We start from the raw sequence: 72,089 nt of genomic DNA, 5'->3' as shown, positions 1-72,089 counted from the left end.
TTCATGGCCCAGCAGTTGGAGCACGACTTCGGGTCGTGGTCGCGCTCCACGCACCAAAGGCACACAAGGTGCGGGTCCGTGACTGACATTAATTTGCTACAGGAGTCGCAAGCCTTGAAGCCGGTCCGACTTGACATCCCTACGTGCACCAGGAGTTGAACCACCAAAAAAGATGTCAACAAAAGTCGCAAAAAACAGAGTCAAAGTGTGACTCGAGGTACTGCTCTCTCCAGATCTGCGCTGACTGGCGCAGAAAAAGAAAGAACTGACGTCAGGCGAGCGAGGGCGGCATCTAAGTAGATACTGCGACGTCATTCCGGTGACCACGACACCAACGACTAACGCAGAGTCGACTGACACCACCTATCGACACGCAGGGGTACTGCTGAAGAAAAATTCTGCGGATCCAGACTGATGCCTTGGGGTAATTCTAAGGTGAGAAATCCATAACTAATTGTCTCTTTCAGATACTACTAGATTTGATACAACCCCTGAAATTTTACAAACGTTGACAGATAAAACAGAGATAAGGAAAGATATACAGAATGAAGGGAGCAGGGCAGAAATATAGTTATGTAAATTGGGAAGAAGCAGTATTGGAACAAGGTATTCTAGGGAGAACTACTCCACCATCCACCTGTAATAATTATTCTTTCAAACCACTGATTGTGCAGCCAGGCCAGTATGAAGTATTGAAGCATGTGTATTTGCCAATAATAAATGGTTTACTGGAGCTAGGTTTTCATGTAGGGCCATATCTTTATGGAATGGCACAGAAACAAAAAGTCATTTGAGATTTGATGATATAAAAGCATCATGTCAGCAAGTATGGGATGAAAACATACAGTGATATACATGGACTGGAACTGAACGTTATCCTAAGCTGGCTGTGAAACTAATGACATTTTCTCTTTGCTTTCAGGGAAATGGGATTGTTAAAGTGGGACTGAATCTCAATTGCAGCTCAACTATTTACAATGCCGATATGCAGGGCGGTACCTCCAGCCTTATGGATTTTTTCAAGCAGTGTGGCGCTCAAATATACACTCAATTACCCCCTGACTGGAGCGGAATCTGCTCTCAGGTGACTTTGCATAATCCATCTATGGTAATACCAGCAAAAGAAATAAAAGATTTGCATTCCATGAGTAAAGCATCAACTTTGTTGCATCATCACAGAAGAAAAAAGATGGCCGAGAACCTTGGAAATTCAGTGTGGCAGGATCTGCCCAAAGAGTATGGATTGTTTATTGATGCCCACACATTTTTGGGAGTCTGTTACCTGTGTTTCAAGCAAAAACAACTGCTTGCTGAGTTCAAATCACCCGGTGGGAATTGAAGACAATCAATGCAACTGAAGATGGCTTTAATTTTTTAAAGAAGAGACTTATGGTAATGGAAAACAGATATGTTTTGGACTTGATGACAGCAATCAAAGGAGGGGTATGTAGAAAGATTAATTCTGTATGCTGCACTTTCATACCAGCAAATGATGAAGATGAAGGAAATCTGACCCACGCCATATTGACGTTGCACAATTTGCATACACAGATGAAGAAGCTGGGGGTGCTCCAGATGAGTGGTTCACTGGCTGGTTTGATTGGGTGCCGTCCTGGATGTCGGGGTTGTCTAAGGCCTAGTTGCCTATAATGGTTCTGTTGGTATTGATGTGCCTAGTATTTCAGCATGTTGCAAGAGGGTTACAGCTAAAGTGGGAGGTATGTTTCCTATAATAAGAAATAACGTGATGCAAAACACAGAATTGGGATAAACGTACAGGGGTAGTGAAGAAGTAGTCGAAAAATCGACTAGAGACGGGAATGAAAGGAATCAAAACCCTAATTTAGATTTAGGCCCTAAGCATTCAGTTCATTATTTAGTTTTAACCGTCACTTGCCCACAAACTGTGAAACATTGTTATAGTGTAAAAAATGAAATTTTGTATAATGCAGTTTAAATGTGTGGTTAAAAGTGCATGTTTAAGTTGCACATTTTATCTGGTAATAACTTACAGCCTGCTTTTAGAAAAAGGTCTAAGTGCAGTCTGACTTAAGTGTTTTTTTCTCCCATTTTATGCTTGCTAGGAAACTTCCTGACTTGAATATGTTACAGGAAATTCGGAGCAGCAGAGAATGTTGTAGTGTGTAAATGTAGCGTGACTTCTAGAAGTCACAAACACAGGAAAAAGCTGCACATTAAGGAAATGTGTGTAATCTGGGTGGGACATAACGAAAAAGCAGGAAGCTTTTTCTATCGTTAACATTGTATTGAAGTTATGGATGTTTACCAAAATTAGTATTATAAGACTAGACTTGCAGCATGTGTAATTTGAGACTGACTTGTGCTTTTCTCATAGTACGGTCGTTCTCCCAGCTGTTTTAGTCTGAGCTTATGCAATAAACCTGTTTGTACTCCCTTTGTTGCAGATGTGGTGATTAAATGATTTGAGCTACTTAAAGGATTTTTTCCTGACATTATTATCTTCAGACTATAGATAGCAGGGCCTGATAATGAGCAATACTGGAGTCAGATTTATGACCCAGGGCACAGAGGTGAAGAACTGAAGCACTGAGGTATTTAAATCTTAAATAAAAGTCATTGACAACTCAATACTGGACCATGAGAACAAAATTATGTTTCTGAACGCATTTAAATGGGCTAAAATTAAAATGAAGAGTTAACTTAATGATTAAGTTAACTTTTCATTTCAATTGTATCCAATTTTAAAGTGTTGCATTCACAAACAGGAGGCCTCTTGCTCCCAGTAGCCAGTAGACACGGTGACATTTATAACTGAAAAATACTGTCATTTCTTTCAAATGGGAAAAATTTAAATTGGATAAAAATAGTTCTATGAAACATGGAGTCAATGTTTTTCTGCACTTTTATTACGTCTTAGGGCCCGATTAAGATGCTGCAGGAAACAGCTGCGACCCTCAGTCGGAGCCATTCCTACGGCATCGTAATTTCCTGTTTGGATTAATTTCCGACCAAACCATATAGATGGAGTCGGTCGGGAATTAATCCAAACAGGATTTCCGAATGGCTTACGACGAGCTCAGAGAGCCCGTCTGCCATTTGGGAAGGGGCCTGTAATCCCAAGGACGGCTATTTCCGCCCGAGGGATTATGATGGCAGATTCCTACAGCCTTTTTGTGTTGGCCTTTCCGACACAGAAAGGCTGTGGGAATCCGACTTTGGGGGTCCCAGCAGGTCCCCCATTGGTGCAAGGCCTCTTGATGGTGGCCTAGGGGGCACCTGTGGTGCCCCCCTGTTGATACCTTGAGGTGCCTGCCACTGGGTGCAGGAATGAACTGCAAGCTTTTACAATGAGAGCATGCATTTCGGTCGGAATGTATGCTCCCATTGTAAAGAATAGGATTGCGACCTAACAGTGTTCGGTCGCATCCTACTTTGCTGGGTTGGGACTGATGACAGGAGGTCGGTCGGTCCCAGATCCCAAACGATGTCAGGCGGACTCAGGTCTGTCCGGCATTGTAATCGGTAGACACAGTGTCGTATTTATAACAGAAAAATACAAGCATTTTTTGTGGGAGAAATTTAAAGTGCAGAAAAATGTTCCATATTATGAAAAAAATTTGCAGGACCTTTTTCTGCACTTTAAATTTCACCCATTTAAAAAAATGTTTGTATGTTTGTCATACATGTGGCAGTGCCACATATGGCAAAAAGTATGTCCTGTGCCACAAGTACATACAACACATACTCGCATTCACCCATACACATATATCCCATTCATACGCACACGTTTATACATTCCCCAAAGACCATGCTCTCACTGAGACACAAGGCAGCCCTGTCATAGTGCCCCTAGTCAAAGTATTTGTTTTCAAACCCTAGTCTTTGGCTCTATGGTCATTAGGCTTAGATTCAATGAAAATGGGTGTGGGGGTTTCTGGTAGCACTGAACAAGTGGCTTGGCCTGCAGTAGCTTGCAATGATTTTCACTATTCAGAAATAGCTGCCACTACAGAAACGGTTGTAGACCCTGCTCTAGAAAGATAATCAGGAACTCTCTAGAATGCCACTACTACATTAAAAAAATCACAACGCGCGTATTTATATTGAAAGTACTTACTCTTGTACTACTTTGTTTCTGATCATCTCCTTAACATTTGCTTAGTTAGAAACTCTTTGAATGTGTACATTTTAGACCAGTGTAGTGCCTAGTTCTTGTACCAGTAATTCAGCAACTACAGTTTGCAACATTAAAACAAGGGTGGCATCTTTCGTCTCACAATAAAGGGCTTAGCAGAAGATAAACACTGAATAACCTGCTTCTTTGCCTTTAATCTTATTCAATTACAGTTAAAGAATGGGATTTTCTACAAAATATATTACTGCAACATTCACGGAGTGTAACATTCATTGGGAAGATGCGGGTAAACTGGTCTTCCTCCCTTCCATTAAATAAAACAATCAATTTTTAATATGCCTTTGGAATGAGCACTTTTGTCATTTGATATTGCTTTACAAATGTGCTGTTCTTTGAGATGTACAGGACACCACAGATATGTTTTCCAGGATGACTGCCATGATTTCCACGGTTTTGAAATGAAAATAGGAACCTAACCTACCCAAATAATTGTTGAATCACAGACCATAGTCATGGAACCCCAAGGATTACATGATTTAAATGTGGATCACTAACTTCAAAGTGATTCTTGTCCTTACAGCTTGAAATATCATTGTCCATTTTTTCAGTACTATGGTTCACAATGTTCATTGGGGGATATCCACAGCAGTTATCAATTCTAGCCTGGTATTTCCCATTGTAGGAGAACCTTTTCAAAAGCTAAATGTCAACATTCATGCAAACTCCAAATCAACATGTAATTCTTTCAATAAAACGCTTTCAAATTCTAATTCACCTTCAATGAATAAATGGTTTAGCTACACCGTTTCAACGGCAAGAAATGCATTGCTTGCCTCAATGAAAGTTTCCCCAAGCTCAATGCTTAACTCAATAAACTTAAACATTCCTTAAGAGTTGGCAATTCTCACCAGAAAACATTCACAGTTATCTTTCATGTCATCACTTCACAGCAATAGTCGAGGAAACTAAAATAATACCAACTTATATAGGCTCTTCCTGGTCACTTACTTCGATTTCACCCACTTCTATTGGACTATTATCCATCTCAGCTATCCTTTCTTGTTGGACACCCCTTGAAGTGCTGATCCAAATTGTAATGCCCAATCAATTATCTAACTAATCTCGTCTAGAAAAGGGATCACAGTCTATTAACACTTCCAGCACGAATCTTAGGGTTACATTCACAAAGTGATGTCTATAAAAGTCTGAAATATGTGCCTTAGAACCTCTTCTATATTTGGAGCTAACTTCAGATTTTTCAAGGATTTACAAATGATCCCAGCTATGTTGGCAGAAATCAACAATAGTCCTATATTCTCCGAGTCATTTAGTACATATTTTCTTATGCAGCTTTTCCAGCAGATGAGAAATTCTGCTAGCATAAATGTGGCACAAATATGTATTTGTGCAAACAAAATGTCATCTCCAGAGGAATAATATTCTTGCCTCAGGGGATGGATGAAAATTGTTCATCTAGCTTTGTCTGGTGAATTTCTTGGTAAACGTCGCTTAATGAATTTCCGATTGTATGTCTGGTGTAGCCCATACTAATTTATCTTCATCCATAAAAAAATAAATGGTACTTTAAACAGATCGTGCTTAAATATTTACAGACAGTGTAAGTCTTTGAGTTCTAATGTAGTGGTTCTTAACCTGGGGTCTGTGACGCCTAGTCAGGGGGTCTGCAATTGTTTTATCAAATTAAATAATGTTAAAATTAATCAAATTACAATTAATAAACTATATAGAAATAAGAAACAATATTAAAAATGTGAAAAACAAAATCTACATTTGATTACGACTAGGGCTCCTAGTTTTATAGTATTTCTTTTTTTTTTACACTCGAGTCTGTATTTATCCATATTTATTTTTTGCTAATTTTATCTGTATTAATGCATATTTATTTTGGGGTTTTATGGAAAGATGAAGCTGAAATTAGTAAATTTCCATATTTACTTAACTGGCAAATATGCACTCATGCTTGAATGCCTAACCGGTTTCAATGCTGTAAAGACCACCAGCATATATATTAATGCGTTTATAAGAAAACACACACATTTTAGCATTGAGATTATTCATATCTACTGCTGTTAAAGCCTCTTTACTAAAATTCCTTTCTTTTTAGCCCCCTTACCCATCAGTCCACAAAGCTATTTGCCTGGCAATCATAGCAGACAGTATTTAGAGCCACTCAAAAAGCAACCTAATTTCCGTTTTTATCCACATTTAAAAATAAATACAGACAAGAAAATATATGTTTTCTGTCTGTATTTATCTATAAAAACCTGTAAAAACAGAGAGCCATAATTAGGAATAACACCAAATTTTTCAAAATATGAACATTTGTTTGGTGTATACTTGTTTTCGTACCTGTGAATTGTTTGAGGTCCAACTCATAGAAATTCATTAGGTTGGGTGTCCCCCAGGTTCTAATAATGACTCAATGGAGGTCCCAAGATATCAATAATGATTCAGTGGGAGCAGGGCCGGACTTGCAAAGTGCTCGCCTGGCCCCCCGTGGGGTTTGGGGGTGCGGCCAAGCTGCTTGCCAGGGCCGGTTTCAGCCAATTTCGTTACAGCAGCTGATATTGCAGCTATGCTGCAAAAACGGTCCTGTAACAAAATCGGCCGCCAGGGGCCCAAAACCAGCCCCCAACCCTGGCAGCCCACCAGGGAAAAGCCGGGTGCCCGCTATGGCCAGCACCCGGCCCTGAGTGGGGGCCCACAAATGTCAAAAGGTTAAGACCCACTGCTCTAAGTATTCTTTAAACATAACTTTATTTTTCTTGGTCTATGTTTGATTTAGCATTCAATACATGTTGTTCATCAGCCTGTAAAGAGTTTAAAACCCTACTAACTGAGATTTCTTTCTGGGAAATTGTCTTGCCATTGCAAATTGTTGGAACCACAGGTAGTAGAACAATGGTAGAATTTAAAACAATATTGAGCAGTTAGCTCTGCTAACTAAATCCCTTTCTACAGGTGTTGTCATGTGACTTTTTGGCCCAGATTGTTGTGTGTGATGGCATATTCCATGACTACACAAATACACAATTATGAACTTGGTTCCTAACAATGTACATATAACACAAATCATGCTGTCTGCATATAAGAAAATTATGTTGCATGGTTCAGGAAACTGGTTGCCTTGTTTCTAAGCATCGAGCTTGCTGACAACTGCCAGTAAATGAGTCTCTCTCAATTATATTAAGCAAACAATCCTTTAGCCTTGTTTTAAACCCATCAGCAGGAAACTGCAATCACAAAGTTCAGCATGCATACGAGGAACAGCTCAGAAGAAAGTGATTTCCACTTTGCAAGGACTTTTAGGCTTAGTTTTTTAACCTTAATTGGGCTCAGACCGGAAATGCATCATCAGAGTTGGTCTCTCTATAGCACACAAAAGCATGACAGAGCTAGGGCACACGCGAACTGAGTGAACATTATTCCAATGTACATGCCTAGTGGTTACGCAAACAAATTGCTACCATTCTGTCTCCAAGTCTGCCAGGGTTCCCTTAAAAGAACTTGCATGATGAAGCTTATGCAATGTTGCCACTGGTCAGCACAAGTAGTCGCAGTTCCCGACACTCCTGCATAGCTATGCACCAGTGGTTTCCCCATCATGCCTCTGCATCACTTATACAAGTTCCAGAGCAATTCCATTAGCAGAATTAGGCGCACTTGGTCCTTTCAAGGCTACAATCAAAATCTAGTTTATGAACTCAGTAGCCGGTAAGCATGCTCTGTGGTCAACAACATGATCTCCTAGTACTATAGATTGGAGCACGGGACAGTCTTGTCTTTTTTAGGTCGAAGCCTACATGGTTTGCTAAAAACATGCTGGGGACATTCTGAAAGCTTCACTGCAAATGCATGCCACCCATCGCTTACCATTGGATTTGTGCTTTTTAACTCACATTTGCTTGCTTCTATTTGCTGGCTTTATTTGTTTGAGGCTGACCAGCTCAAGTTTACCCCTTCCATGCAGCATAGCCGGTTTACTGTATTCTTCCATGAGTGCTCACTTTCTGTAAACAGACCTTTAAATCTTGTTCTTATCCTGTCACATTTGCTGTGTGTGAGAAGCTGGCCTGGTATACGATATCCACTTATCTAAGTGGGAACCCGGCACCAGTCCAAACAACCCTGATTGTGATTTAAGAGGTCTTGGACAACCTTAGAAAGCTTCTAAGTGGTAGCTGGGGAGAGCAGTCTTCAGGCTTATTCCAGAAGCAGTGTAAAGCAGCTTGTTTTACCAAAATGCAATCTTATAGTATGGATTAAGTGAAAAGGAACCGCATAACATATTTATAAAAATATGTATTTATTATAGAATACTCTCTAACACATACAAATATCTCCTACCCGAACATATACACAATATTTAACATAGAGATCAAGTAAATAGCACAAAATACATAATGGGCCCGGGGGGGGGGAACCAAACCATATACTAAGAAAGTGGTATAAGAACCACGACTCGGATCAAGACAAGGTCGAGAGGACGTAGAGTGCTGGGGAACCAAGGAACAAACATGGTGAGTGACTAGGAACCTCATGGAGAGCGTGTGCAGTGTGGGAACACGACCGCGTGCTCCGTACAAATCAATGTGTAAGTTGCGTTGTAATTTTAAAGATTAAGGATCCTTCCCAGTGGACCCTGAAGAAACCCCGCAGAAGACAGAAGGTTGGAGAGTCACCCCTCCCATGGATACCCCAGTACCCACGTTACCTACACCAGGGAAGCCGGATGCATAGGTGTGAAGTGGTGTCGAAAACCGCTGACGAACCCAATGGAGGACTTCAGGAAAGTGCCGCTGCTGAAGAAGGAGAAAATGTCCGATGGAATCCGAAGGTGGGTTCTAATTGAGAGGTACCTGCAAGCAAAGAGGACAGTGTCTATGTCACTCAGAAGTGACCAGAAGATCTGCAAGATGAATGCCCACCAATATTGGGAGTTGCAGGAGAGTTGACAAGGACCGTGACTCTGCAGCTGTGAGGACCTGGCAACACTGAGGAAGACCAGGAGCCGTGCATGAGGTGTCCCATGTTGAATGTCGAGTGCTGAGGGGTCGGTGTGCAACCAACACAGAATTTGAAACCGTGCAATGTCGGGACCAGCAAGGTCCAGGGGACTCACCATAAGCAGAGAAGTCCGGGCACGCCCGAGCAATCAGGGGAGCCCAAAAGAAACAAAGATGACCTTCAACAGGACCCACAGGCTGGAGGTACTGGAGTCGCAAGAGACACCAAAAGCTGCAGACAACTGTGAAAACGATGTGATGTGGATAAAGACTTTGGTCACTGGAGATGCTTGAGATTGGGGCTACTTGGAGCGCAAAGATCTTGGTGGAAGTAAGCCAACAAACCTTTGCAACAGCAAGTCGACGCATTGCAAAGTGGTTTGGTTCCTGTGGCTCCCGCAAGGGATACTGGCCTCAAACTTGGTGAGAGGGCAGGGCAGGCCTCGAGCTATGTGGAGAACCACCTGTGTTGCAGAACCTTTCGGAGTCTGTAAGAGCTCAGGATCAGCAGACCGGTCAGCTTGACTGCGGTGCTTGCAGATGCAGGGAAGTGACTCCTTCACTTCAAGGGAAGTTCCTTTGAGTGCCTTGGATGCCCACAGGCCTTGGAAGGTTCCTGTATGGTGCACAGACTATGCAGCAGACTGAAAGGGGGGCGAAGTCGAGCCCAAACGAAGTCAAGAGTGCCCAGATGGTAGAAGAATAGGTGGTGTCTGAACTGAATCTTGTCCCACGACGAATCTAGGGACCCACCCACAGGTAAGCCCTTAAGTACCCTAAGGAAAAGGTTGGGACGATTCAGGGGACCTTCCAGGGAAGGGTCTGGACAGGGGGAGGTTATTCCCATGTCCTTTGTCCAGTTTCGCCCCAGAGCAGGAACCAACAGCTCCCAGAGCTGGTTTGAACTGGACTATGCATGGGGATACCAAATGTGCCCCTCATGCAGAGAGCCGCTGGCAAGCGCACCAACCCGGCCCCAATACAATAAATACTGTCTGGGAGGTGGTCACACCTCCCTGTGACAGGATGCCTATTGTTCTGCCTTTCCCTGCTCGAGCTTGGCTCAGCAGCAGGAGGGCAGAGATCGTGTCTCTGGTCAGCAGCGACCATTTTGTGCTGTCCAGGTCTAGAAGGCTGGTACCGGGAACACTACGAGCCTAATGAAGGGCTCTTCCAGTGCTTGGAAGCATACCTCCCACACCGTTTATGGTGTGGGGGTATGATTCCAACATGTTTGATACCAAACATGATAGGATTCGTTGCAGCCAATTTAGAGATGGTCATGGCGTAATTACGCGGTGCCCCTTTATATAGTATATGGCTGCTTCACTTACAACCTGGGAGAATGGACTCCATAGGCTGCAGAGTTGTCCTGCTCATGCAGGGGCACCTTCACACTTAGAACCAAGCACCCTGCCTTTAGGACTGAAAAGGCATGCTATAGGGGTGACTTATAGGTATTAGGTGCAGTGAACCTAGATACAGGAAACCTACATCTTTAGTAAGTGGTGTTAGCACACTCTTACACAGGCTGCAATGCCAGGCCTGTAGTTCCATTTTGAATGGTCTCCCATGGGTGGCATAATCCATGCTTCAGCCCATGGGGGACCTCTGGGTTACCTAGGCCCTGGGTACCATATACTAGGAACTGATAAGGGTACCCCAGTATCCAATCGGGGAGTTACCCAAGTACTGAACACAACAATTTAAGGGAGAAAGCAGATAGACTGGGGTCCTGGTTAGCAGGAGCCCAGTCAGACTAGCCAATAACAGCTTAGCACTAGGCAAAAAGTGGGGGTAACCATGCAGAAGAATCCTACCTTCCTAAACTGTGCATTCAAAGACTGAGTTCAAATATCAGTCTCTGTAATTTGAGGGAGCATGGTGTTTACTTTTCTTTCTCTCACTTCAAAGTGAAAGGAATTCTGTATATATTTCAGAATATATCCGAGAGCACAAATGAAGCACATTTAAAAAAAATCGGAAGTGTTATGGAAACAAATATTTTAATATGATCAAAACAAAATCAATACACTAGGGGATGGCATTTCCACACATTATTTTTTTTGTGCTGTATACTTTCATCAGTAAAACTGTATACCTGTGCAGATGTAATGGTCATTTAAATTGAAAATGTTTTGTCTGTAATAGTAGTGTGCTACAATACCATGCATATTCCACTTTACACCACTCCACTCTACACCATTCCATGCCACTCTACTCTGCATCACTCCACTCTGCGACACTGCACCTCCCTACTCTTGACCACTATACTCCATGCTAATGCACTCTACTCTGCACCACTGCATCACTGCACCGTACACCACTCCAGTCTAGGCCTCTCAATAACACACTATGCCATATCCCTCTACTCTGTATCACTCCACTCTATGCCAATCCACTCTAATCTACTCTGTATTATTGCAGTCTATGCCACTTTACACCACTGCACTCTACACCACATAATTCTACTCTGAAAAAACCTACTCTACAGCACTGTAATCTATGCTGCATCATACCACTGTACTCTACACCACTGCTCTCTACAACAATCTACTCAAAACCAATGCTCTTTTCTACTCAGCACCATTTTACTGTAAGCCACTGCTTTCTAAACCACTATGCCACTCTTCTCTACACCACTTCACTCTACAACACTCTGCTCTGCACTATCCACTACTGAACTCTACTCTGCACTCTATGCCACTCTACTCTACATCACTCCACTCTACTCTGCAGCACTCCACGCTACGCCACTGCATTCTACTTTGCACCATTCTACACCTCTAGTGGACAGGTGTGGTGCATCGGCCAGGCAGCTGACTTCAGAGCACAGGGCTCACTGATCGATCCCCGGCTCCTGCGGCAGATCAGCTCAGCGCCATGTGACTCTGGGCAATAGCTCACTTAATTTCCACGACGGCCCCCAGCGCATTTAGACCCGTAAGGGTGAGTAGTTCATGCTTTACAAATACCAGATACGCCACTCTACATTCCTCTTTGTGACTCTACTGTACTCTGCACCACTGTACTCTATGCCACTCTAGACCACTCCACGGCACTGCACTCTACAATAGTCCCATCTAAGCCACTCCACTGTATGTGACTCCACTCTATGCCACGCTGCTACACTATGCTGCTCCACTACACACAGTTCCAATCTACACCACTGCACTACACAATGTCACTCTATTCTATGACACTCGGACAATCTACGCACTTTACTCCACTCTATGTGACTCTACACCACTCTCCTCTATGACACTTTACTCTATGTTCTTCCACTCTACGAGTGGTCTCTTTACTACACTGTATACTACAACACTACTCAACTCTATGCCACACCACAACACTCTATGAATGTCTACTCTACCACGGTCAACTCTACACCACTTGATGACACTACTCCACTCTACACCGCTCCCCGCACGCGCTATGTCACTCCACTCTGACACTCCACTCTATGCCACAACACTCCACGTCCCTCTCCTCCACAAACTTTTAGCCATGCTAAACAAAAGCCACACTAGAGTACAATATGGCTAAAACACATTGGGAAAGCTAGCTCTTGCATAAGCAAGTTCTATTGGCTTTGCAAATGCTTGTTTTCTTTCCATCTGCACTTTTATATGAAAGCAGATGACCAGAATATGTGGAGTTGAGATCTGTGGCTGCAAGTGGCAAAGAGAAGGCTGGCATTTCAGACTGTAACCTCGCAGAGTGGAACATATGTGTGAGACAAGAGTGTAGAAATTATGTGCCAGAGAGCATACAATAGCATTGCACTGTGTGTGTCGGCGATCAGATTTCGCAAAATGTCGCCATTATTATTGTTTGGTGCGAGTCTGTGCAGCATGCTAATGTTTTGGTGTTGACTCTTGGAGAGTTCATAACCAAAGCTGAGACACACTTTTGACATACTTTTGATCTGAGCTCTATTGAAAAGGGATAGCGCTTAAAACCTCTTTGCCCATGTGAAAAGGTTGTTCTTCTGAACTTGTCAAATACTCTTGGTAAAGCTTTGAATGGAGGGTCTCATGCTGTTTCACATTTGCGCATGCTAAAGAAGTCTAAAGCACTTGGAAGTTGCAAAGCATTGTTGAATGTAGCTTTACATTTGGGCCAACTCTGGGGGTCAGCCTCCTGCCATTAGTCAAGCAGGTCTCCCTTGCTCATAAAGCATAAGTTGTATTTTATGGTACTTTGGTTAATGAAAGTAATACTGTGCTCCTGATCTTTGCAGCAAGTGCTTCTAAAAGAATCCTTGTCTGAACAGCCCAGAGCAGACTCTGTTAGACAATCTTTTTGAATGAAGTGTCTAATAGCCTTGGTGGCAAACCAACTGTCTTCTGTTTTAGCAAGATTTACATCAGCAGCGTCTAATAACCCTCCTAGAGGTTCATGGCTATCTCCCTACCATGAGCACTCTAGCTTTCCTATGGACAACTCTCTGTAACTTTGAAATTGTGGCCTTCTGGTGCTAGCTTTAATGAAATAACCATCATCACCAGCACATAAGTTACAGCTGAGGCGGTCAATTAAATAAGACTTTTGCCCATAACAGCAAAACGTATAGACAAAAAAAGAACAAAGACAGTATTCTCCATCGTTCTAATTCAAAAATACCCCCACAATTACCCCTCAAAATACTCCAAAGGTTTTAGCTGCTTTGCCTTCCATGCAGGTTGCTTGCTGGGATCAGGAAAAGATTAGAGCACAGCACTTTATAAGCTTTAGGAGACTATAATCAAATCAAAATTGTATAATCAACGAGGAGTAAGGGTAGAATTTTGCAATACCGTCTAACTTTTGACCCAGACAGTAATTCAGACGGCCATTTCTAGCCTAAACTCAGTTTTGCCTTGACAGGCACTTGTTTGTTTATGAAGGGCACCCTGTACATGGTTATGCATGGTGATGTAGGAAGCAGTAGGCCTAGCAGTTGCGGAGGCAAGACATTCAGGCACAAGGCTCTCTTACTCTGCCCAAATATAAAAACATTCCATATGGGCATTATGAAGAACTATGGCACATGTCTGATCATCCCATCTCACTTATTCATAAGCACTGTAGTCTGCACTTATCAAAGAAGGTAGTTTAGCTATGTTCATCTTGTAGCGAAATCAAGGAGTTTGTAACCTGCTTGGAAAAAGCTTGTGTTTACGCCAGACTTCAAAAGGCATCAGTAGAAAGCTTGCTTACAATCAAGGTCATCAGGATTTAGCTGGATGTCAGCAAGAGCTAGAAGCCTCGGTGAGTAACAGAACAACAGCTAATCGGTTGAACTCCAAAGCAAGTGTGCATGGGACTGAAAGCAACAACTATTCAAACAAGCAAGTCTAAGCTCTTTACCAAGAAGGACTATAGAGTTAAGACTAGTAGCGGCTGAAACAGGAAAGAAAGAGCTTCAGTATAAACCATACTAGACTAGAAGATCACTTGCAAAGAAGGGGTAACGGCTGAAAGTTTATTTATATTCTGGTTAAATTGAAGCTTATTAGAGAGCGGCCAGTGGCAGCTTCTTCTCCCAGGTGCATACAAATACCATTGCAAAATATACATATTTCAAGCTCCTGTCTGCGTGGGTTGTATGAAACAACCACGCATTCATTTTCCACGCGTTCCTTAACAACGCGGGCGGAACATCGAATGAATCTGAACCACGCATTCCATTTACAACACAAGTGGTTACGACTTGCCTTAGGAGGGGTGCTGGACTTTGAAATAGTATAATTTACTATTCCAACTCCAGTCACCGTAACAGTAGGGATAGCGTTGGACTTTAAAATCCAACACCGCTTGACCTATTGCATGTCATCGTAATGACTTGCATTGTATATGTAATGCATGTTTCAAACGCATTCGTTATTCTGCCTGCTTCGCAAAAGCAACGCGTTGTTCGGCGGCCGTTGTATTTGACGTTTTACGTCTGCGTGTGCATCCTCTTGAATGCTTAAAGGATAGAATTCGGATCTTGGATGCTGCCGACATATTCATGTCTCTCCGAAACACGATCTCTACCTTCTCAATCTATCGGCTTTGGAAATTGATAACATGTCCCTCGAATGTGAACAGGATTTGAGAAAATCCTGAATCATCACTATAAAAAGAAGTGGGATGTTTGAGCAGAGTGCATTTAATCTTGCTGGCCTTGGTAGCCAATTCCTCTTCAGCAGGATTAAACGTCAATGGCAGGTCTTTTTTTATTTTGCAAAGCAATGGAACCTACCACTCACAATACAAGTGAAATGGTCATATGAGTCCTAGCTTTGTGTTTTGCATCTGGGGTCCAGCAACGTTTATAAAACGGGTTCAGGTAGAGACTTCTGACAAACACAAAAGGCATTTTTCGATACCTGGATTTCCATACTAAGGACTTGCAGAAGGTGGCCATGGTGACACCGATGCCACAAAACATTGACGTGTTAGGTTTAGGGTTTAGCATTTTTTAAGGTAGGGTTAGACTTTTTGGGAGACAGGGATCTACATTTTATGTTTTTTACCCTCAAGAATGTCTCAACAATCAATAAACTGAATTGTTCACAATATTCACCAGTGTTTTTTAATTTAAATGTTGTTGGAAATATTTCAAATGAATGCCACAGTCATCCTAACGTGGATACCTTAATTTTGAAATGAGCCTTCATAGCTTGTTAAAATAAGCATTGGCAAAGCCTGGAGGTGGCTGCCAGCCTGTTGGTTTTTTCAAGTCTTGTTTTCTAATGGTTTTTATAAAATATCATTGTTGGGTGAACTGCCGGGCACCTGTCAATATAAACAAAAACATTCACTGGAAGAAAAAATACTTTTTGGGGTCTCAAAGTGCCATAGCAGTCCCTGGCACTGAAGGGAACTACTTTGTGCGCAGATGTCTTCCTAGTGAAAGAGCAGAAGGCTCACAATAAATTTAGCCACTGGAGCCAGGCCGTGTGAGGTAGCGAGCAGAAGTAACATGTGGAAGACTCAACTGCAGACAAATGTATGACAAGAGCTGGCTGAAATGCCTTAAAATTGAGTATATTATAAACTTTTAGTAAACACAAAAGGCCTTGGTTAATAACAAAACCAAAACAGACCTAACAAACTGTCCCACAAGAAGGGGAGGAATTAACCCAACATACTGAACTTGACAGTTACTGAAGATGAGGAATAGAGAAGCGTGGCAGGGTGACTTGTGTCCTTGCCTTGTGTGGCCCAATGGAGCCAGAGCATTAGGCACAGGGTAGCTCATCGCAGATTTCAACAAAATCGACATTGCATACATATTTTGCCCGAGAGTGACAGGCCATTATTAATAACGGTGAAATGGAAACATCGACACTTCCTTGAGAGTAATAAACATAATTTGATTCAAACCATGCTTTTGCAAATAATTTAAAGGCTGGCTGTTTCTAAAGGTTCACGTATGTCATTTCACAGCATATCTGTTTTTGCCTAGCCCAATCTAACCATAGCCCTTACATTTTTCTCAACCCACCTCTTTCAGTATTGGCGTTCCAAGTTAGGTAGCATTCTGTCATACAGGTGATGATATAAATTATTTGCATGCATTCCTGAGCAAGGTGGGTGCTGCGAGGGAGCAGTGCATTGCACAAACCTCCACCCTAAAGCCTCCGACTGCGTACACGCCCATTAACAACGATGCCTGCCAGCAATATGGGAACCATAAATGTTTCACACTCTATTTGGAAAGCAATATTGTAGACAAAAATGCTTAGAAGTAGAAAAAGCAGTACAGGAGAAGGCGAGGCACGCTTCGGCTGTGCAACAGAAGTGTTCTTTGAGGTGAAATGACTCTATAAACCATTTTATATCCATATGCTTTCTGCATCTATGAGCTAGGACTTCATTTCAAATTATGCAGCTTTTGCTTGTCCTTTTTTCGCTTTCATTGCCCATTATACCCCTTCACGCCTTGCTTTTCCCTGTCCGTTCAAACTCTGTCCATCTATTGGTGCTCATCATCTTTACTCGCACTAGTCCTACCCTTCTTTCCGCATTTCCCCACCCCAAAAAATCTGACATTTGGCTTGCTTTTCTACCACTGCAAGAACTACCTCTTATTGCAGCTTTGTCTGCGTTCTCCAGATCCCTGAAATCAAATCCTTTTAGCTGTTATTGTTCAGCTGTCCGTTTTTCGCCGTCTCAAGTACTTTATTTCACGTTGTTTTTGTTTTCCCCTACTCTTTCGAGCATGCCACCATTTTCCTATAAGGTACGATTGTCTTGCGTACCATCTGCTTTCCCTATTTCACAACACTAACTATTCTCTAGCCTCTGCAGACCATTTTTCAATAGATAACTACACACCACACAGTTCCTTCTAATGATCTAATTCTTCCAGACCCATCTGTTGCCTTCGACTGTTACAACTTTTCTATTACACTCTTAAAACATTTATGTTTTCGCGAACGGCGTGGATACCCGTTAACACTTCATGGTGCTTAAGGAGAGAGTATTTCTTGGAGTTCTCTAACCTAATTAATGGCAGATGACAAAAGCTTGAGTTTCAAGGACCTCCAGATTTTCAGCAGTCTGGTGATGAATTGGAACTGTAAAAGAATTGTGTTCCATATAGCTGAGGTTTGGACTGAAAAGCTCCCACCACCAAGCTTCTGCCTTTTAAACCTAGAAAATGGCTTTAGGTCTCTTCTTTTGGATCAGTCTATGATGGCTACTGTCTTCCTTTTCTACTGTGTTTTTTGTCTGATCATTCTTTCCATTGTCCAACCCCTCCTCTGCATTCATCAGTGCTTGGACCTCTTCAATTTTCCTGAGACCATAAAGTACTCCATTTTTCATCCTGCCCACACAGACCTAAATAACGGTTTGTCCCAGAAGAGACAAAGGCCTGACTTGAAAGAGTTGACATATACACCTATCATAACCATTGTGTACTTTCAGCATGTGTAGTCACATTCTCTGTTCTACCACTCCATCGATCGAGGATCCTTACCTCCTCAAGTTCTTGGTTATTGTTTATTAGTACTTGTTCAATATACTATGTCATTAATATGACAGTATTCCGGGCTATGACTTTTCAACCATGCCCACTGCACACCAACCAGTCTGATTAGGTTTTCTGAAGATATGTGGTCAAAAGAGAATGACAGTATTGATGAGAAATGCGAGCTGTGGGAGATAGAGCTCAAGATCAGGAGGGTAAATACCTGCCTTTATCCTAGCAAACCTCAGGAGAACCTCGATGTGTAGGCACTCAAAATAGGCAATCAAAACATGCTCAAGTTGCCATTACAGTACATTTGAGCCTATTTCAAGGAAAATAGTATGTTTCTGCTGTACACGCAAATAAAATAATGAAATTAAATATTTTGAGTCAAGTTATGTCGAGTGCTAGAGACAAAGTTTTGTCTCTTATCTTGGTGAAAAGGAATCTTTGTGTGTGAACTTTTGTAAACCAGGGCTAAAAAAAACAAAAAGACGGGGGAAATCCCCATAAGATTCTAATTTGGCATCCCTGTGTGCACTGGCAAACAATCGATCTGTTATATTGACAGATCCTGAGATTCTGCATGACCAATTCCATGTCTCAAATTTCCAATTTCTTGGCCCTGAAACAGCAACTTCCTGCGGCCCAGCGTGGAATAATATCAGTCAATGCACTGACAATTTTCTGGTTTAAGCCTTCGAGAATCCTTACACTTGTTTATATAGTCATGGCTAGGGCATCAAATTCTCAACTCTAATATTGATAAGTTTGCGTCACATGTCTGAACAATTTAAATACGCATTTCTTTTTTGTATTTTGAAAATTAAAGTGTGCTTAAAGAATGGTATTGGCATTTGTGGGCCAGTCAGTGCACACTAGTCAGGCAGGTTCCTGCACGACACTGGTGTCATATCACATTAAGGAGTTGACTGAATTGAACTGACTAGATTAGGTGAACTTCATGAATCACATACGTACTAATTTAGCACCAAAGTATTAGCTTAAAAGCAGATGTGCACTCTGTGAAAACATGGACACAAAGGACTAAAACTAAATGTGCACTTAGTTTTTTCCTTTGCAATATTAAAATAGGAGTTTTACACTTCCTCCTCTCCAATTAAAGTATTTATATAGGTTGGAAGTACTCTATTCAACGTACATAAACCAAAGTTTCAAAAATCCACAATTTTGTCCACTTTGTAGCAGATGATGAGCTATGTCATCTCACTAGAGATGACAATGAAGCTAATTACACTGCAATAAATCGACATGCGGAAGGCAATAAACAGAAAAACGCTGATGTTTTCCACAGCACCATGGACAAACACACTCCCAAATTTTATTTGCTTAAAACATCTAAAGAAAACGAACTATACCTATTTACAGGTTTTCCAATTCCCACTGACCTTGTGATGAAAATTGTAAAGTTTTAAATTATGGTTAAAGCAAATGCCTTTATTGTTATTAAGTTTCTGACATATGCATCTCTCCATTTTGAGGTTTTTGGCTACATTTATCCACATCCTATTTTTGTTCTGTAAAAAACAAAGTTACAACTAGTATTATTGCAAATTTGAATTGTAGGAAAACGTATCTTGTGCTAAGATGTATGTAGAGTTGACGCGCTATATCAGGTAGCCATTTACAAGACAACAGTACATTTTAATTTTGATAGATGCACATGGTGATTTTATTTAATTTCTACAGCCCTCAAAACCAGAAGTATCCTAGGACTTTTAGTAGAAAAACTCTTCTGCAAACTGCCGGGTTAACAGCAGTAGAAATTGAAGTTCTCTATAGTTGTGTGAACAGGCTTCCACTGCCCAACAATAAGTTAAGAACCTACTTTTGTTGTAATGAAGTTATTCCTTTGCAAAATTGTGGATAGTCATCCTGGCAGGATCACATACGAGAAGAATCCAGAAGATTATTTACGTTAAACAAATATTTACCTCAAAACTCTCTACAAACACCAATAGAGCTCAGCTGTAAAAAAAAAAACTTAGTAGTGGCTTTGGCAAGGTTTAATGGCACTTGCATGCATATGCTGGCATTGAAACATGTGGCCAGAAATCTTGGAACAAGAGGGCAATAACAAGGAAGTGCTAAAAAAATAAATAAAGAGTTTCCCTTGGATAGATACAACACACCGAAGCAGCACACTGTGAGCGATACAAACACAAGTCAGGAAGGAAAGTCATCAAAAAGAGACAACCGAGATAACAACAAAGCCATCCAGTCATGGGCAAGGAGCCAATTCAAAACCCATTCTAAAATATATTTTATGCATTGGAAAAAATAGGTTTGCAAACATATCTGGCTGTAGCGGAGATTTAAATAATGCAATCTTTTACTCTAAAGTGAAGAGGGGGGGGGGGCAGATAATTAGATTGAAGGGTAAATGGTGAAATGAGATTGGAATAGCTGCAGGATAATGCTACATACAAGCACACTTCTGATTTGTTAGGAACCTTTCATAACGTCAATCTGCATAAAAAATGGCCGAGAAGGCTTAGTGATAACTTTAGGTATTATTCACAAACAACTGCCTTTTGTTTTTTTACATTTTTATAAATATAAAAAAATGCAAGCATTGAAATGTACTTAGATATCGGGGAAAATGGTGAGCATTATTCATGCTGTAAACGTAAGAGGATGACAAAAGTTAGTTACCAATTATAAAGTCTGTGATACTATTCCTTGCTCAGTCTTGCAATGGTGTTTAGACTGGCCATGCTATGTGTGCTATTCAATGATTTATGTAAAAAGACAGTTTTACTCATCAACACGGTTTCCGAAGAGGGATAAACGTTAAACTATATTAATGTATTTATATAATTTGTTTTAATTCATTTACCACGAACGAAGGAAAGGAACAATACTCATAATTCGAACAACTATTAACAAGAGCATAAACACTACTACAAGATTAACCGCATTAGAATTTCACTATAAAATGCACCCACTGTCCTCCATGTGAAAATTCGCAAGGGAGAAGAAGCTGTAGTCTAATTTAATTTCTTATCTACAATACAAAAGAGAATTTATAGGTCCAAGAATTTTGTATGCTGTTAATCCCTGGAAGGCATCACCAATCTGCACTGCACCCATTTTCATTCAAGGTCACTTTCACATTGCCCCGTAAATAAACTGGTACTGATGCCTGGAAGGAGCACATAGTGCATCAATTAGCTGAAGTGGAACTGGAGCACGAGGCACACGATTGTAGACAAAGCGTCCATATTACCCAAGTGGCGTATCGCCAGGGTCACTGAATTGTGCGACTGCGTGGCCGGGGCATTTCACAGAATAATGGAGTTTCTGTATTTGCCACATTATTCACCGTCTGCTGCATAATCTGCAGCTTTGAAAAAAAATAAAAACAAAAATTCGAGCCCGTGTTCCCGAGCAGTGGAAGGCCCTACACCGGTAGACTAGTCGCCTTTCTGTTGCTTATTGCTAAATTTGAATGTTACACGGCTACTAGTGAGGTGTTAAAAGTGTAAAAATCACACCAACAAAAAAGACAAATATTGAAGTAATACTGCAGCATTACGCTGAATAATTTAGTCAACCCTGCCACATAATTCCAGTGACACTTATTGCTCAGGTCACTACATGCTGCCTTTAACTTTTTTACCTGAAATTACAAGCTTCTAAAAGTGGTGTTTCCATAAATAAAGGCACCGAACATTTCTCCATTTTTTCTAGCCGATAGTATATATTTACAAGTATTGTAATGCATTCTAGAACTAATAAATCAGTCTTCAGGCAAGATTATTTTCATTTCAGTGACAAAAGGAAAAGCGTCAAAGCTTGGTGTCACTTAAAGCTCGTTTTTAAAATGGAAAAAAACAGGCACTGGGTAGAAGGGCTGTGAATTAGCAGCGATTTCACTGTTAGTTCTACTGAAGTGATAATATGGCATTTCCATGCATCTACTGATTCAAAGTCCCATGCCAACCACACCCACAACCCCCTTTGCCTCCCACCACGGTCAAACTGGCGGCCATTTTACTTATTGCTTCAGTTTTGCTGGCGAGAAAAACTGCCCTCTTAAGATACGGGTTAATAAAGACAATGCTTTGAGTTAGTCAGAGAGGACACTGTTTTATTCTTTTCAGAAGTTGTGCGTCCATCTCATGCTAATACGAAAGAGCGTCCGAAGAATTTAATGGGAATTTATAATGTGCACTAATATCCAAGAGAAGGGTGAGGGGCAAGAGGGATAAAAAGCACAGTCCCCAGGCCTTGCTGTGTTTAAACCTTGAAACTGTTGCTAAAATGGACTCGGCAGAGCATAGCTGAAAACTGAAGCCAGTTGAAACCGCACAGAGACCAACATAAAATAGCTTCTTGAAAGATTGTAGGAAAGCAGCATAACACGGGGGTATTATGGCCACCAAGAAGACGAAGATACAATTCAAATCCCGATTAACACTATTTTGGACATCCGTTGGCAGCACTATTGTCAGAGGTTTTATCATTTTGTGTCTTGCACAGCCTAAGCTCCAAGAGTACGAACACCTACTTTGCAAAAATTAGACAGACTCATTTTTTCCACACAAAACATAGTGCCTCTAAAAGCACCCTCTGCACTGACTACATTCTGCATTCCTTTTGAGAAGTGACTGTTGGACACAAAGTTCAATAAAATGCAGTTATTGCCTTTAGTAACTGGACTTCCTGCTTTCATACTGCAGAGGAATTGCAATTTCCAGTTTCCAAAGCATCACTCTTCATCACCGGTGCAATAGGATACCTTTCTAAGAGTTTGATTAGTCTGGTCACCCCATGTGCACAAGCAGCTTAGATGCCTCATCCACGCCTACCATCACTCCTCATCCCCATCACCACCTACAAATGTTCAAGATGTCGCTTTATGGGAAACTTCATAAGGAAAGGCATCCATGCCAAAAGGTTAAGACAAAACTCCACAGTCAGCAGCTACTCTGCTCAGTCCCTTGTTAATTTAACATATTATGTATGTTCAAGAATAGAAACACTAAACTGTTCCAGAAGACGTTTCTTCATGGTGGAGAATGACACAATAGCAATAACAGGCCAACTCACACCACGCCACAGCATTGATGAATAGCAGGGACTTTGAGGAATTTCATGCTTGCCAACACAAAGATGAACGTCTTACAAGGCCATCTAGTTCACCCAATTCCCTACTTGGTCATTTGCTCTAGTGTAGACTACTTATTTCTAGATTTGTCTTTGTTCTTTTGCCCCGAGTACTCTTGCGGCAAGCGTTTTTCAGTTCTGTTATCAAAAAAGGGGAAAAAAAAATATCATGGGAGACAGAGAACATACCAAAAGTGTCTTTTCTGGTACTACTCACTCGGTTCACAACAAGGCATGCGCTCTCTTAAGCTCAACATTATTACGAGGGCGAAGTCTTAGGAGAAAAGGGCACTTCAGATTGCCAGATGGCAGTAACTCACCCCCGAAACGTAAAAGTAGTAGGCACGAAAGGGAGCAACTTGCATTTTCATTTAACAACTTCATCAGAACTGAATCCATGTACAGTTACAATTAATGAGGAATAATCTATGCGCTTCTCATGAAAGATCATGACCACACCAATAATTTTGGCAAAATGGGTGCATTTCCCTTGTGTTAAAAACAAGGCTTTCTTCAGCTAACAGGAAAATTTCAAAACCGTGGTTATGCCAAAGTTTCCTAGAATCAGAACTTGATAAAACGGTTCTAAATACATGAGCCAAAATTTGTCAATGGCAAACCATCTCTTCTTTCCTCGTTGAATTTTGTCATGGGCAACTCATGAATTACTCCATGAATTACTCCGTAGCAGAGGATCTCTCTGTGATGCCATCTTGAGTACCAAAATACCAGACATTTGTAACTTGCAGAAGATTCCCTTAATGCATTTTGGGAGCCTGAAAAAAAAATAGACGGCTTTTCGAGTCAGAACACACTTATTGCCTTGGTTCAATAAATCTGTAAACTTTTCGGTGTTCTGTGGAAAATAATTTAATTAATAACATTATTTATAATCGGTAAATAAGTACTTCTGCACATAACCCCTCTTGGGCCCACTTTATCCAATTTCCCCCATTATATTAAAGATATGTGTGGAAGGTGGGATTGTAGTAATAACAGATGGAGAGAAAAAAATAATTTAGATTACAACTTCTCAAAAGTAAATAGTGTTTGGAATCGCACACTGGATTTATCAAGACAAATCTTCTGTTGAACAAGTCCTTTCGAAGTTGCCGAAAGCATGTTTCATTTGGTTATCAAATACAACAGGACACCCTCTTGGGACGCTAGGTGCATTCCAGTTACCAAGGATACAATACCTTCTGCTACACGCACACTTGCAGCTACCACAATACTGTTACAGTGGTGATCAAACAGACATACTGCATTTTGTTAATGAGCAAAGAGCAGTTGTTCTAAAATCAGTAATTCAGATGAGTTTTATAATTCGTTTGAATTACAGATTCTAACCAACGGGAAGCCTAGAACTGGTTTACATGTAACGTAAACAAAATGCATAATGGGTTACATATGATATGGAAAAAAATATAATCTTAGGATTCTGTAAATACAAACCACTCACCCATCAGTTGCATGGCTAATTAGAATGTTATCAGCACAAATTGAAGGCAAAATATTATGATTCATCATTATCCATTATGCATCATGAGATCATGTATCTATACCATCAAGTTTGGCCATGCTAAGTGTTTTGCACTTTCAACAACAACATTTGGCATTTGGCGGCTGTATAAACACGATTTTTGTTTTACTAAATAATATTTTTTTTAAAATAGAAAAGTTCAACAGTCCAGGTCCAGACACACTTTTTTTGTTTGCCATCCTTGGGAACTGGGTACCTTACCCACTGACAGAATGTTAATGGGCAAAAATACAAATGTCGAGAAATAAAAAATAATAGTTGCATATGGTCCCGTCAAAAACCTGTCGTACAGATTTCCCTATCTGAAATCAAACTTAAGTTACCAAGAGATTCCAAAGCCATACAACCCCGATCACCTCACAAACAGTATTTCACAGATCAGAGTATTTTACATAGCAGTTGCCAAGCAGTAATTCACAGCACAACCACACACCAACAAATAGAGGAACTCATTCAGAAGTAACAAACTAGCTGGCCCATGACATACGACAGAGCAGCCAATCTGACAAACTAAATCTCAGAACAGTCAACCAGCATGACTCACAGAGCAAGCACACACAAACTGAATAACTTCAGGCAGCCAGTCAAAGAAAATTAAAGAGCATTGACAATCAAGCGCAGTAACGCCCAGCCACACAGTGGCAGACAAAACAGTCATCTGTTCAGAACAGAGTACAAAAGTAGAAAACAGACATGAATGCAAGGACTACATACAAAACAGTCACAGTCGTCCCCACAAGACAGACAGTGCAGAAACAACTATCACGAAAGGTTGTTCACAGTCACTGTAATAAAAGCGTAGAGTGAAAGTACGAAGAAAGGAAGTCTGTGTCTGAAGTCATAAAAAAATGAAGGAATTCACGGATAGTCAACAGGGTAGAATAAGAAGTTAAGGGTGTTAATAACCAGTAACGTTTTCCCAAGCAAGGTCTGGAGTCTTGAGTGGTTGAGAACCACCACATAATACGATTGCCACATCTGCACACAAATGAGGAAGGTAGGCAGAAAGTAGAGCACATCTCAGTGGCAACTGAATAAACTGGACTGCATTTTTAACTCAACTATGATAGAAGAAGGACGCACCCCCTGTACCCCTTCTGCCACGTATTATACTGCCGATGGCAGATATAAAAGCCGGGGTAGTTGCTTAAATTTGGCAGGGGAACAGATGAGTTCGCAGAAACAGTGCAGAAAGAGGGCCTTTTCCTTTCTTTATTGAAGTACAGAACAAGTGAGTGATTCATAGGTCTTCCAGCAACAGCTCCCCGACGTTAGGAAACAGGATGAAAGTTCAGGGAGGGATCGGGAGGCACTGGGGGAGTGATCTAGTGTTCAGGGTAAGCTATAGCTGAGAAGGAGCATCATGAAAGGAGATCAAGCTGGACTCTTGGCTGCCCACAGCCTTCTCGGGTAGCAGTGGGCTGGTGGGTTTGCTGTTCTCGCCTTCATCCTCCTCCTCTTCCATGTTAGGCCATGAGGATTGGTCATCAACGCGTTGCAACCGCTCATTCAAGGCTTTCAGGGCCAGCTGCCTAAAGAACAGAAAGACGAGGCACAGTTACAATCTATGTAAAGTTTTTAATGAAAAAAATTGCAAACTACTGGCCTACAGTAACAAATGGACACTATCAGAACTACATTTTCCAGTATTATGGTTGAACCCAAAATGTCCTTTTAGACCAGGCAGTCCACACTCCATGGTTTAGATCTTAAATTAGCAGAGTTATCCTCCAAAGGACATGTTTTTACTAGAAAAACAGTTCTTACACAAATACTACACTGGTTTATTTATACAAGTAGCATTTGAAAAACATGAAGAACTTTTGGCTAAAATCTCAAGAAAAATATGGGCTAGACCATCACTAATGACCGAAGAACAGAAAATGCCTTGTGTTTAATCCAGATTACAAATGATTTTCAACATATAGCGAATTAAACTAGTAATGAAAGGAGTTGCCGAGTAGAAATCTACAATAAGCATGACGTGGAAGCTGTACATATTTTCTAACCGCTTAATACTGGTCAGGTGTGAGCCAGAAGCTATATACACCCTAGCAGAGGTTCACCAAGAAATTAATATTATGAGACTGCTTCACTTCATGTCTCCATGCACATAGAGTTTATAAGCCACATTTCAGGTAAATCAAGTAATGCAGATTTTGCAGGCTCATGTTAGAAATCGAAGGTATTGCCCTGGGCTTGCCACGTTCAGGAAACAAACCTAAAGACATAGAATTCGCCCTTGGATTTCACGCTCAGGTCAAACTGTAAATGCAAGTCACTGATGCCAAAAAACAATTTCCTAAGGTTGCATATATTTTACAGGTTTATGCAACCGATGGTCCAACTAAGGCCTCACAAATCTATAGACCATAAATCTACAACTCAACAGTTTCAGGTTTTCAGCTCTAGCTAGCCTGCTAGCGCCGGGACACCTCCGTTGGAGGTAGCTGTGCGCTGAAGAAATGTCCATTGATTGATTTAGGAGGACACTCGTTCGATGCGACACCAGCCAATCCACTGTATTTATTGCTTTCTATTCACTTTATGCAAACTTGCTCCCCAAAGCATTCACTTGGAGCCTCATGGTGCAAACGATCTTCGTCAAGAAAAACCCTCAGGCACTTTTGATAGCTCGCCAATCCTCCCAAGCCATACTAGTCACAAGACATTCTTTAAAGAACTGGCAAAACAAGCCTGACAAAACATTAGAAATAAGCAACCAAGCAAATTAGGGCTTTGCTATGTGGTTTGGCCAGGTATGGCAGAATGAGTCAGACTATGCGCAGCATGTTGCCTGGCATGCAAATACAAGGTGGCGCCAGGATATTCTCTTCTGGAAAGGCATGAGTGGTCAGGACTAAACTTTGCACAGATGAACTTAGTTCGGGTTGCAGAGTTGCTAAAGCTAGGGATTGGGAGGGCTGTGAAACGTAACTATTTACATACCAAAAGTGTTCAGCTTACAGCATTGTCAGGTTGAGGAAGGATTGTACAAAACCAGCTGCCACACTATGTATAGCTTTTGGGCAAACAATTGTTATCGACCTGTGAATCTTAAACGAGGGCACCGCGTGCACCTTTGGCTGGCTTAGGTACTTAACATATCCTATTACAGAGACAGAATACATAGCCCTTAGTTAATGAGGGGAGAACTCCAGCCATATGTCATTGCCTGTAGTTGCCCCTCTGCTCATTTATTTTAAATAATCGGGAGGATATATACAAATTTTAGAAATCTCACTGACCACAACTGTTCAGCCATGTTCCTAAGAGCCATGACGTCTTTAGACACCAGGACATGAACATGCAACAAATATGGAATACATGTATTTCAAAGCCTTTTGCAGGGAACACGTGCTTTTCATGTTCGGTCCTATGTAGATTAAGGAGACTGCAGAATGTTTTAACTAAATGTATTTCATGCTTGTCTGTCCCTTCTCAAGATAAATTAGGAGGATAGGTTTAGAATATAACTTTGCTGCTTGACGGTCTCAGAAAATAAACAGTTATGGACCTTTGCTGTTTACATATGCTTTTGGAATCATATGTTCTAAATTACACATCCTTTCTAAGGCGGTCACTTTTTAGGTCATGTGTTTTTATTTTATGGCTATTAGATCTTACTCCTCTACTTCACTGTTCAGTCGTTCAAACATAATGTCCTAACAGCATTAACGTCTGAAATATTTCCATTACTACCACATTCTTTTAACTATATTTTCACTTGATTTGAATAATGTAGGTACAGAAGGGTCAGATACATTATGAACAAAAACTACTAACTACGCCAATTTCCTTTCAGAAGTATTGCATTTAAATAAATTTGATGTCATCCTAAAAATCGGCCATGGACCCAGCACTCGTGAAACTCCGTTTGACACCCTGAACATACAACAGTTGCCTGTCTCACTAATCCGGTCATTAGGTTTCACCTAGACAGCAGAGGCGCTGTCTCTGCAAGACATTTTGTTTACAGACAGTGGGCTTACAGTCCACCCATAGCTTACCATTTGTAAGCGTTGCTCTTATTTTCTTAGTCCCATTTGTCTTGGCATGCCCGTGTCGGGTGTCTTTCAAATGCTCCAGTTTATGGGGGGGGGGGGGAGGAGGTGTTTCAAGAACTCCATGAGTACTTGTGTTTGCAGTCGGTCGCCAATATCCCTTCCATGTAGCTTCTATTCCTTCCCACCCGCTTCCCTAACATGTTCTTTTTTCCTTCCCACACCCCTGCCCAACAATGTAAACACATCAGCTCATATGTGACAGCGAATAGGTAATTTGCTGTGGCATAGAATATGCATATCCTTGTACTGTAAAGGGTGACTCAGAGCCTGCGTACCTTCAAAACAAAGACAGATGCAGCATTATAGTATAATATTATTCCTACTGCGTGCTTCTACTTAGTCCAAAACACGGTGCTTAGCGGTGCAGTGCCTCTGTAAAACATTGACAAACCCCACGAGAGTGTCTTGTCTTCAGAGATCAAGGACCCCGTAGAACTTGAACTGAGGCTCTGACATAGGCCTTCGACTGCATTTCTCTAGGCCACTCCATTCTATGCCCCACCTCTGCTTGTTTTTTGCCAGGCACAACTATGGAATTGCCAACAACTCTTCACTTTGAGTTACAATATTCTGACCCTTGGAGAGGAATTAGCTGCAAAGGTTATCAACAGAACATCAGATGCGGGAACTAACGTTCCCAAGGTAGCTTTCTTCAATCTAAAGAATGAATGGCAATCACAAATTGAAATCTTTTTCCCTGCTCGAACTAAAGTGCTACTTCACCCTAAAACTGGCAAGTATTGGCTTTATTACAAATGTGTACCAGGGAACAATGCAGACTGACATGTGGGCACATACAACATGTATCTAGGCATGAATACGCAAAATATAACTCACAGATACCACAAACGGATACATAATCACACAGACATTGACAGCTTAGATATGGATATACAGATAAAATACAAATAAATGCACCAAAGCTCAGAGAGAAACACATGGAAAAAGAGTGATACTATGCCAGTGTAGAGTATTCACACGAACGCAGACAAGAAATGCTATTTTCAATAAACTCGAAAGACTAATCCTGTCCTTTAATGGCCCATTTTGAAGAGGATATTCATACAGCATACAATTGTGAAACTCAACAACAGCATTATAAGAAACTTCACAGCTTTATGGCATTACATTTCACTGGTAACAAAAAAAAGAAGAAAAAAAAATATCCAGACTAGAGACCGTTATCACTGACATTCATCGTCTACGCTCCCAATGAACAGAATCGCCGTTCCTGCCCTAAAATTTACTAAGTATTCTCAGTGAGTGTTCGAGAAACTCACATTCATCCACTGGGACCAGTATACCTATAAAGTAAAACACCTCCATGAGCCCAAGCACAGTATCACGTGGCAGTGCCTAAATCTCCACGCCAGTGCCTGAATTAGGACTACCAACCGCCCTGACCTTTTCCTACGTCTGTTTCACAACAAGGGTGGAGCTGCTTGGAGAGATTTTAAATCTTTTGACAATAAATCTGCTGCCTTTGTGGGTGACTGAAAGTCCCCTGGCCAATGCATCATTTACTCTAGGCAGACTTTTGGAAGAGGGCGTTCTTTCAAAATCACCTTCAAAAGGAAAAAAAAAAAAAAAAAAAAGTTTACCTTAGACAATGCTCCCTGTAATGAAGATCTAATCCTCCTACAGATTACTCCTCAGCCTCGCTACTACCTTTGCTGAAAGACGTGTAGTCTTACCGATTGGGTTTGCTCATTCTTTTTTGTCCTTTCTACACTAGGGAAAAATGGCCAACATGCCTGACGTATCATCCGTTTGCAGCCAATCCCTTCTTCCATGGCCTAAGCCAATTCTTCTTCGCCCAAACACTTAATTATTTTGTATACTGGGGCTAGTGCTAGCACATCGGGTAGAGCCTAGTGAAGATGCTCCAAGTGCACAGCAAGGTGCATGTTAATATTTCAAATCCTGACACAGTTGACTCGCCTTTCATTGGTCTGAAGTTGATATTTTGTTTGGTAACCTTGTCAGCTGCTATTAAAATAGTTTTAAATCAGTTGTATCCGGAACAAAGCAATGTATAAAAAGAGCTATTTTGACAATAGTGTATTTTATTTTACCTGGGAACCTGCATGGCTCTATTTTATGTAAACCAAAACTGAACAATTGTTCTACTCAACACAAACCACTATTGAATGATTTTCTGACAGAAACCGCTCAATCTCTGCAAACTTAATTCTAAGTGTGCATATATACATCAACAAAACAGAATGACACATAAGCTGATGTATATACAATTGAGGAAGAGAGAATGGGAATTACACACAGACTGACACACAAAAGCAAAAACTCAACCATGTACCCAAAGGCGATTCAGGTAGCAACACGTGCTTTAAAATGGAACATAATCGCTTGGGTTGCAAAAGTGTGTCCTAGGAGTGTGTTATCTTGCACGTTCTGACTGCTGTTTCCAATTACCTTCCTCTCTTGCCTTTGGCCCTGGGCTGGAGAAGGAAGGAGAGATTGTTACTGTCGCCTCAATCTTGTGTTGGACTCTCATCTGTACACCGAAGAAATTGCTTAGCAGCTCTGTGCACTTAACACTCCAGGGAGAACTTGGGTGTAGCAGTTACCTGCAGCCTCGCATAGCAGCTTTCGCTTTCACCAGGAGAAACAAATTATCGATGAGAGTTTAACCGAGAAACATACATTAATTAAGAAGCTAAGTACATGGTAAGTCACTGGTTCACACATGTTTTTTGACCCGCGGCTCCCTTGACATGTTGCCTGTTGGCCGCAGCTACCCACTATGTTACTTTTTTTTGGAAGGGGGGGGGGGGGGGGGGTGTTGTAGGCCTGGCCTAGCGAGTACTTCCCTTTTTCTCCCTGAAAATAATTGGTATGAAGCCGATGAAGGCGTTATAAGCATTTACACAGAGTGTTTAGTATTACTAAGGCGGAGGCTCTAATAAAATATTCCTTTTTATCCCACTTACAGTACTAGATAGCAACCCTTAGCATAAGAGCCCCATTACCAAAGAGTTTCTGAGCTTGAAGAATATTTGCATGCACTTCCATTTCTATCCATGCCATACGTGCCAACACACCTGTCTCAGCAAGGTGACTCACTATTATTAAACCAAAATACAGCTTTATTTTAGCGGTCTCCTCTGTAAAATGGCCTCCAATTAAATGCAAGCCAAATTCCTCAGATTTTTGTTGTTGATTTTTTTTTTAATGTTTTTCTTTCTTGCTGTCAAATTTTGGCACCATCCCATTTATGGTGTTTTACTTCCCTGTGCTCATAGAGAGAGCAGGCTTGTCTGGAAATGAGCGTGTACTGGAAGAAATGTGAACTGGAATTACTTATGGTTCAATACACATGTCAATACTTCATAACACCAATGGACTGATTACGATTTCGGCGGTGCTTGGTCCGCCCTGCACTCGCACCGCCAAAGCCGTGGTCAGACCACCTGCCAGATTAGGAGTTTCCTCCTATCTGGAAGGCTGGTTTCTGGCATTCCCATAGCGCTGCCTCAAAAAATTGGGCACGGCAATGGGAACGCCCAAAACAGTTCCTGCACGGCATGGAGTGAGAAGTCCATGCCATGCCATGCAGGAACTGGGGTACATGCACACTGGGGTTGTGCCCCCTTGCCTGCATCCCCATGCCGAGGAGGCACAGGGGGCCTTGCAGGACCCCTTTCCTTCCTCTCTGCCACAGTGTTCATGGAGTAAGAACCTCCATGACACCGCTGGCGGAGAAGAAACTTGTAATATGCTTGGCAGGACCGTGGTGGTCCTGCGAAGCATATTGCGGCCTCCTGACTGCGGCAACACCACCAGGGAACATCGGTTTACTAGCGGCTGCGGCGGGGCAATGGCAGTCCTACCACCGTAATAGGGTGGTCGGGAGTCCGCCGCCGCGCCCCCAGAAGTCTGGTGGTCCATGGACCACCACACTCGTAATCGTCCCCTTAGTGTGCTTGAGAGACAGGACAACTTTACTTTCATGATAACTGGCATTGGTGTAAAATGCATTTTGGAATTAACTAAAGTATGAACGAGTCTAACAAAATAAATCAGGCGTCTTCCACTTACTTTGACATGCCATCAATTAATCACTACGTTTCCAGCTTTAGGCATGTTACTTACAAAACCCCTACAGCAAGCGTTTAAGTCCAATTAGTTTAACTGAAGCCAACAAACCCTTTAACATTAAATAGAGTGCTTGGTGTGCAGCTCCAAAGGCTAGTTTTGACGGCGCACCAGAGAGCCAGGGCATACAGATTGAGAACCACTGAACTAGACCACCAGTGATATAAATAAAATAAAAGATGAGTGGGAGCAGTCGACCCTGGCATCAGCCATTCCCTATACTAAAATAATCCCAACAGCCTACTGCATATGCTTGGGAGGAAGACGAGGGGGAGTGAAGGGGAGAGGAGCTTACCCCATGTGTCAACCTCCTGCACCTCAAGGGGTATAGAAAGCTCACTAGACACCAGGGATAAGATAACATTATAAACAAAAAAGAGTGTGGCCACACAAATGGGGTACCGTTTTAATTGGGACAAGTATGATAATGCTGAGGGATGAGAATTTTGAGGATACACAAACAGAAATGGGAGGAAAATAAGTAATTTCAGCTTAAGTTTGAAGGGCATTCGATGTAAGAAAATAGAGGGATCCATGCAAGTCACATCACCCTAGACTCCCCTGGATGTCCAGTTTTCAGAAAGGTCTTTGCAGATTTCTTGTTGGGGGGCAAGCAGGGCCCAACTACAGTAGCTACCCACATGGCTAAAATGTTGCTGAAAGTTTGAAGACTGATAGCTTAGCACAGAAAACCTTCTGATAATGCCACATATGGACAAAAAAAACAAAAAAAAAAAAAAAATCCTCCTTGCACACTTTTTCTCCATTTTTAACGAAAACCAAAATTGAAGGCTTAAGCGCCCCAAACATAAAAAAAAAAAGGGCTCAGCTAAGGGGCTAAAAGGTTTTTCAATTTTTTATGCAGTTCCTTTATTTACTCATTTATGGCAAAATGCCTTCATTTGAAGATACAAAAAACGCCAAAAACAAACACGGAGATTGACTTTGCAGTGGTTTCTTTTGCCAGAGTACTAACAAAGTGCACTCCGCCTTGTGCAGCCAGCTGGCTTTTCACTTCAGTCCAGGTGCCATTTGGCTAGTAGTCAGCCTTCTTCCTTCCATTCTCTGAAAGCGCTTCAGTTAGCTATATCTCTCTAGTATTATTCAATATGCGTAATGCACATATTAATTGTTTTTGCAAGAAAACTACCCTTGCTTTGCATTCTTTAATTAAAGCTTACTGTCACAAACCATTTTGGGGATGCAAAAGTTGCGTTTAGGGCTTTGATAAATCTCTTAAGTATGAAAGACAGAAAAGGATGAAAAATGGCACAAGCCTACATCTATTAGTGTGAAATTTCCTTTAAGAAGTTAGCTAGGCCTATTGACAAGTTCCCAGAAAAAAAACTAAATTTTCCAGAAAATTGATTACATCTCCTCGGCTATTCCAGGACAAACTTGTCCAAGCTGTGTTGTTTAAGATTGCTTTCACCTTTCAAAATTCAAGGACATTTTCTGTTATCATTAGAATAAACATTTAGCTCAATTACCGAGGGAAACATAGCCAAGGCTGATGGGCATAACACAAAAAAGAAAAGTAAGAGATGCTATTCAGGACGTATCAAAGTGAGATAAGTGTGGGTGAGAGAGATTTCCTACAGACAAATAAGTTAGAAAGACCCTGGATACGCGTGAGAAAGATTTTGGGCATTACTGAGAGACCCTAGTGGTGAAAGGGAAGAAACTGATTGCACAGAAACATGCAATGTACAAAGAGACTGCACAGAGAAGTTTTAGAGCTCTCAGAAAGATGAGACAAAGTGTCAACATGAGTGAGCATGGAGCCTAGGAGAAATAGTATAGGTGCAACGAACAGTAAACAAACACACCAAAACTAATATATAAAATACAAACCAAAATCTCACACTAGGAAAGGGTGTATACTCTGTTTTTGGTGTGTGAATGGAATAAAATAGATACTAGGGTATAAGTAGCAGTACTTAGGTGTAGGTTAGTGGTATAGTCTGTGGCAGAGGTACTCGTGCACAGACAAGTACTGTGGTTTAGGTAGGGGTAGAAGTAATAAACACGTGGTAAATGTAAAGTATATATGTAGGAGTAAAGGCACTAAAGTACAGGCGGGGTAGAAACACTAGAATATAGGTAAAAGGAGAGGTACTAGGGTTTGGTAGCAGCGAGAGTGTAGGCACTAGAGTACAGATAGAGGTGCTATGATATAAGCTGGGTAGTGAGGTACAGGTGAAGGGACTAGGATATAGGTGGTGGTATGGAATGGGAAGAGGTACAGATGGATGGAGGGAGATATAAATATATCAGGGAATAGGTACTTGGGTAAATGTAAAAGGACTATGGGATAGGTAGAGTGAATCGAATATCTATGCAATGGGTGATAATAGGGAGTAGGTAGAAAGAATATAGGTAGGAGTAGAGACATAAGAGTATAACAGAGATAGAAATAATAGGTAATGGGGTACAGGTGGCTACAGGTAGGAGCAGAGGCAGATCAAAAAGAGCCAAAATGTAACAAATTGATTTTTTTAGCAATGCACTAAAATCCATGTTATGTCAGTTTTTTGATGGCTCAACTTGTAATATGTACTATTTATCTTACCCTTTAAATTAGGAACCTTGGGTATAGTTTTTGTAACGGGTGCGCTAAATAACACCACCCTCTGGGGCACTTGTAATCGAGCCTTATATGACTGGGAGCAATAGCTAGCCCTCCCCAACTATCTGTTGGACATCGATTAGCAATAATTGATAAGCTGAGGTTGTTCGATCTACAGGCGCAAACTGTTACCTACACCCTAATAATTGCACACTGCTGCACTGGAAATAGCGACCAATACAAGTATTTTCAAAATAAACAGTTTACATTAAACTGCATCATTACTGTGCAAAGAAGCATTATCATTTTAAGGCAAAACGATTGTTTAAAGCTGCACTAAGACAAACAGAACATTAGCAACATCGGTGTAAGCTTCCTTCATCAAAACAGCAGGCACAGCATATAAAGCAGGTCAAACTTATCACACTCTAAATAACTAAAGGACAGCATTGTAAGCATCAGCACAAGCGTCATCGGCACAAAATAAGAACATGGAGAATTTGGTTTAGCACGTGGGTGAACAGGCGAGTTCCCTCAAAACATAGTTGGAGGAAGTCAATTTGTACAGTAACATGGAGACACGGGGGTTCTTGGGCGAGTAGGTGCACAGGGTTGAGTAAAGATAGTGTAGGAATGGAGGTACAGGAAATTAGGAGCCAGCGTGTCGCCTTTGTACAGGCAGGGGGCTCATGGATGGGATGGAAGAGGGTCATGGAAGAGCAAATGGACAGGGAGGACTCAAAGGCACAATTATGGCATGGCCGCAAAGAAAGGTTGCAGGGAAGCACCGAGGGTGACAGGGTAATTGGTGTCGCATGAGCAACAATGGAGGTCATGACCACGTATACAAAGGGAGTTACAGAGACATGGGAGACACAGGCGGGTGGGAGGCAGGGGGAAATGGACGAGATGGGAGGCAGTGAATGTGTGTGGGGGGGGGTGGGGGGGAAAGAGTTAAGAGAAAACATGGAGGGAAACACAGGGAGTACAAACCGGGGACAAAAGGTGCACAAAGACGAGAAACGCGGCCATAGAAATTGAGGGTACAGAAGCAACAAGAGAGGGTGGCAATGTTGTTTGGTGCAGCGAGCTGTTTAGGCATGGGGAAGCACAGGCAGACGCACTGGTAATTGTGTCATAGGAGGATAAATGGAATGAACTGCGAAGGGGAAAACGGAAGGGAAATAACTGGAAGGGTCAGTGCAATCGACAGCAATAAATCTTCAGGGCAACCATGAGCGAATAGAAAAAAAACAAGCATTTGCAATGCAACAGGTCTCCCATTTACAAGAGTTTGAGCAATTGGCATTGTAAATGACAATAGCGTAAACTCTCGCAAATGGAATACCTACTGTATTGCAAATACTTTGCTTGTAAAAGCGCTTATGCTGCACTTTCACATTAATAGAGGCCACGCCCCTTTCTTTAGACGAGCCGTGTCTAAAGAAAGGTCTGTGGTCGCAATTGAAGTAAAAGCGCTGTATCGGGTGATTTTACAAAAAAAAAAAACATTGCTTTGTCAAGTTGACAAACATGCTTTTTTTTGTGTGAAAGCGCCCCATGACGAGGTTTCACTTTAACAGTTGCTGTGGATCTTTCTTTAGACGTGGCTCATCTGAAGAAAGGGGCGTGGACTCTTATTAACATGAAAGCGCGGCATGGGGCGCTTCTAAACAAAACAAAAAAACTGAATAAAAAAAAAGGGAAAAAAATCATGCGGATGCGTTCGGCACCGCAAATAAAACAAAGATGCAGCCGCCACTGTGGCCGTCCATGCTACTAAATAAAACAAATAACGTGTTAGAAGAGAGTGTGTCTTGCCTGGAATAGCAGGCAGGTGAAAACCATTGAAAGAAATAGTGCTCGGAGGATGTAATTAAACCCTACCGAGTATACAGTACACGTAACAGGGTGTATTGCCATGGGAGGTTACAAAATGAGACAAGGCGGTACTAAGGAGGGACTACAAAGCCTTTTGACCAAGGAACAACCACAGTTTAAAGTGGACAATGACACAAGCTAATTAAAAACATGAGCGGAGAGTCGGCATAGCAAGTCCCTACCTCAATACTGCATGTCTCGCATACCATACGCTGCCCAGGCTCAACCTTAAAAAAACACACACGCAGATCTAAAGATGTAGACAGCCCACCCAATTTGCCGTAGAAGTTGCCAGAGACTTACCTCCCTTGTCGTCTCCGCCCCTACCACCTAATCCTCCCACCCACCTACCCGTTCCAACTTCTCCTGACATACTTTACAACTTACAGCTGAAAAATAATGCCTCCTGGCACAATTTCCATCTCATGACTGAGCTTGAAGTTTCTAACATCATTACTAAACTAAAGCCTACCTCACACACCAAAGACCCTCTCCCTTCTAACCTTGTCCAAGATCTAAACCACATCATTGCCCTTACTGGACTACTATCATGAATACCTTCTTTGCCACAGGATGTGTCCCCGAATCCCTCCAACTCGGATAAATCACTCCCATTCTTAAAAACCTCACTGTTGACCCTAACAATCCCCACCCTATCTCTAACCTCCCACTTCTTTCTAAAGCCCTTGAAAAATGTGCTCTGCTTCATTTTGATAAAACACATAGGTAACTTCAACTTACTCGACTGCTGGCAATCCGGCATCAGAAAAGGGTGCAGTACAGAAACCGCCATGCTAAACATAGTGGATGACATCCATTGTTCCCTTGACAATGGTGAGACCTGCCTACTTCTACTCCTTGACCTCTCTGCTTCCTTTGATACAGTTAACCAATCTTCCTTACTTAACTCGCTTAAAGCTCGCTTTGGCCTTAATGGTCTGGTCCTCAAATGGTTCACCTCTTACATCCAACACAAAACACAACAAATCAAAATCAATAACTTCCTCTCTAATCCTACACCTGTCTCCCTGGGTGTCCCTCAGGTCTCTATTCTCTCACCCTCTCTCTTTAACCTCTTTATCGAACCTCTTACCCTCATTCTGAAACAAGCAGAAATCCACTATCACCTCTATGCTGATGACACCCAACTTTACTATAAGATTAGATCCCACTCTGATGTACTTCATCCAAACAATACCCCTGAGTAAGATCCAATCCTGGTTCTACTCCAATCATCTCAAACTGAACCCTAAAAAAACTGAAATCTTTCTCTTTTCTCCAAAAATCAACCGACTCCCCATCCAAAGCTGGATCTCCGACCTTATTGCCCTCAATTGTTCGCTCTCCTTATCCAACTCGATGAAATCACTTGGTTTCACTATTGACAAAAACCTAACTCTTAATGACCACATAAAAAACTCTGCTAAAAGAGCTTTTTTCACTCTCCGACATCTCAAGAAAATCAAACCCTTCATTCCATCTGACGAATTCAAACGGGTTGTCCAATCAAAAGTGCTTTCGAAAACTGACTATGGTAACACTATCCTCATCGGAACCCCCAAAGTACATCTAACCCCCCTTAGATCTGTACTCAACCTAGCGGCCAGGCTCATCACTGACTGTAAACGATTTGACCACATCTCCCCAGCCCTAAAGCCCTTAATTGGCTACAAGTTGAAGGAAGATCCTTCTACAAGACTGCATGCATTACGCACAAAGCTCTGCACCAACAAACCCTGTTGTACATTACAAACAAACTCAACAAAGTGGGCTGCTCCCGAACGATTAGAAGCACTAATGCACTCCTCCTCGTCTCCCTGCTGTTAATAAAGAAACCCACCCAATCTCGCTCATTCTCCTGGAACGCCCCGAACATCTGGAATGCTCTCCCTAGGGACCTGCGCTGTAACCCCTCCTACCTCAGCTTTAAAAAAGACCTAAAACATCACCTTCTCAACAAATACTGGGGTCCATAATCCTCTCCCCTGACCTTACATTCTGCTTCCCCTGCCTCTGGTTTTCCTTTACTTTCTTCCTGGCTCTCACCTCTCCCCCCCCCCCCTTTTTTCTACATACCTCCCTGTTTTACTCTCACCCTACCCCCCCTTTTTCCCCCCACTCCCCTTCTCCTACCCTTACTCACCAGCTCTACCTATAATCTTTCTCTGCCTATACTCTCTTCTCTCCCTTAATTTGTTCTCACCCAATTATATTAACTAATTATTCATTTCCCTTTAATCTGCCCAGACTTCCCCCCCCCTTTATTTAATTGTGAGCTGTACCTGCGTTTTTGTTACTGTGTAAAATCTCTTTTCTTGATTTCCTGTACTCATGCAAATTGTTTTTGCCCCTTTTTAACTTAATATGTATTCGTTTTGCCCGACTGTGTTTATGCTACTGAACAACTGTTTTTCCTGAACTGATTAACTGATTAACTGATTAAAGCGCTCCGATACCCCCGGGTCTAGCCAGTGCTATATAAAACGTTTCAAATAAATTCCGCAGTGGTAATGGAAGCTCCCCCATCATACACACAAATTACAAGATGCGGTTACATTAGTGCAATCTTACTTATGCACATACAAGAACAGCAGCAATGCGAACTCCCATACACAGCCAATGAACATTACAGGCAGCGACGCAAACCTTTCTCACTTACACAAATGCTATAATAGAGGCAAGCTTCCCTTGTTCTTGAGTGCTCGTATTAGATAGGCCTCAAAGTGTGTAAACAATATGGGAATGTCAAAGGGAGAGCAAAAGGTTATATTCTAAAGTCAACAGAAAAGAAGGGTGTGGCAATGGCCTGCTCTGCATCAGCTCAATTAGTGCTACCTGTCCCGCTTCTGGAACACCGCTGCAAGTACATGGCGTTGGCATCTGGAACTGACAGCAGAAGGTTGTCCAATATTCTTCATACAAAAGAGCAGCAGTGCAGCACTCATTGGGTCAGTTGCACACTGCCACTTTTGCCTGACTCGTAGGGCATCTGGAACTCCGGCATCCGCAGGGGCGCTCTTGTACCTGTATAGTTATAGGGTTCGCCTGGCACACCCTGCAACCAGATTCTGTCTTCCACTTGGCAGAGAAGTTGAGACTTGAACCACAGGGGCCCTTGAATATCTTGGAGCAGGAATACTCATCCTTGTAGCAACAGAAGTATTCTTTGATAGAACTCCATCGAGCTACAGTACTGCAGATATGTGGCCAAAAGTTCTGGCATTGGCTGCTATCCTTTTGGCTTGGTCAATGCTTGTTTTGTTATGGTTTTTGCAAACCAATATTGTCCAGAAAGCTGCAGTGCCTTGTCAATCTAAAGAACTTCTGAACTGGCTAATAACTATTATCTTTTTATCTTAAAAAGCTATCACTATCATAGCAGTCCCTGGCACAGAAGAGAACTACTTTTGGTCCAATTACGATGGCTGTCAGACCAAAACTGGCGGCTCGTCGGTTGCGGTCCGACCGCCATCTGCTGTTGTTGTCCGAACGACGCATTACAATGCGTGCAGTTGGAGGGACCGACTGGTGCTTTCTGTCAGAAACTCCTCATAATCCCTCTATGACGGCGGCTCTGCAGTCGAGATTATGTTGTCGGTTTCTGACAGTCATTCCATGTCGGCCTTTCCAACATGGAAGAGCTGTCACAAAGCAACATTGGCCCGCCGCATCATGGCCTAGAGGCATGTATGGTGCCCCCGCCTAAACATCCTTGCTCCGTGAAGTGCCTGCCACACGGTGCAGCAATGTTTGAAAACATCCGTTTTGCAAGGGGAGCTTGTGCTACGACGTTTGCAGCCCGCCGCACAAGCTCCCATTGAAAAATGTACGTTTCCGACCGCATTATGTGCGGTTGCATCTAAATTGGGATGTCGGTATCAGCGATCTATGGTCCGGCGGCGGTTTCTTCCCCGCAACGGCATCCATTTGACATAGTAATCAGGCCCAATGTGTGTGAATAGAGTAGGATGCAGTCACGCACAGTAAAGTTCTCAAATGACTGAAGTGGGCTGACCTACGGTCCTATGCTGTAGTGGGTCAAAGAAAATGGGTTGAAGAAAATGTGAATGACAATAACAGACCCATGCATGAAGAGGGATTGGCTGAAAGCCCCAAGTAGTATATTATACATTTAATTGTAGTCCATTTAAAAGGTCTGCCCTAACGACAGGCCTAAAACATAGCACTGTCAAAGCCAGTCTGCCTGACGTTGGCAGTCAACTTTTGGCTTTGCAAATATTTTGTAATGATTTATGGAGAACTGTTCAAGGGGACTACTTTGTGTCTAAGTAGATATTGTGCAAGAGCTGAATGCAGTCACTCACGGAGAGGTGAGCCAACGGCAAAAATAGGCTGACGCTGTGCCCTAAGCTACCCTCTGTGGGATCATAAATGTGAATGACACTACAGACCAATGCATGAAGAGACTGGGCTGAAAGACACTATAACACTAATTAAAATTAAAAGATTTGGTTAATGCCAGACGTAGAAACGCGGTGGGGATGGTGGCTGTCGTCATTTCTAATTGCAAGCTCAATAGTCATTAACATGAAAGAAGGACTACAAAGAGGCAACCGTTAGCACTATTGCTGCGAATAAGGAGTTCCAACAAGTAACTCCTGTTAAAAGATAGCAGAGCAGCAATCGCTTTAATGGTAAGGAAGAACCGCCATTACACAAAATGGATGTTTCTTTATCCATTCACAGCAAGAGAAACACTTTTTTGGCAACACACATATTTGATGGATACAGCTGTTTCCTTCCATATAATTTCTTGAGAGATAGACTTCAAAAGGTATTCCTTACGAGGTGCTAAAGACCTAATATACAAAAAGGTTTACAAATATATTAAAAAATAAAAATAAAAAATAAAAACACACTTTCCTGAAAATTGAAAATACTTCCTCCTATTGATATCGGACTGGTTTATAAACTATGGATATCAAGTAAGGGTCTTTTAATTTATCCCTTGTACTTCTGAGGACAGAATGACACTATTTGCCACACAAACATTCCGATAGAACAAGAAACCAAGCGGACTAATACATTCCTATATCACTAGAAAGATGTTTGCTTAGTATATCAAAATGTGGGAGTGTGACTTGTCAATCCAGGGGAAATTGTGAGGGACTTTAGCCAATGAACAATAGAATGCCATTTTTCATACAAGGGGAGTTATTGGAAATAGCAATTTGTTAAATTAAGCTGTGCGAAGTGCATTTCAAGAACACTAAATGCCGGTTTTGGTCTGCCTCGAAGGAGTGAGAATGGCTGAGGGGATTAAAAGATGATGTTAGACATCTAAGTGACACATTAAGCAAATTATGAGCAACGGTTTTAACCCCTACCTAAAAAAAATGTTTTTCAGTTCTGACTGCAATAGTTAATATAATCCAAAACTATGATCACACCTCGCCGCACCTCAAAAAAATTACTGCACTCAAAACACGCTTGGAAATGCCACAAAACATTTTCTAGTACACTCATGTTTTATTTTTCAGGCTAACTGCTGAGTGTATAATTTTATAACCATATGGGAAATCAAACCAATGAGACACCCTTGTCTGCTAAGACTGGTAAATAATTCAGTTCTCTCTCTGCCTGCTGCATGGCATGACTGCAAAAATAACATTCCTTATGTATGACATGCCTTCAAGCGAAATTGTGTAAGACTTTTAAAGTTATATATAGGATAATTCTAAATTAGACATCCTTGCATGCCAACTCAAAGTAAAAATGTGCTTTTCTTTTCCATATACCCTTTTGCATGAAATGAACAAATAATACATCTTACAAAAGTATGAACACACTTCACATATGTAGCAGGAATTAAAAGTGATGAAGTATAGTACCTTCTTCGCTCAGCATCTTGAGGGTCGGTCCCTGGTAAACTGATAGTGATAGAAGATGGAGCACCAACATCATATCGCTTCACTGTTTTCCGGCAGATGCGCACTTTCACCAAGACACCATGCACCAAGTTGGCAACCAGTCCCACAAGAGGCTGAAGGATCTCTGGGAAGAATGTGGCAAACGCAAAATGATCAGACATGTCTCCGCGACCCCGGCTGTGCCTTTGGTAGAAACGCAGGTACACCCAGCTTGACAGCACACCAAATCCATAGGATGCCAGCAGATTGCTCTCAATCAATGTAGTTAATCGCAAGATAGCCAGTATAAGCAGCAAGAGCATTGGAACTACTTTCATGCGAACCTGTGGGACCTTCAGGACGATGCTATCACCCATGGTTTGTTTAAGAGCCACCATGACCCCTGCGAGAAACCCCAGGACACCATGGATTTGGATATTAAACAGGTATGCCAGATTGAAAGTAGCTACATAGGTTAGAAGATATGAAAAAGCGCCCAGGATGCCCACAGAAATGTTTACTACTGCAAAAAAGATTAACAGTTCCAATGCCCCCCATAGAGGTTCCAGGAGCCGGCCGGCTACGACCACTGTGGCCAGGCTCACACCTACATCCCAGATGTGCTTTTCCACCACACCATGCGTAATAAGTGTCCATATCCAGAAGTTGGGTGGGAAAAGGAATCCAGGGGTCACACCTAGTGTGGATACAGTGTCTACCCCAAAGGTGATCAAGTACAATAGGAGGACAGTTGCACAGATTGACTTGACCACTACACTTGTGCTGGCCAGTATAGCCAAGAAGTGCTGCTGAGCGACTGGGAGATATCGGTTCATTATTTTTTTTTCTTAAAAATCAATGTACAAAAATAAAGAAAATGTCATTCGTTACAGCCAGTTAGTTTGCAAACTCATCAAAAATCGAACAGACGCAGTTACGGTTCCTGGTGTTTTATCCTCTCACAAAGTGTGTTACCACAAAACACCTTTGTGTATTACCTCACAATGAGGTTGTATCGTCTACTAGTCCCACACCTTTTCGACCAAGTAACACTGATTATGTTCGGTCCACTGTGGTTCTGCTTTCTACGCAGTTCTCCCGAGGACAGTTGCCTCGATATCTGTTGCTTGGCAACTTTCAGTTCACGGTGCAATGCAAAAGTGCAGTCATGTTATTCTCCGTATTGGATACCATTTGAGGCTCAACTTTTTTCCTCACACAAGAGCTTTCACTATTTTGTTCTTGCAACAGTGGGGGCTGCCAGATTCCCAGCTGGAGATTCCTTAATCAGGGTTGGTGGAAAGGAACTCCGAACCAGTTTAGCAGGTGAAAAGTTTCTAGCAGGAATCGTCAGGAAGAATGGGTGCCTGTAAGGATAAGATAAAGACACGCATGAGAAGGGTAAAGACTGCGAGGAAATATAATGTAGTATCTGGGAAGGACATCGACTATGTGTGGAATGCCTAACATAGCAAGGGTGAAGAAAAAGGAACACAAAGTTAAGACTTACGAGGGAAGTGACGGAATTGCATGTATTCGGATAAACTGAGAGAGTTGAACGAGGAATGCTCAATGCCCGGGAGTAGTAGTACTTGTGAGAAATGATCAAGTACTGGCAGCGGTGTGGAAACGTCTAAGTGAAGTGATAAAAAGCACCTCTGAAGAAAATTCAATGAGGCTGACGGCTAGGGCATGGGTCATTTATAAGATAAAGGGCTCACATAAGTACTACAAGGGCAGTGTCTGCAAGGAAGCGATCCCACACCCTCCAGGCTGTCCCTCCTTCTTCCTGTCTAGGCCACTAGTGCTCACCCCGCCGGGCTCAGCTCTTACGTTCCCCGGCTGCGGCGCTCGGGAGAGGCCGGAGCTCACAGACGTCTTGGTGTGGTCTCAGGGGGGCCGGGTGTTCCTCCTGGGCCCGGCGGAACTCTGGACCACAGACAGACCCTGCTGCCACCGTCACTGCCCGCACACAAACAGGGCTCTCCGCGCCTGCGCAACCCACTTGTGGCGCTATGGGAAGTGTAGTCCGATGGCTCTTGACAGAATAGCCTAGACTTCCCTCGTTTGGCAAAAGAACAGTTCAACGGCGTAGAAAAAGGACAAGGAAGTCATCGATGTAGTCAATGGAATCCGGCGGACATGTTGATATGGGAACGCATCTTAGAGAAAACAATGAATGAAATTAAAATGTATGATACCTGTTTAGACTGCAGACTCTAAAAAGTAATGCATTTTCCTACCAGGCATCGATAACGCTATGGCTGGTAAAATCAAACAATCCAGCTCTACAAATAACTCGCAAGGGTTTACGTGTAGGACGTAGGTGATAATTTAATTTTCAATTCAAATATCTGTGTCGAAAGAATCTAAAATCGTCATAATTAGAAAAAGACGTTATTACGTAGCTTGGAAACGATTTAAATCCAAGCGGACAGAGATTCAGCGATGCTCTTTCTTATATGTTGCTTTTTGCTATCTTCTTTTTCACTCCTTTTAGGCAAAGTGTTTTTTAGGCGTGTCAGGAAGTAAACATTCAATCCGTCAAGAAATAGAGAAGGAATTCAGTGGAACCCACCGATTGGAAGTATATGTGGCGACCATTTACGAAAGGAATCTTAGGTGCCAAATTTTCATTATGCTTATATGTGACGTTTCCATTTTTTAGCGTGTCGATTAGTGACATTTATTTATTTAATGTAGTTTTATATAGCGCGAACTTTACCCAAAGGTGTCAGAGCGCTTTTACAATAGTTACTTATGGAGGGTTACACACTAACAAGTTAAATACTAACAAGTTACATATACAATCAGGATTATTAAAAAAAAATAAAGGTGACAAAATTAGGTTAATACAGCCATACAGGGCTTTAAGTGGGGCGGGTCTCTTGTAAAGGGGGCCTTGAAACTTATTGGGCTCTGTTTTGTGCCCTGGCACAGACAATCTGTTTGGTTTTTTCGGACTGCAGTGACAGCAGGCACATCAATGTGTGCTGCTCACTTCTCACTAGTGGAGAAGTTACGGCATGATGTCATTCCAGGTGAGCGTTGTAGGGAAGGGAAATCCTTTAAAGAGAATTCAAAATTTGCGAACATACGTGACAAGAATTTTCAATTCTATTAAGGACACGGAGGCGAGGATTATGCTTTTCATTTTCTTTACTGAAAATTCTCAGCAGCCAATCAAATGAAAGTAAAAACAAATAACACTACAATACCCATGAACACACTGGGTATCACATGACAACCATAGAGTAACCCCTATATAAGGAGCATACGAGAATGCCACATCCTCTTTCTTTGTGTGAGAAAATAAACAGTTAAGTCCTTGAAACATAGTCCGACATCTGCAAACCAACTTGAAAGGCAAAAAAATTTTTTATGGCAAGACCGGAGGCTCCTATTATGCTTTCTTATCTTGCCTTTTATTCAATAGCAGCCAAGATAAGTAACAGAAACTACAGTTCCCAGGGGCTCAGGGAGTAAAACTGGCCAATGGGGACGTAGAAAACAGAAAACCTAAGACCAATCATAGTAATCCTAACAATAAACGTCCTAACTGACTGCGCAGCTTCCTCTTTTCTTGCTGCTCGCAGTCAGATAAGTGCCCTTTTTCTTTGCTCGCTTAATATTACTTGTGAATTCCTTGGTTTTATGCATAATTATTGGTTGCTCTGTTTATAATTCTGCCGCATGGTGTTACACACGCTCGCGCCCACTCGCATTGCCGGTTTGACATTAAACGCGCCTTCGCGCTCGCTTACTTTTCCCCCCTCTGGGTCTCCCGGTGGTGCTGCCCATCGCTCGCTCACCGCTTGAACTCGCGCTCTTTCCCTCTAAGGCGCCTTCGCCTCACCGAGTGTCCCTTTATCAGCGCTCCTGCTTTTTTCATCGTGAAGGGCTTTCCTGCTCCTTTCCTCTCGCTCTCTCTACCGCGAGTGCTCCGGCAATCCTATTTCCTGTGCTCATGCCCCTGGGAGGTTGCTAGTGCTTGACTCCTCCCCCTTGGCTCCACATTAACCCCTGACTACCTCTTGGCTTGCAATTATGAGCTCTGACAGCTCTCCTATACGAGACCAGGCTTCACAGGAAGGTGAAGCTTTCAAGCAAGATTTAAATAAATTTATAAATGCCTCTGTGGAGAATGCTGTGGAGTCTTCAATGAAACGTGTGTCCAAGGGCATGCAAAATACGATGTTGAGTCTGTTGTCCAAAGCCTTGGCCCAGTCTGCGGGGGATAGCAGACCAAAAAAGGTGGTTTCCTCTGCTTCCAATACTGCGTCATCATTGACTGGCGAGGTTCCCTCGCATTTGATTGAGGACAAAGTGCCTCCCAGGCCTCCTTGCATGGAGGGGATTTTAGGTACCCAGGGTAAACGCAAGCACAAATCTAAACACGCAGAAGCTCCCCAAAAATTAGTTATATCCACCATTTTGGACACTGACACAGACTTGGATGACGCAGATGATTTGTTTGACATTTTTGACGTCTCTGATTCCCCCCCTTCAAAAAAGTTTAAATCGGATTCCTTTACTTTTGAACCAGTTTTCGACTCTGAAGGAGTCCCCATGTTTGACCCCTCTTCTATTAGGCACCCCAATTCTACCGAATGGACTCCTGCTTTTCATGTGGGGGAGTATATGTCTGCCAGATTACGACTCCCTCTGGACTCAGCGGTCAGGTCTCGGCTGAAATCGGAATGCCCTAAGCCTTACTTACCAGAGAAAGTTACTATGGTTCCTGCTATTGATCAGCCCTTGCTTATTTTTTTCTCCAAGTTTGGGAAGGATCCCCGTAAAGGGGTGGACAAAGCTTGGTCCACGTGCCAGGACAAACTCCTTGATGTGGTAGGTCCCCTGGCGCGCATTTTTGACTTGGCGGAATCTTCCCGCTTAGACGGCTCTGACTTGCCTGCTGAAGAAATCTCCCTATGGGTCCAGCGCGCCTTTTGTCTTCTTGGCAATGCTAATGCCGCCATCACGCATGAGCAGCGTAAAGGTCTCCTAATTAAGTTAGACCCCAAATTGGCCAATCTCGCTCCACAGGACCCAGGCTCCAAAGCCAATGGCCTTCTCTTCGGGGACACTCTGGTCAAAGACCTCAGCAGATTCGTGTCCACTTTCGCGTCTTTGGACAAGGCGCAACAATCCATAAAAAAGTTTTTTTCCCCCCGGGTTTTTGGACGGGCCGGCAGAGGCAGGGGTCGCTCTTCCGGCCGGTCCTTCAACAACCAAGGCTCCAGTGGTGCTTCCTCCACGCAAGAATACAAACCCCATTTCTACCCGCAACGCGGCAGAGGCTTCCGGGGTCGCGGACAGAAAAACTACCGCAACAACAACAACTTCAACCAACAGGGTAAGTCCTCCCCCTGTGGGAGGTCGTCTAAAACTGTTTCTTTCCAAATGGCAAACAATCAGTGCAGATCCTTGGGTTCTAGACACAGTGCAAGGCTATCTTATAGAGCTTTACTCGCCGCCTTTTCAACTCACACTGCCTCATCCCATGGTGTTCTCCCTCAACATGCAGACTCTAATAGATTCGGAAATTCTTTCCCTTCTCCAAAAACAAGCCATCTCAATCGCCCCCTTCGATCCTTCCGGTTTCCTCAACTCCTTTTTCCTGGTTCAGAAAAAGAACAAAAAGTTACGTCCAGTGATCAATCTCAAATTGTTCAACCAGTTTGTGGTATATCGTCACTTCAAAATGGAGACCATTCTCCACCTAAGAGATACTCTTCGACCAGACGACTGGATGGTCCGACTGGACTTACAAGACGCCTATCTCACTGTGGCCATTCATCCTTCTCACACCAAATTTCTTCAGTTTCAGTGGTCAAACATCACTTATTGCTTCACCTCTCTGCCTTTCGCTCTATCTTCAGCCCCCTGGTGTTTTACAAAACTCTTAAAACCGGTGGTGGCTTTTCTGAGATCCCTCGGGATCAGACTGATCATTTATTTAGACGACATTCTCCTCATGAGCTCGGACAAACAGCTCCTTCTCTCACATCTTCGCACCACACAGTCCCTCCTCTTGGATCTGGGTTTCCTTCTCAACTTCGAAAAATCTATGCTCATTCCTTCCCAGACCGTAGAATTCTTGGGTTTTCAAGTAAATTCGGCCACAGCATGTCTCCTTCTCCCTCAGTCAAAGGTCTCCATGATCAAGTCAGAGATTCGCTCTGTTCTTCGGTCCTCCCTCATCTCCCTTCGATCTCTGGCACGAATAGTCGGTCTTCTGTCTGCGTCCATTCAGGCCATCTTCCCGGGGCCTCTTCATTACCGCGCTCTTCAGCGTTTAAAAATCAGACACCTTCGTCAGGGCTTGGCTTACTCCGATATCATCTCCCTAGACCACGAAGCTCGGGACGAACTCCTTTGGTGGATGGACCATTTAGATGCGTGGAACGGCCACGCTATCTTCGCTACGGCCCCAGATCTTGTATTAGAATCAGATGCAAGCCTGTCGGGTTGGGGCACCCGTTGTGGACAAATCTCGACTGGAGGTACATGGTCTCAAGAGGAGTCCAAATTGCACATCAGCTGTTTAGAGATGCTTGCAGGTTCCTTTGCGATCCAAAGCCTTACCAAAAACAAAGTTCGATGTTCCATCCTTCTTCGCATGGACAATGTTTTTGCGGTCCGTTACATAAACCACCTCGGGGGGACCAAGTCCAACCCTCTGGCAGAACTGACAAAAAGTTTATGGGAATACTGTCTGATGAATCAACTTTCTCTGACGGCGGAATACCTGCCGGGGGACCTCAACGCGGTAGCAGACTGGCACTCTCGCCATCTTCGAGACTCCAGCGACTGGAAGCTCTTGCCATCCGTTTTCCTTTCCCTTTCTCACAAATGGGGTCCTTTCTCGATAGACCTCTTCGCTTCCCGCCTCAATTCTCAATTACCCCGCTTTTTCAGCTGGCGCCCAGATCCTTCCGCTCTGGCGATGGATGCTTTTCTCCAAGACTGGTCCCTTCATCTCAATTATGCCTTTTCTCCTTTTCCCATGATATATCGGGTACTCTCTCAGGTACGACGGCAGTCGACGTCCTTAATCCTGGTTGTCCCATTCTGGCAGTCTCAGATTTGGTTCCCGTCTCTGTTAGAAATGGCGGTGGACTTTCCTGTCCTTCTCCCGGAACGAGAGGACCTTCTCCTCAATCCCCTGGGCTGCCCCCACAACCTGGTCCTCAACAACTCTCTGGTCCTGTCTGCCTGGAAGGTTTCCGGTCTTCCCCTGTTGACATCCTCATTTCGCAGGAAGCTTCTCTCTTTATCAGCAAAGCCTGGGCCCCTGGAACCTCAAAAGCGTACAAATCCGCTTGGTCTCTTTGGGCAAGCTGGTGTCTGGAACGGCATATCGATCCCCTTTCAGCCCCTTTGAACTTTGTAGTTAATTTTCTGGCCTCAGAAGCCAGCGCGGGTAAGTCCTATAGGACCGTGAACCTGTATAGATCGGCCTTTTCTCTTAACCATTCCCCTCTTGATGGAAAACCTATTGGTTCTCATCCCCTTATTTGCCGCCTGTTAAAAGGAGTTCGCTGTTCCAAACCTCCGTTGGCTAAGTATTCTAGCTTATGGGATGTTTCAGTAGTTCTTAAGTTGTTTTCTGATTGGCCAGATAATGCTTCCCTTTCCCTAAAAATGTTGTCTGCCAAACTTACTATGCTGTTATGCCTTGTTTCCATCAAGCGTTTTTCTGATGTTAAGGCCTTGGATATTTCGGGCCGCCAATTCTCTCCTACAGGTGTTGTGTTCCAGATTCACAGACGAACCAAAACTAATTTGAATTCTGTTTTTTACCCCTATTTTCCCTCTCATCCAAAACTTTGTGTTGATCAATGTTTAAAGACGTATGAACAAAGAACTGCTAATCTCAGAACGCCCTCCAATTCCCAACTTCTCTTTTCCTTCCGCAAACCTCATCTCCCTGTTTCCTCTGCTACCCTTGCCCGTTGGGTGCGCTGGGTTATGTCCTTGGCAGGCATTGACGTCTCCGTCTTCGGAGCTCATTCCACTAGGGGAGCCATGGCCTCTAAGGCCCTTTGGGCAGGCTCCCGTCTCGAGGACATTCTGAGATCAGCTGATTGGACTTATGATACTGTTTTTCAAGTGTTTTATTGTAAACCAATTGACACTGTGGCTTCTTTAGTGATTAATATGCTTAGAACAAGCATAATAGGAGCCTCCGATCTTGCCATAAAATGTAGATTTTCCTAGTTATTATGACGGAAAGTCTTAATTTTATTAAAGACACGGAGGCGAGTATTATCCCGCCACTACACTACTAACATGTGTTCTTCCTCCCTTCAGCGAATCCAGCTCTGCCCCCGGCATCATCGTGATTGTCCTGTCAAGCATCGACAGTGGTCTTCTCCGTCACAGAGTTTCCCTGCTTCCACTCCGGAGTCACCGTCGCCGATGTCTGCAACTCTCCAGTCCTGGTCGTTTTTGGTTCAAGAAGTTTGTTCATGGACCTTGGCTTTTTCCTTAGTGTTGGCAATTGTTCCACTATTTTCTGACTTTATCTGACCTGCTCGTCAGCGAAAAGAGGAAGCTGCGCAGTCAGTTAGGACGTTTATTGTTAGGATTACTATGATTGGTCTTAGGTTTTCTGTTTTCTACGTCCCCATTGGCCAGTTTTACTCCCTGAGCCCCTGGGAACTGTAGTTTCTGTTACTTATCTTGGCTGCTATTGAATAAAAGGCAAGATAAGAAAGCATAATACTCGCCTCCGTGTCTTTAATAAAATTAAGACTTTCCGTCATAATAACTAGGAAAATCTACATTCTTCAGAACGAAACCAGCAGGCCAACGGACTGCAAACAGTAGACTTGAAGCTCGCTCCAACGAAACCCTTCAAGCATGCAGAGACGATGAAGACTTCTCCAAAGGTGAAAATCGGCGAACCTTATTTGAGACCTGAACCTGAAAGGCAAAGACAGAGTCGTAATACCTTACTCCCTCCAAGAGTGTCATATATCATAAAGGGAAGGGTAAAACAGAAGATATACACAGTATAAGATATGTATGCAAGACAAAGCATAAATCACAATACAAAAACATGGGTGGGATAATCCTCGCCTCAGTGTCCTTAATAGAATTGAAAATTCTTGTCACGTATGTTCTCAAATTTTGAATTCTATGTCAGGACCGGAGGCTCCGATTATGCTTGTTTAAAGGTGCGCCACCACCACAGATGCAATATTCACAATAGGTTTATAATAAAAAGACTTAAACGTAGAGTCAGAAGACCAGTCAGCTGCATTCATAATATCCAGTAAACTGACTCCCACAGAAAAAGCTTTAGAGGCCATGGCCCCACGAGCTGAATGTGCACCAAATTTTGAAACATCAATTCCTGCTTCGCCCATGAGCCAGCGCACCCATCTTGCTAAGGTAGCTGGGGTTACTGGGCGAAAAGGTTTCTGTAGAGCAATCATCAATTGACTTCCCATATCCTGCCGAAATTCTGCAGTACTGACCTCATAATCCCAGATACACTGTACCACACATAGTTTAGGATTATCAGAAAAAACAGGATAAGTAATAGAAGAGGTGTTACATTTAGTGCGTCTGCTGACAACAAAAGTAACACCCTCTGGAGAAAACCGTCGACCTGCTAGATCGAACGCGCGGATATCTGAAACCCGTTTGCAAGACACCAAACAAAGTAGCATAGCTAGTTTTGCAGAAAGTTGCTTACGGGACAGAAACTGATTGGAAGGCCATGCGTCCAAGAATCGTAAGACAGTGGAATCATCCCATAGCTCAGAATATTTAGAACAAGGTGGTTTTACCAACCGGATACCTCTGAGCAATTTGCGTATTAAAGGATGTTCACCAGCCGGTTTGCCATCAATTGCCACATGACCCGCCGAGATGGCCGACCGAAAATTATTGACAGTGGGATAGGCAAGACCTGAAGACGCAATAAAATTCACCATCAAAGAGACATCCGCTGTAGCGGGATCCACCTCCTGTTGAGAGCACCAATCACACTATCGTTTCCAGGCTGCAGAATAACGCTTGTGTGTGTTGGGAGACCAAGCCTCACTGATAAATCTGGTAGCGTCTTGCGAAAGGCCTGGGATTTTCCAGCGATCCCCGAAATTCGCCAAGCAACCAGCATGAGTTGACCTGCGGCTATCAGAGGGTGCGGTGATTTGAGAGGATCCAGCAACAGATTCCACCTCTGAGGCAGAAGGTTCGGTACTGCACACAGCATTTCCAGAAGTACTGGGAACCATGCCTGAGCCCTCCAAAGAGGAGGGATCAGAATCAATTCCGACTGATAACTTTTGGTCCGGGCCAGGACCCTGGGAATCATTACAAACGGAGGAAAAGCATAACACAGTGTTGGCGGCCACACCTGAAGAAAGGCATCTGTGGCCAGAGCCTCCGGATCCGGACGCCATCTGAAAAACACTGGAATCTGTTTGTTGAGTCAAGAGGCAAACAGATCGATCTGACAAAGACCCCATAACTGGGTCAGCGACCAGAACACTCGAGGGTGGTGTCTTCAATCGCTGAAATCCCGGAGATGCCGGGAATGCCAATCGGCCAATCTGATTGTTGCACCCTGGAAGATATTCCGCCACCACAAACAGATTGTTTTGAAGGCAAACGTGCCAGAAATCCTTGGCAATTTCTGCTAGAATCCGGGACCTTGTCCCGCCCAATTTGTTCACATAACGAACCGCTGAAACGTCCATGCGGAGAAGAATGCAACAATTCGTCTGACGGGGCGAGAGGCACCGAATCGCAAAGGAGCCCGCTAGAAGTTCCAGGCAATTGATGTGGAGATTCAATTCCTCCTGAGACCAGCGACCGCCCGTAGACAGTTGACCGCAACAGGCTCCCCAACCCCACCGACTGGCATCGGATTCTATCACCACTTCTGGGGTGGACCCGAAGAGGGCTCAACCGTTCCACGACTCCATGTGCTCCAGCCACCACAACATCTCCCACCTCTCCTCTTCTGTGAGAGAAATCTGATCCGAATACTTGAGGCCTTTTTGGAGATGACAGATCTTGAGTCGTTGAAGCGCTCGGTAATGAAGGGGATCCGGGAAGATCGCTTGGATGGAGGAAGCTAACAAGCTGACGATTCGGGCTACAGATCTCAAGGACACAATCTGCTTGTGCAAAATCAATCTCAAATCTCTCTTGATAGATCTGATTTTCTGATTGGGTAAGAGGAGTTGACAAGGGAGGGAGTTGATCAGAAACCCCAGGAACTCGACCGATTGAGACGGAATCAATGCAGACTTCTGTGGATTGACCAGAAAACCCAGAGTCTGCAAAAGATCGATGGTCCAAACCAGATGCTGCATTACCAGGTGAGGACAATGACCTATGGTGAGAATGTCGTCCAAGTAAATAATGAGACAAACACCCTGGGCTCAAAGGGATTCTACCACAGGCCTCAGAATTTTCGTGAAGCACCAAGGTGCTGACAAGAGGCCGAAGGGAAGGACTTTGTACTCGTACCAGACTCCCTGCCATTGGAACTGAAGAAAACGATGATGAGGTTTGTAAATGGGCACAGACAGATACGCATCCTTCAGATCCAAGCGGACCTTCCAGTCCGCTTCCTGAAGAAGATCGTGAAGAAGATGGATCCCCTCCATCTTGAAGTGTCGATACACAACCCATCCATTGAACTCCTTGAGATTTAAAGCTAGCCTGGATCCACCCCCCTTCTTCTGTACTAGGAAGATGTTGCTGATGAAGCCCTGGGGGTGACGAGACGTCCGCACTATAGCCCATTTGTGAAGCAGAGATTCGATCTTGCTGGAAATGAATGTCTGATCTTGAAGGGAAAAAAGCATTGGTCGTGGAGGGAGAGTTTGAGAAGGAGAATGGATAAACTCTATTTTGTAACCCTGCACTGTGTCCAGGATCCATGCATCCTGCGCGATTTTTGCCAATTGTGGAGAAAACATTTTATCCTGCCCCCCAATTGAACTTCCAAAAAGGAAATCAGGCTCACCTGAAGATGTGGCATCTTGTTGGCCTCCCTGGTGCCTCCATAACAGCCCTTCCTGAACCTGTTTTTATCTCCACGTGTTGGATAGAAGGCAGCGGAGGAGGTGGAGTTGGAATCCTGATATCTACCACGTTGGGAGTTATATCCTCACTGGGCGCCTTACTGATAAACACGGCCGAACGACCTCCCACGATATCGTCCGGCCAAAAACCGGACGAAAAGCCCGCTTGAGGGAACCTTGCGCCTTGTCGAGGCCACTAAAGGTAGCAACAAACTTTGTCAATTCCTTTAGAAAAGGCTGACCGAAAAGTAGACCCTGAGCCAAAGGACCAGATTCAGAGGTAGAGAGTTCTGCCAATTTCGGGTCGAGTTTCAAGAGAATAGAGCGACGGCGCTCACAAGACATAGCGCAGTTTGCGTTGCCCAATTGACAAATGGCCCGTTGAGCCCATCCGATCAGATCATCAGGATCCACTACGCACCCTGAGGCCTTTGCTCTAAAGCCCATGTCCAAAATTTTCGTCAGATGACCTGTCAAATCAAGTAGCTTATCCTGACAAGACCTCCATGCTCGATCAATTCCTTTCTTAGGATCTTTTGAGTATTTCTTGAGGTAAGTGAGCATGGAGGGATCCACCTCCGGTGTGTCAGCCACCTTGTCAGCCAAGTCCGATCTAGGACATTCTGAGCGCAAATGCGCCCTCACATCTTTATCAAATGCCTGGCGAATATGGGACTGTACATAGTCAGCAACCTCAGGAGAGGGAAGCCATGATGAGGAGTTAGGGTGGACAATCTCTGTAGAATCAAAGGTGAGTAATGTAGGATGGGATGGCGCAGCTACATAATGCTCCTTACGCAGTTTTTTAGCGGGCGGAGGGGAAAACTCTGGTTCGGAAGCAGTATCAGAAGAGGTATCACCATTATCTCCCTGAGGTGAACCAGAATGCAATTCTTTGGAGGAGGAACCATATGTATGATCAGAACACAAGGCTTTCGCTAAGTTGGCAAAGTCAGAGGAGTGAGGATTCTTGGAACCCTTTCCTCCAGAGGTAGAACGGGCAGTAGAGCCCGGAAGCCATCCCTGCTGTAGGGCGTAATTACACAAATGGCATTTCAAAGGTTCAATAGCCCTGACCATGGCTTTATTAACAGAGTGTTGAACCCCCACATCAAGAGCCTCGACAAGCTCATGCTCCAGTGACCCAGAAGTGCCCTCATCAAAATACTCCTCATCATAGTAATACTCAGACATGGTGACACTGAAAAGTGGCAAATATATACCCACTGGAGGAGAATGTGGAGCCAAAATACACTGTCCGAATTGAAAAAACCCCACAGAAAACGTGAATAGAGCGACAGTGAGTCAATAAGGGGGAATGGAAAAACCCCAGACAAGTCAGTACACAACAAGTACAGAAAGCACAATGTGTGTAAAAGATGTAAAACATGGAGAGAGGGCTTGCCCAGAAAACAACCACTCTAGGCAACGCCTATACAATAATTATACAGCCCAAATGCACCAAAATGCTATAAATGGGCGTCGGGGACTGACACAGGCAAGCGGGTGACGAGCAATTTAAGTGCTGCTCCCGCGCTCACTCAGACCCGATGTAAACACAGAATCGGGTAAAATGGCCCCCGCACATGCGCGTTGCGAGCCGCCTGTGAAGCCAGAAAGAGGACGGCGCATCGCAACGACGCGCGTCCTCACCCCGAATCTCCCGCTCCACAACAAAGTCGCGGGTACAGAGTGCCCGGTCCTAGGAGGCAACAAGCGCTCCCAAGCTACGTGCGTGCAAGAAAACTGTATCGAAAACTCGGACACTGCAAGAAAGAAAGGCGCAACACTCGCGCACGCAAACAGAGCAACCCCAGCAAGCAAGCACAGTACAATGCGCACCAGCAAGGTGCGATACACGCGCACAGGCAGACAGCAAAGGGAGCGTCGGAACAGGCGCGAATCAAGTACAAGCCCGCACAGTGAATTAAGCGGATCGACAAGTAAATCAACAACTGCACCGGACTAACGGTCGGGCAACCCACTCGCCTCCCATGGACAGACCATTTTCTAATCCCATTCACTTGGTCTACCATCAAACCTCCCTCATTGCCTCCTCGTTCTATAACTAGGAGGAATTGGAAAAAACTTTCCATAGAGCCATGGACAACTATCCTTGAAGACTCCCGTCCTCCTCTCTGTACTAACCCCAACCAAGCAAATAACAACTACGAGGGTTGGATCAGGAAATCACTGGACACGATCCTTCCTCTAAGGAAATCCGCTCCCAAAAGAGCACACAAGTCCGCTCCCTGGTTCTCAGATTCCCTGAGAGACTTAAAACGCATCTGCAGGAAAAAAGAGAGAGCCTGGAGAATAGATTTCCTCCCAGAAAACAAAAAACACTATAAAGAGGCTATTAAGGCCTATAGAAATGGGGTAAGAACAGCTCAGTCCGCCTACTTTGCAGACCAAATAATGGCAGCAAAATCAAAACCTAAGGAGATCTTCCATCTGGTCAAGAAATGCATTACTGTCAACACTGCCCCCCCAGTCCCGAAATCACTAGAGCAATGTAATGAACTGGCAGACTTTTTTCACAATAAAGTCACGCAGATCTATTCTGCTTTCCCGGTAACAGCCAACAATTCAACTAACCAAAGCCCCCTTAACAATTCCCTCCTACAAGGACAACCGATGCTGGATCATTTCTCCCTACTAAACTTGGAGACACTGCAACAACTGGCAGTCCAAGTCAAATCTGGGTCTCCCCTCGACCCTGTCCCACCAGAAATACTGCTCCAGGCAGGCCAAGCCATCCTTCCAGTAGTGCTAGAGCTTCTTAATTCACCCATTTCCTCCTGCACAGTACCTACCGGGTGGAAGAAAGCCATGGTACGGGCTCTGTTAAAGAAACCCACCCTCAATCCAGAAGATCACTCTAGCTACCGTCCAATTTCATTACTTCCCTGGGTAAGTAAAGTGCTAGAGAAACACATAAATACCCAGTTGACACAATTTCTGGAAAGCCATGCACTCCTGGACCCATCCCAGACAGGTTTCAGGCCAAAACATGGCACTGAAACTGCGTTACTGGCAGTCGTTGAAGAGTCTCGAAGGATACTGGATCAAGGAGGATCAGTGGCAGTGATCCTCCTTGATCTAAGTGCAGCCTTCGACACGGTCAGCCACGCCACTCTGCTGAACCGTCTGCATAACATCGGTGTCAGAGGCGACGCTCTAAAATGGCTGGAATCATTCCTGCACAATAGATCCTTCCAGATCTTTGATGGGGATATAACATCAGTCAGAAAACCCCTAGACTGTGGAGTACCACAGGGCTCCTCTCTGAGTCCTGTGCTCTTCAATGTCTATATGAAACCATTGGCTGGGCTCGTCGAACCATCAGGCATAAAAATTGTATCATATGCCGACGATACCCAGCTAGTGGTTTCATTGACGCAGGAAAGCACCGGCCACACTTCAGGAAACCTGATAAACAGCCTGGAGGATATAAAAAAGTGGATGACAGGCTCTTCATTAAAGCTGAATGGAGATAAAACGGAGCTCATGCTCCTAGGCACCACTTCACCCACTCTAATTCCTTCCATGTGGCCTGGATGTTTGGGCACACCCCCCATCCCCAAAGAGAGTGTAAAAAGCCTGGGAGTATGGCTGGATAAAAATCTTTCCTTCTCCACCCAGGCCACTAAACTCTCTGCTATCTGTCTTGGCTTACTTAGAACACTAAGGAAGGTCCCCCCCCTCCTCCCTAGGGAAGCTAAACAAGTGGCAGTTCAGGGCCTGATCCAGTCCCGGCTGGACTCAAATAACGCTCTGTATGTGGGGGCCCCAGAGCTGTCCACGCGTAAACTGCAGGTCATCCAAAACTGCGCAGCACGCATGTTGCTGCAGATTCCTAGGACGCAGTCTGCAAAATATGCCCTGGCCGCCCTACACTGGCTCCCAGTAAAGCAGAGAGTGGCATTTAAGGCACCATGCATCGCCCATCGAGCTTTCTGGGGGTCTGGTCCAAGGATCCTCAACAAACTGGTCACTCAATACCATCCTAACAGAAACCTTCGATCCACGGAAGCTTTTTTAGCCGTAGTCCCAAGAGTGCGAAGAGCCAGGACCGGAGGAAGGATGTTCTCCTTAAACGCCGCGAAGATGTGGAACACACTCCCGCTTCAAATCAGGTCCAACCCCAACTTACTCTCATTCCGAAAGCAGCTGAAAACTTACCTGTTTGCTAAGTCCACCTAAGCTCGTTTTCCATCCCTCATCAGTTATGTTTTTTATGCCTTTAGCGCTTGGACGCCCATTGGGCAGCAATCGCGCTCTATAAATCACAATACAATACAATACAACAACCAGCAATTACAAAACTGTAAGCATTAAGCAATTGGAATAGACAGAAAGCAAAAGCACTTAACTGGCTGCGGAGCAGCAAAGAAAGAGGATGTGGTATTCTCTTATGCTCCTTATATAGGGGTTACTCTATGGTTGTCAAGTGATTCCCAGTGTGTTCATGGGTATTGTAGTGTTATTTGTTTTTTCTTTCATTTGATTGGCTGCTGAGAATTTTCAGTAAAGAAAATGAGAAGCATAATCGGAGCCTCCGGTCTTGACATAGAATAATGTTTTCTCTGGATTTCCCTTCTCTTTTTGAAACTCAGGAGCAGCAACATTGTCGTGGTGTCAGCAGGGCTTTAAGTGGAAGCTTTTTCAATATTATATAACAGCCATAGTTGCTGCTTATTTATCTTATACAACTAACAACCATTTACAAAGCCAATAGTCCTGACTTGTTGTAGGTATGATGTTACTTGTATCATATATCTGGATGCAATGACAGTAACAGCATAATACAAGTCGGGCAGCACTCTATGCTAAGCACAGATTTTTAGCTTGCATGTTTTTAAGCCACGCCCTTAAATACATTAGTCACAAAATTGAGAGACCCCCCAGTTTTTTAATCCCACTTAAAGCCTTGCAGGTATAGAATTCATATTTACAAAGTTGAGCTCAAGTGAATGCCAAGTGGCCCTGAGGGTCATGAAAAAGGGAGGAATTATTCCTGGAAGTGTCTTTGGAAGTGAAGAGTTTTAAGATCTGTTTTGAAAGTCCGAATAGAGGTGGTGGTTCGGAGGAGTTGAGGAAGCAAGGTCTAAATTCTAGCCTCTCATTTAACTTCTAACCTTGTATTAACTGTGTATTGTGTAAATTAATACGCACCACATTTGACATAAAAGACAGAGAAGCTTGCCTACGTGTCTTACTAATAAGTAACTCGAGCGTAATTCTAAAATGGCCGCAAACGGGAACTCTTTATTGCGCAAGTGTCAACTGCATCTACGCAGTATGACGAGCTGTCGCTTGGAGGGAATTTCTTGCACCTGCGCAGACTATTAAAATGGCTGCTAGAAAGCTCACATGCTTGGCATCTGCTCTGCTGAAACTAAACCAAGCTGTTTTACTAATGCTAATGCAGGGAAAGCGTTTATAAGTAAATGGGGTTAATGTAATGTAAAAGATTCTTGTAAAGCGCGACTTACACCGGACGGTTCCTTGGCGCTGTTCACTCACTTGGGAGGGGCACAGAAGAGAAGGAATAAAGTATTTATGTATAAATGCTGCGAAAAAGGAAATTTTTGAGGAAACACCTGAAATGAAGGTAAGAGGGGGAGAGTCTAAGTTCCAACGGGAGAGAGTTCCAGAAGGAGGGAGCAAGAAAAGAAAATCTGAGACCTCTGTGTTTTTTGCGCCTAAACCTGGGCGTCTGAAGGAGCGCGTAGTGAGAGGATCGAAGGAGCCTAGGAGGGACGTAGGGGTGCACAAGAGAAGAGATGAAGGAGGGACCGATGCCGGCCAGGGATTTATAGGTTAGGCACCCTAGTTTAAACTTGCAGCGCTCCGATACAGGAAGCCAGTGAAGGGCTTTAAGCAGAGGGCGAACGTGAAGGTGTTTGGGTTGATGATAGATCAGGCGGGCTGCCTGATTCTGTATCAGCTGTAGTTTTTTAATTTGGTATTGTGGGATGCCTGCATACAGGGCGTTGGCATAGTCAAGCCGAGAGATGACTAGTGCCAACAGTGCCAGAGTGAGGGCCTCGGTGGTCAGGAAGTGGGCTATTTTCCGAATCTTCCTAAGCTGGAAAAAACAGGAGGACACCGTGGCACTAACCTGGTGGTTCATGGAGAGATCATGGGAGATGTAAACTCCCAGGCTTTTCACCTTGTCCACAGGGCAAGGAGAGGGGCCAAGGAGAGGGGGCCAGAAGGTAGAGTTCCAGGGGTTGGATGGGCCTCCGACAAGAACAAGCTCCGTCTTGTCGGGATTAAGTTTAAGATGGTGAGCACCCATCCAATTACTAATGTGACAGAGGGTGGACTGAAAGTCTTGAATCGCTTCGTCCGAGGAATCGAGGTTGAAGACAAGCTGGATGTCATCTGCGTAGTTAAACGCAGTGACATTCCTTCCCCGGAGGGAGCGGATCAGGGGGGTAAGATACAAATTAAATAGGAGTGGTGACAAAGATGAACCCTGCGGAACGCCGCAAGTAAGCTTCATTTTGTCAGCCGAGAAGTGAGAGAGTCGGACAGATTGGTGGCGGTTCGTCAGGAAGGAACGGACCCAACTAAGGGCCGTCCCACTGATGCCCGCCTCTTTGACACGGTCGACCAAGATGGTATGGTCGACCGTGTCAAAGGCCGCCGATAAGTCAAGGAGGATCAAGGCTTGACTAGTGTTAGAGTCGGTGCCTCTACGAAGTTCCTCCATGACAGAGAGGATGACTACCTCCGTCGAATGGGCAGGTCTAAACCCGGCTTGCTGGGAGTCAAGGAAGTTGGTCTCTTCAATAAAGGAACTGAGGACGCTGGTCACATGAGTCTCGAGTACCTTACTCAAGTAAGGGAGATGGGACGGAAGTTGCCCATAACCGCGGGGTCGGCGTTGGGTTTTTTTCGTAAGGGGACCACCTCGGCATTCTTGAACTGACTGGGAACGTCACCGAGCAAGAGGGAATTGTTCAGGAGGGCCAACGGAGGGGCGGGGCAGGCCGAGAAGGCAGCACGGAGCATCGCAGGAGGGCAACAATCCATGGGGGAGCCAGATGAGACTTTATTGAGCAGGGAAAGAAAGTCTCCTTCTAGTATGGGGGGAAGTTGGGTCAGAGAATGGGGGTTGAAGGAGGGAATGGCCTCAGTACGAGACAACGCCGGGGATCCAGAGGAGATGCTATTTTTAATTTTACTAATTTTGTCTATAAAAAATAGATTAAGGGAGTCACATAGAGCCTGTGATGGTAGAGGTTTAAGGGTCACCCTGTCCGGATGTGAAAGCTCCTCCACAATGGCAAAAATTTCTTTAGACTTTTGCGCGGAGTTACAAATTTTTGTGGAGAAGTAAGCAGTTTTGGCGATTGAGATTGCTTGTTTGAGTCCCAGTTTTAAGGATTTAAGACTATCCGAGAACCAGCGGTGGGCGTCATGAGGACGATTGGTTCTAATTGACTTGAAGGGGGCGACCTTGTCACTGACGGACTCTAGCCATTTGACAAGTGCGGCTTCTTGGGAGTCTATGGAGCCGAGACTGGGCAGAAGCGAAGATTTTAAGGAAGTGAGAAATAGGTCAAGGTCGACTTTGTTCCAGTTGCGTGCCAGGAGGCTAGGGCCTCGGCTATGGGGGGGCGGAGGGGGGACCAGGAGAGAGAAAGAAATTACGAAGTGGTCCGACCAATGACAAGGTGAGATCGTAAGCGACTTAATTCCAAGATTGTAAGTCCACACTTGATCTAGGGTGTGGCCCTGGGAATGAGTGGCCGTGTGGATGTGTTGAAGACCATTGAGCCCACTTAGTAAGTCAGTGAAGGTCGAGGAGAGGGAGCTTTCATGGGCGTCTGACGGCCAATAATTGAAATCTCCCAAGACCAGGAGTTTGGAGTAATTGATCGTGAGCTGGGAAAGTAGGTCGCCAAAAAGCAGAGGGAAATTTGGCATAGATTGGGGAGGGCGATATACTAGAACGCAGGTGAGGGGAGACACCGAGGATTCAAGTCTGATTACTAGGTAGTCGACCTGGGGGATGGTAAGTAGGGAGAGGGAGGTAAACCTGAGAGGGAGTTTGATAATAGCGGCTACGCCACCACCGGATTTCCTAGCTGGACGGTTGGCTTGGAGAATATAGTACCCAGGTGGGATGGCTGCTAAAATGTCAGGGGAGGAATCCTCATTCAGCCAGGTTTCCGTTAAGAATAGAATATCAGGTCGGTCTGAGTCTAGAAGGTGGCATATGTCGAGTTGATGGCGGACTAACGACCGAGTGTTAAGATATGTGATAGCTAATTCCATGTCAGCAGGTGCCTGAGCAAACAAGGATTTAGGGGGGAGGGAAGTGGCTATGTGCTCGGGAAGGGAGGATGGGAGGGTCCTGAGCTCAGGGAAAGTACTGCGGGCTTGGAAAATGCCTAATTGTTGTAGTTTCAGGTGGCAGATAGGATCCAACGGCCAGGGTGTGTGTAACGAGGTCAGGTCCCTAGGGGAGTAGGATGTGAGGTGGGCAGAGTGACGGGCCCCAGGCCCCAGCCGGCCGCGGACGGGCGCAGACGGGCTTGCCTTAGGCGCGCCTTTGGCGCGCCATCGATGCGCCCGCTGCGCTCGTCCACTGCGCTTCCGGTGGAGGCACATCCTATATACAGGTAGAAAGAGGATTGGAAGGGGGCGTGGCCAGCGCAGGTGGGCGTGTCCCACAGGGACGCGGAAATGGCGGCAAACAAACACCGAACACCGCTCCCGCTGCCGCGCAAGACCCGCTGTGTGGGGGAGTCACGGCTGGTGAGGGTTGGAAGTGCCAAGGTGGGTAAATCAACGGATTTTTAAAAACACAACAGAATACAATTTTAAAACAAACTACAAAGCGTTGCTCCCGGCTGTGCCTCAGGAGAAGTGAGAGTGAGGTGCGGCGATCGTAGGCAACGCTATAAGTAGCCTAGCCGAAGGGGGCGTGGCCAGCGCAGGTGGGCGTGTCCCACAGGGACGCGGAAATGGCGGCAAACAAACACCGAACACTGCTCCCGCTGCAGCGCAAGACCCGCTGTGTGGGGGAGTCACGGCTGGTGAAGATTGGAAGTGCCAAAGGTGGGTAAATCCACGGATTTTTAAAAACACAACAGAATACAATTTTACAACAAACTACAAAGCGTTGCTCCCGGCTGTGCCTCAGGAGAAGTGAGAGTGAGGTGCGGCGATCGTAGGCAACGCTATAAGTAGCCTAGCCGAAGGGGGCGTGGCCAGCGCAGGTGGGCGTGTCCCACAGGGACGCGGAAATGGCGGCAAACAAACACCGAACACCGCTCCCGCTGCCGCGCAAGACCCGCTGTGTGGGGGAGTCACGGCTGGTGAGGGTTGGAAGTGCCAAGGTGGGTAAATCCACGGATTTTTAAAAAACACAACAGAATACAATTTTAAAACAAACTACAAAGCGTTGCTCCCGGCTGTGCCTCAGGAGAAGTGAGAGTGAGGTGCGGCGATCGTAGGCAACGCTATAAGTAGCCTAGCCGAAGGGGGCGTGGCCAGCGCAGGTGGGCGTGTCCCACAGGGACGCGGAAATGGCGGCAAACAAACACCGAACACTGCTCCCGCTGCAGCGCAAGACCCGCTGTGTGGGGGAGTCACGGCTGGTGAGGGTTGGAAGTGCCAAGGTGGGTAAATCCACGGATTTTTAAAAACACAACAGAATACAATTTTAAAACAAACTACAAAGCGTTGCTCCCGGCTGTGCCTCAGGAGAAGTGAGAGTGAGGTGCGGCGATCGTAGGCAACGCTATAAGTAGCCTAGCCGAAGGGGGCGTGGCCAGCACAGGTGGGCGTGTCCCACAGGGACGCGGAAATGGCGGCAAACAAACACCGAACACTGCTCCCGCTGCAGCGCAAGACCCGCTGTGTCGGGGAGTCACGGCTGGTGAAGATTGGAAGTGCCAAAGGTGGGTAAATCCACAGATTTTTAAAAACACAACAGAATACAATTTTACAACAAACTACAAAGCGTTGCTCCCGGCTGTGCCTCAGGAGAAGTGGGAGTGAGTTAGAGTACAGATAGGTGGTATACAGTGAAACCATTTTATTTTGAAATTAATATTTGTCTTTTTGACTTTCCTATTAGTATGCATTTAGACCTCTTGTGCGAATCCAGAGTCTATAACACATCTGACCTCCCCACATGTGGGGTGTGAGTGAGCGGGAAGACGTGATGTGACTCTTGAACACAGTCCAAGGACGCAAAAGATACATACCCTGTGAACCAGCACCGAAGTCCTCTGAAATGAATAGGAACACATGAAAATTATACTTTTGTGTCTAATAAGATGTGATTACGGGTGGGAATGAAGATTTATGAATACAAATTAAGGGGTGGGATCTTTGAACAATGGAATGAAATACTAAATTGAAAAATAAGCATGGTGTGATGATCACCCAATCTTGCCTGTCCAATCAGAATTAGTATTTTTGCGATATTAAAACTTTAATGGGTGGTACATGAATGACGAAGAGTATAATTGAGGTAGTCTTAGTTAGTTAGTCAGATGGAGACAGAGATTTTTGCTGAATGCTGCAGAGCTCGGGATGCTGTCGGAGTGATGAAGAATCGACTGTAGAACCATCTATCCTATAATGAATTTAGAAGAAGATCGCGGAAGAATCTCGAGGAGGAAGCGAGTGTCAGAGAGGGGTGCTACGCAAGCGTCGGTGTTAGAGAGGTCATCTATCTCCTGATTCCTGTCCTGAAGCCTTTGTCGCCTGATCTTTCCCAGGGGACCCCTCCCAGCTCCTTGGCCAGGGGGTTGGTTTTTACACCATCCTAGGTAAATATATTTTCGTGAATGTGCAGATGTGCTTTTCTCTCTATCCTCTCCTTTCTGAGCAACGTCATTGCAGAGTATGATATATTTGTTCGATTGATTGATTAATTGAATCTTCCTTCCTGTAAGTGACGGAGACTGTACTGTACTCTGAAAGTGGTTCACATGAAATTCATTTAGCTAAAGCCTTTAACATTTTTCCTGAGTCTGTGGTCATTTCATTGCAAAGAGAAATAATTCATGTCATTTCACCATCAACTAGTTCAACTAATGGTCCATTGACCAGAGGAAAGAACTTTAGGAATTATAGGTAACTAATCTTGAAGTAAGAAACAACACAAACTTTGACTCCAGCGGTTTTACTGGCCTATGTGTGTTTATGAGTGTTTATGGGCCCAGGTGAGTTTATGGTATTGGAGTATCTGTTGCTGGTTCACCGCTGAATCAGTTTTCTGGTAGCAGAGCTATGGTTATTATTCACTAGTTTGGTGATAAGTATTGATTATTGATTCATGTCTAACAAAAGGAGTTAGCGTCTTGTTTTATGTTGTCTGGAAAATTCCTGGGAAATTAATAGAGGGTGGTGATAGAAGCAATACTGCTGTGAGGTTACTCGTCTGTTGGAATAGCACTGAGAAGCTATGGAGGGCTGGCAGTGTTAAATTAGGGACAATTTCGTATAAAAGTGAGTGTGAATGGTAGCAAAAAGGGTTCGCTAGAGAAACTTTGGTTTATATCACCTAGAAAGGGTAATACCGAAGGAGTAACAGGTTCTCTTGAGCTTAAATGAAGGGTAAACAAAAGGTTTTACTCGTAGTTTATGAAGAGTAAGTGGAAGGTTTTACTCGCAGTGGAAAGAAATAATCTATCCTTTGGTCTTAGTGGAACAGGCAGATTAGCGAATGTTTTTATGTTGTTATTAATGAAAATTTAATGTAAAGCATTAAGAAAGTAAGTTTTCATATTACCTTGTGAAGGGAGGGTCAGTCGCCGGAGTTACACTGACGTCACAGAGAGCCGTGCTGGGATAGGTGGAAACAGCAGGTGTGTGAATGACGCAAAATTGTAAAGGAGGGGTCAGTCGTGAGGAGCAGAACTGATGACATTGAGAAGGCTGTGCTAGTATTGGTCAGACCAAGAGTGTGAGTCGCAATCAGATAGGATGATTGGATGAAAGCTGTTTTTAGATTGGTTGGTGAAAATTTGTATGTTTGATTCTCATTTGCCTTTTGTTGCGAGTTGCCCTGACAGAAAAGCTAGAGCGTTTGCAGATTATTGTTTTATGTATTCAAGGTATAGAATGTATGGTGAAAAGAGAAAAATGTCACTAATAAAGAGAATTCATAATTTCTTTAAAAAAGATAACCCAGTGTTGACTAGGGAGGGAATTCCTATACCTCAACCCAAAAACGCCTGCTTCATTTATGATGATGGAGAGAGGATATCATACATGTGTATGGATGGAGAATTGGTTAGAGTACACGAAAGGTGATGGTGTTTTGGCTTTTCCAGAACATGGTACGTTTAATGGAAGAATTCTTCAGAATTTGAGAATGCGAATGAATGATTTAGATCCGAGACCCAGGATAACACAGTATAAAGCATTAGAAGAATGGGAAACTGAATCTTATGAGCGAGAGAAGAACAGGAGTGGAAGAATCATGGGTCATTTCCCTATGTATTTGCGTAAGTCACCTGAGGGTCAGATGAAGCAATGGAGAAAAGCAATGGTGTTAGAAGGATTATATCCAGTATTGATGGCTGAAGAACAGTCAGGGGGGAAGTGTAAGGAAAAAAACTAAACACATGAAAGTGACAGGTTATGGTGAATCAGATGATGAGTTTATGGAGGACATTTTAACTAAAAACCCTCCTCCGTATCAGGAGGGACTCAGTAGAGTCACTCCGAGTGCACCAGTCCTGGGAACACCCTTGATTCCACAGATTTTACATGAACCATCAGTTAATAGAGTACTTTATGATAAAGAAAAGGAAGCGTTGAATAAAAACAGATGAATTAATACAGAAAATAAACCAATTAAATATAAACCCTGAAGCATTGACCATACCCGTAACTATAGGTCCCGTTGTTCCATTATATGGATACAAGGTAAATTGTCCAAGACCACAAGCTGTAAGAACTCTTTTGAATAATTCTAGAAAAGAAATTATAATAACTGATGACCAAGCTAGTGAGTGTGATTCAGTAATTTCATTAATAGATCTACCATAGAGGAATCGGTAAATGAAACCCCGAGAAGAGTTACACCCAGTAGTTCAAGAGAAGGAAGGTCAGTGACATCCTCAGGAGTCAGAAGTGCATCAGCTGTAGCTCCAGAAGATCTAGAGAGATGGGCACAGGGAATAGAAAAACAAAGCTCACCCCCAAAGATTTTAGATATTTACAAATTGAAAGTGGAATTGGAAGAGATGATAGCTGGAAATGTGGGAATAGATAGATTAAACACCTACAATGAGGCAGAGTTGTTGTTTATATGTAGGAGTATAATCAGAAATGCGAGATTATTTCATGAGAAATTGACAGAACTTGCCTCTGAAATGGGGATAGACATTTGGAGATCAAAAGTGCTACAGAAACCATATCGAGTGGAGTTTACTGACAAAGATTTAAAAAAATATGAATGTGTCTGGAAAGAAGTTACAAGCAAAGGAGTTGATGAATATTTTGCAAAAATGGGGAGACATTGACAAGTGGAGAATACGGTGGACAAAGAAGAAGGAGAAAGCACAGGCAATTGAAGCGTCTACTGCATATATGTTGAAAGAGTCAGGGAAAGTAGAAAGATTGTATCCCATGAGAGAGGTACTTGGTGGTGGATATGTTCATGTTCCATGGACTCGACAAGATATTTTGTCATTTACAAACGACTTCCCTAAACTGAGAGAGAAACCAGTTGAATGGTACAAACAGGTTGAAACGTTTATGAAAGTTTTGAAGGTTTTGTTGAAAGATTTGGATGGTCTGTTTGACATAGTGGTACCTGCTGATTAATGGACAGAATGTAAGATCACAGTTGATTGGACTAGTGACGAGTATCCAAGAGACTCGAAAACAAGAGCACCCTCAGACGATATGATGAAGAAATATCACCAAGTAATTACTTTCTTGAAAGGGAAAATTCCTCTTAAAGAAACAGATTGGGTAAAAATAGATAGAACAGCCCAAGAGCTAAATGAATCTGTTCATGCGTATTATGAACGACTGTTGCAGGTGTTTAAACAGTATAGTGGCTTTGAGAATATTGGAGATAAGGATATGGGCCATTTTGTGTATCGGTTTGTATACGGTTTGAAACCAGAAATTAGTCAGATGATTCAACAGCACGTTGTGTTGGCAGAGAAAACCCATAGGTGACTTTCTAAAATACGCGAAGTATTGTGGGGATGATATTGAGGCAAGGCATAAAAAGTTAAAAGAGAAAATGATGTGGGCACAAGTGAAATTGGCAGAACAACAGGAATTTGAATTAAACAGACGGACAGTCAGATGAAAGAACAGGGTCAGAGTGATAATGCAGTGAGTGGTGAAAAATCAAGAGGACGAATGAATAGAGAGGATGCAAAGAAAAAGTTTCATGGTCATGGGTGCAGAAAGCTTGGACATTGGAACAACGAGTGCAAGAATATTCAGAATAATAATGGCCCACACCAAAATTTAAATCCCCAGACGCAGAATGAGCTGCTTATGAATCAACCGCAGCAGGTAATTCATCAGCAGTGTCAGGTGTCATCTGCTCATATTTCAAACTTTGTGAACCATCCAAAGCACATTACAGACGCCGGATTTCCAGGAGGAAGTGGTAAGAAAAATTCTGTGATTTCACAATATCTTTTGCAAAATAACAGTGACAGTGAGAATGAACAATGACGGTGCCTGAGGAGGGAGGAAGAGGAGTACGTACTTGGCGCATCCTTGCCGGTAGATCAGTCAAGTCCATTTATTGATGGGAAAGTGGAAGGTAATGATATCACTTTTCTATTGGATACTGGTGCTACCCGGTCTACTGTGAGAGCAGCAGACATCCCAAACCTACCCCTCTCGGGAGAAGCCATCCAAGTAGTCAGCGTCTCGAATCAGCAGATTAGAACCCCAATTACAGAGCCTATGGAGGTGCACATCGGAAATTTTAAAGACATGCACAGATTTGTAGTTTGCGACTCTAGTCCAGTGAATTTACTAGGAAGAGATTTGCTGTGCAAAATGAGCTGCACAATTTATTGCACACCGGATGGTGTTGCTCTTCAAACCCCTGATGAGGACATTGTATACAAGATAACGCTTGCAAAACAAGGCATAGAGATAGATGAAATGTGTTCATTAATGTCAAAAGATGACTTACCAGAAGAGCTGAAAAACACTGTGAATACAGAAGTATGGGATTTCACTGGAAAATAAATAGGGCTAATGGCAATTGTAGACCCAGTGAAAGTGACTGTGAAAGAAGGTGCAGTTGAACCCAATACCCGACAATATAAAATGAGTCCCGAAGTCAAAGCAGGAGTAGCTTCCGAGATTGACCGAATGATTAAACAAGGCATTTTAAAAGAAATAATGAGCAGTCCTTGTAATTCACCTACAATAGATCTTAAAAAGCCTTGTGGAAAGTACCGGATAGTACAGGATTTAAGAAAATTAACAACATTGTAGTGCCTTGTTGTTCTGTAGTGCCAAATCCAGCAGTAATTCTGTATCAGATACCCTGGAATACAGGATGGTTTACAGTAATTGATTTGTGTGAAGCATTTTTCTCCATTCCTTTACATCCAGACAGCCAGTATCTTTTTTCTTTTAAATTTGAGGATCGTATTTTGGCATGGAACCGAGTTCCTCAAGGGTATACAGAAAATCGTTCAATTTTCAATCAGATTTTGAAAAAGTGTCTCGAGAAGTTAATTATGGCCAGAAATTCAGTTTTACTGCAGTATATCGATGACTTACTTGTGGCATCGAAATCCTGAGATGACTGTGTTACTGATTCAATAGCATTACTGAATCATTTGGCTGATGGAGGACACAAGGTGTCACCAGAAAAATTGCAGTTTTGCCGAACAGGAGTTAAATACTTGGGTCACCAGATAGAAAGGGGAGTGAGAAAAGTGACCCCTGAAAGAATTACAATAATAAAGCAAATGTAGTTACCACAGACACAAAGAGAGATCAGAATGTTTCTTGGAGTGGTGGGATACTGTAGACAGTGGATTGTAGGTTTTTCCTTACTAGCAAAACCATTGATTCAGATGACACGGAAAAGAGTGAAAGATCCAATAGTTTAGGATGATGAAAGTGTGGAAGCATTTGTAAAGTTACAAAATTGTTTATGTGAGGCCCCTGCTCTAGGTATGCCTGATTATATGAAAGAATTTGCACTGTTCTGTTGTGAGAGTGTAACGCCCTGAACGTCTCAGGATCGTTTAACAGACACGATAATGAGAACGCAACCACTTGTGAAGGTTTAGTTATTTTAATGAAGGCAAAAATAATACAAGGAATAAACAAAGGTTATAGTCACTGGAATCCTCCAGGCTAAGTACGTTACCAGCCCACAGCACGGATGGTCCTAACCGTCCTCTGCATATACGCCGATCCCGGCGTATGCCAACAGAGGGCAGAAATGAAATGGCCGACAATGCCAATCGGTAGGCTGTGAGGGGCACGAAGAGTGTTGGGGAGAATGGAGGAGTCCGGGAAACACCCAGCCGGGGTCTCTACCTGAAGGGAGCAGCCGCTCAACCTCTTCCTCAGACTGCACCGGGACGCGGAGTCACCTCCTGGTGATGCGTCACCGATACCCCAATCACAAGCAAAGAAGACTGAACCGAGAGCAGCCACTCGATCGATCCTGTGGACTTCCGAGTCTGTAACGCGGCAAACACCTCCTGGTGTGCGTTACAGCTGGCAGTCCCTGTATCTCTGGTCGGGCTGGGAGTTACGACTCCAAC

At 43.6% G+C, this 72,089-nt stretch overlaps 1 protein-coding gene across 3 annotated transcripts; it reads right to left on the bottom strand.

The window, feature by feature from the left end:
* Nucleotides 1–24,078: 24,078 nt before the first annotated feature.
* TMEM115 (transmembrane protein 115) lies at nt 24,079–45,358 on the bottom strand. 3 transcript variants are annotated; one of them, XM_085625152.1, is made up of 3 exons: nt 45,083–45,358; nt 43,253–44,637; nt 24,079–26,299 (listed from the first exon to the last, which is right to left on the bottom strand). In XM_085625152.1, exons 2-3 carry the CDS (start codon nt 44,104–44,106, stop codon nt 26,110–26,112), a joined length of 1,044 nt encoding a protein of 347 aa, XP_085481278.1. In that variant the 5' UTR covers nt 44,107–44,637; nt 45,083–45,358; the 3' UTR covers nt 24,079–26,109. The 3 variants fall into 3 exon arrangements, with proteins under 3 accessions (XP_085481278.1, XP_085481280.1, XP_085481281.1); XM_085625154.1 differs by having other exon boundaries at nt 45,104–45,284; XM_085625155.1 differs by having other exon boundaries at nt 44,781–45,260.
* Nucleotides 45,359–72,089: the final 26,731 nt, after the last annotated feature.

This window comes from Triturus cristatus, chromosome 9 (assembly GCF_964204655.1).
Source record: "Triturus cristatus chromosome 9, aTriCri1.1, whole genome shotgun sequence".
Lineage (NCBI taxonomy): Eukaryota > Metazoa > Chordata > Amphibia > Caudata > Salamandridae > Triturus > Triturus cristatus.
Note: the sequence above shows the minus strand (reverse complement) of the source record. Positions and strands in the feature narration are given on the sequence as shown.

Bases quoted from the DNA above. Each gene is read 5' to 3' on its own strand.
- TMEM115 (XM_085625152.1), bottom strand. From the start codon at position 44,106: ATGAACCGATATCTCCCAGTCGCTCAGCAGCACTTCTTGGCTATACTG. The intron at 26,300-43,252 runs GTACTATACTTC...TCTGTTCTTTAG, and splicing joins CAAGATGCTGAGCGAAGAAG to GCAGCTGGCCCTGAAAGCCT.